The sequence below is a fragment of the Kogia breviceps genome, chromosome 5, assembly GCF_026419965.1.
Source record: "Kogia breviceps isolate mKogBre1 chromosome 5, mKogBre1 haplotype 1, whole genome shotgun sequence".
Classification (NCBI taxonomy): Eukaryota; Metazoa; Chordata; class Mammalia; order Artiodactyla; family Physeteridae; genus Kogia; species Kogia breviceps.
Genome location: NC_081314.1, coordinates 41,341,009 through 41,396,848, shown reverse-complemented (window position 1 = coordinate 41,396,848; position 55,840 = coordinate 41,341,009). Strand labels below are relative to the sequence as shown.

The following is a 55,840-nucleotide window of genomic DNA, read 5'->3' as shown; positions in this document are numbered from 1 at the left end:
GTGTGTGTGTGTGTGTGTGTGTGTGTGTGTTACGCAGGCCTCACTGTTGTGGCCTCTCTCTTTGCGGAGCACAGGCTCCAGATGCACAGACTCAGCGGCCATGGCTCACGGGCCCAGCCGCTCCGCGGCATGTGGGACCCTCCCGGACCGGGGCACGAACCCGTGTCTCCTGCAACGGCAGGCGGACTCTCAACCACTGCGCCACCAGGGAAGCCCCAAAATTCTGCTCTTAAATGAGAGGAATTGACCAAGAGGGATCTGGCTCTTTTTGATGCAGCATTATTAGTTGAACGTCAGCTCTGGATAGCCATGTAGTAACATTTAAACCTCTGGCAGATTGTGGAGAATGGCATGATGAGGACAATTATAAATATCATGACACGTTTGGAAACTATTTTGTATTTAATTTTTTAGGTAGCCTGTACCTAATCAGGAGACTAAATATCAAGGATCAGTTTGATCAACCTTAGGTAACCAAACAGACTTTTTAAAAAAATGACTAAACATTTCATCTTTTTTTTTTTTGTACAAGATATATTAGCTATTGTATGGCTCTCTTGGCTGGCCTGTAAATAGTCAAGGGAAATTGTATTATTTTGGATGATTTTAGACATCAGATTTATATTAGTTGTTGAATTTCTTGTTTTTGGGGGGTTTTTTGGTATCATGGTCAGTATGATCACTTGTTTTAGATTAGAAACTTGTAGTCAGTGTAGACACCTATGTCCTGGACTCCTCCTGATAAGTTAACTGGGCTTTATAAAACAATAAGTTACTAAGAGGTTTGTTTTGAATACTTGGAAATGCAGGATTACCTGTCCAAACTACAGATCACAGTTGATAGAGTAAGTACATGAAGACCATCTGAATACACAAGAATAGTCCTGAGGGTTTACACTAAGGAGATACAATTTTTTTATTTATAGTAATCCAAAAGTACCAATTACTATATAAATTTACTTGGTCTGATGGACTTCAATATATTTTGTTATAGCATCTGAATAAGAAAATAATTGGACTATAGCATATTTCAGTAGTCTATGGTTTTTTTTTTATCCTTGACATCCCTGGAGTTTCTTTGAGGCTCTAGGAAACATCAGTAACAGTAGTAATATCAGTATCAGAGATACAGAGTAGGTGTGTTGGGGTTAGTTATATTAACAATAATAATATAACTATAGTTATAAATTGATATATAACTGTATTTATAACAATAGTTAGTATTAACTCTAATAGTAACCTATGGATTTAGGGGTTAGATGACAAATTATAATTCAAATGATTTATAATATAGCAAAGTCCTTCCATTGGCACCTACATCTGAGTTAAGCCAAAACTGCACCTTTCCTTCCTGAAAATGTCTTAATTTTTAAAACCCTTAGAAATCTACAAGTAAATTGTTACCTGTAATTTTTTTTAATAATAGAAGAAAACTTTGCTGAATTGGAAAAAGATTTTTATCTTCAGATTGAAATGATTCACTGATACCCAGTGTGATAGTATTAAACTATGTTTAAAAATCCTTTGATACTCCTCCCTTCAAGAGGTGGAGCTTTATTTTCCTTCCCTTGAGTGTAGACTGGACTTAGTGACTTGCTTCTGATGAAAGGAATATGGTGGAGATTTTAAAAAAATAAATAAAGTGACAGTATGTGACTTTTAGGACTGTGTCATAAAAGCATTGTAACTTCTTCCTTGCTCTTTCTCTTAGATCACCTGCTCTGGAGGAAGCCAACTGCCATGTTGGAAAACTACCTAATCAGCTCTACAGGGAGACTCACATGGCAAGGAACTGAGGCCTCCTTCCAACAGCCATGTGAGTGTGCCATCTTGGAAGTGGATTCTCCGGCCCCAGTCAAATGTTCAGATGACTGAAGCCCCAGCTGATATCTCACTGCAACCTCATGAGAGATACCAAGGCAGAACCATTCAGCTAAGCCATTTCTGAATTCTAACCAACAACTGTGAGATAAAATGTTTGCTCTTTTAAAGTCCTAAGTTTTGAAGTAATATGTTACTCAGCAATAGATAATGAATATAACCAAGAAGGATTAAGATTTATTTTTTAAAAGGCACATCTAGAAATTAAGAAAAAAATCTTAAAGCATGAGACAGAAAGAATAAGCTATTTACAAAAGAAACAAAATAAGATGAATAGTTCTTTCTTATCAGTAATAGTAGAAGTTGGAAGTCAACAACTACAATTTTTGGACAAGCAAAGATTAAATTTACCTATACATCCTACCTTAAAAAATAATTGAAGAAATTCTCTAACCATATAAAAATTGAATAGCATTTAATCCTGACTATACCAAGATTTTACAGGCAAGATAAAAAAGCACACACACGCAAAAGGCTATTTTGCAATATTTAAATCTAAATGGATGCTGACAATATGACTAGGAATTTGTAATATGTTATAAAATTAGTCTTGAAATACAAATAATTTTCACTTACATACTTACATAGCTTAGTATTAAACTTTCTATTACATAATTCATCATTCATCAAGTATTTACTTGTCACTTACTATGCATATGTATTTTAAAAAATTCTCAGCAAGTGAACAGACCTTTGATGCCCACAAATGGAACTTAAGAACTACCATCCCTGCAAAAACTTTCCTGAAACATTGCATAATGTTAGTTTTCAGAAATGTGCTATTTGTATAGTTTGGTTTCCTGTGTAAGCTCTAGGTAACATTTAATAAGTATGTAATTTTTTGTATTCAAATTTTTTTCCAAGTTCCATAATCTAATATAATTCATTATCATTTCTCCAGCACTTCATTGTTGTTTTAAATGACTCTTTGTTAATCATTCAACATCTCTTTGCTGATGATAAATAATACAGCACATTCCCAATTGATAGATGTGGAAAATGAAAATAAACATGAAGAAATTTATCCTTGGTCATACTGCCAATTTCTGAAAAGGCCATATTATTAATTCAGCCTCTGATACCTTATGACACAATTCACTTGATAAATATTTACTGGATACCTACCATGTGTCAGCACTGTATTAATAGCCACTATAAAATCAAACATGAAGACAAAATAGGCCCTGACATAAATGAGTTTAGAGAAAGAAGTCAGGAAAAAAAATTATAAATGCAAGCTTTAAAGCAAAGTGATAACAGAGTTCAGAATAACCACATTTTCTAGAGATTAGGAATAGCCAGGAAACTCTTCATAAAATGGGTCATGAGGATATATTTCAAGAAGTTTGACGGGTGACCAATTAATTGGCTATGGGAGTTCAAGAAAATAGAAGCCTAAAATCATCTTGCTTTCCCTTCCTACTTCTTTTCTTTCTTTCTCATTGAACTAACAATGTAGGTGGTATCCTTAACCAGTATGGGTAATTCATGACTGAATGTGAGGCTTGATGGCACTTTCATGTATAAAATACAAGAACTCTCTATTCAAGTTCTGGAGTTATTGATCTAGATACAATATTGTATTCAAATTTTAAGGTCCATCTTCAGGAAGCTAATCTTTTTTTCCGAATAAGTTTGAGGTGAACAGTTATTTCAACATTTGCATTTATATTTGTAAGAGGCCAGCTATAACATGTTTTACCTTTTAAATGCTGTGAGGTTTAACTTTAATTACAGTTTTTTGTTTTGGGGTTTTTTTTTGGCCGCACTGAGCGGGCTTCTGGGATCTTAGCTCCCCAACCAGGGGTTGAACCTGGGCCACGGCAGTGAAAGGGCCCTACCCTAACCACTGGACAGCCAGGGAACGCCCTAACTTTAATTATAGGTTTTAAGTTTTTGTTTTTAGTATTTAATTACCCAATGGAAAGCAACATATATACAGATATATGTATATATGTAACTTGTATAGCTAATGTATTTTCTATACATTACAAATTACGATACTAGTTGCTCAAGATTGAGTTCTCTGTAGGATCATTTCAATAACTCACACCTGTTAACATGAAACAAAATTTTAATATTTGGCTCTTACAAGATCTATTACAATAGCTCAAAAATAGAGGGATGTAACAAGTCTTACCATTCCAATCTACCCAATGTAACTAGTTTGAAACCCAGACACCAGTTCCCCTACACTTCTTCCACCACTTTGGAAAAACGGACTACAACGAAACCTAGCGCCTCTTGAGCAGTTTCATTCAGTCCGTGAATAAGTAGGCACTGTAAAGGACGCGCTTCACCTTTTAGCCAGGTCTTTTTTACCCTTTGGGGGGCACAAAGCGCCCCTGCCGGCTGATAAGGAAATTCCGTAAACTTCAATCCCCCTCCTCTCTGTTTCTGCCCGGCCCACGAAAGCAGGAGCATCACAAAATTCCCAGCCTGGAGCTTGGTATTACCCACCCAAACCTAGTGAAGAGCCCTCACAGCGTCGCCCGGCCTTCAAAGGTTGAACCGTATTAACCTTCGACGGTGGGTTCCGACCTAGCTGAATCCGTCATCACGTGGCCACAAGGGGCCAATGACCGAGGCCCACGCTTTCCAGGCTGTTGCAATTGCTCACAGACCTGGAGCTCGCGCGATGCCCCGCCTCGGCCGCACGGTGCTCCCGCGTTAATCCTCCCCTGAGGTCCCAGCCGCTGGGGCTGCGGGTTCCTACAGAGCATTGTTTCCGAACTTGGCCAGGGGAGCGTTTCCAGATTGGCTTGCTCTGGAGGCGGGCTGAGGACTCATTTGAGACTAGGACCACTTCCTGAAGCGCGAGACAGGAAGTTATCTGGTATCTCTGGAGTGCCGTGGGGGAAGTACCGGCTTCCGCATCGCTGGTTGCTAGAGCGGGCGGTGGGTCGGCCGACTGGCTGTTTGGTCTCGCCGCAGCTAGGGGCCCGTTTCCATCGCAGCACCACGGCCCCCTCCTCCAGCCCAGACCCCGGCGAGGCTGCCCGGGGTGCTCCTTCAGGCTCCTTGACGCCGCTCCAAGGGGCATCTACCTGGGCATCGCTGGGCCTCCTGCCGGGGGACTGGCTCCCGGCTTCAGCACGCCGGGCCACAGTAAGAGGTGCCCTTATCAACCCGCGCCCTGCCCCCCTCCCTGAGCCATCGAGACCCTGGTCCAGAGCGACAGCCTTGGACCTGGGACTAGACGGATCCAAGACGCTAAGCCCTGGCCTCCTACAGACGGGGCTCTGCATCGTCTCTGATATGTCACCCACCATCTCCCACAAGGACAGCAGTCGGCAACGACGGCCAGGGACTTTTAACCACTCTCTAGATATGAAGAGTGGTCCTCTGCCGCCGGGCGCCTGGGATGATAATTATCCGGACTTGGTTGGCGGGGAAGGGGACAACGAAGCTCTTCTGCGGGATATCGGCGCTAGTGACTTCTCAAAACCCCCACGGAGCTGCCGGGCGGAATTAAGCAGCATTTTGCTGTTGCTCTTTCTTTACGTGCTTCAGGGCATTCCACTGGGCCTGGCGGGAAGCATCCCACTCATTTTACAGAGCAAAAATGTTAGTTATACAGATCAAGCTTTCTTCAGTTTTGTCTTTTGGCCCTTCAGTCTCAAATTACTCTGGGCCCCGTTGGTTGATGCGGTTTACTTTAAGAACTTCGGTCGTCGCAAATCTTGGCTTGTCCCTACACAGTATATACTGGGACTCTTCATGATATATCTCTCCACTCAAGTGGACCATTTGCTCGGAAATACAGATGGCAGAACCCCCGATGTGGTTGCTCTCACTGTGACATTCTTTTTGTTTGAATTCCTGGCAGCTACTCAGGACATCGCTGTGGATGGTTGGGCGTTAACTATGTTATCCCGGGAAAACGTGGGTTATGCTTCTACTTGTAATTCAGTGGGCCAAACAGCCGGTTACTTTTTGGGCAATGTTTTGTTTTTGGCCCTTGAATCTGCCGACTTTTGTAACAAATACTTGCGGTTTCAACCTCAACCCAAGGGAATCGTTACTCTTTCAGGTAGCGTATTTAATTTATTATGCTGTTAGGTTTATTGTACATTTATGAATCCTTTCGACAGTGTGTGTGGTGTTAGAAGGAACCATTATTTAATGTACTGGAAATCATTTTATGGGAGATAATCCGAGGTAAGTTTTCTGTTCTACTAAAGTGAGCTTCAGCCAGAATGATTACATTAGAGCAGTCATAATTGATCAGTAGTCTGAAGTGAGCAGGGGAAGGCAACCCATCCAGTAAACATTGTTGTGTCATAGCAGACAAAACTCTTGAGTCTAGGGATACCTTGGCACTTGCCTAATAATACTCAGATGCACATTTTTTAGAAGACTGGCTACTGTGAAGACATGAGCCCAGCCTCATTTCAGAATTTTCCTTTTATCTTTTGTTAGATTGAGGTTTCTAGCTCCATGTTTTCTGGTCCATTTCTACCCCTACCCTTATACCAAGAGCCCTCATCTAGTCTTCTGGTGAATGGAACAGGGTTAATTCATTTAAACATTAATGAGCAGTCTAAGTGACTGGGTTCAAAGGGCCTCCTATGATTAAAGCCAAGTCCCGCCCACAAGAAGAACGTGCCAGAGTCAGGCTTGGCATTTGCTGTTGTTGAATTACAAGTTTTCATGAAATGGGTAAGTAGAGTTCCAGAATGCATAAAACACCAGGTGAAAATGCACTGAAGCAGCAAAGTACAGAAAGATACAAGACAGTACACACAATGTTCAAAGTGCCTGAAGCAGTCATTGTGGGGCCTGATTTTGGAAAATGATACTGAAAGAAAGGTTGTGACCAAATTAAAGGTTGTTGACCAAATTCTTTAGTTGCTATGAGTAAGAGTTTAAAGTTTATCCTGTAGGAAATTGGGTGTAAATTCTACAGATTTCCCCCTCCTTCTGCATGAGCACAATACAAGGCCCTGTAAGGTTTTCTGGTTTTTTATTTTGTTTTGTTTTTTAACTTTCCTAACAACTAAGATACAGTAAAATTAACAATATCAGGAATGACCAACATTGGGAATATAGTAGAATTCTTCATTCTGGTAGTGATGATCAATTTAGGTGACTGTCTCTTATAGTTTAAACAGCTAAACTTTCTCTCATTTTCCTAGTACTAGGGGATTCCCAATAGGGTAAATGTCAGGGCAAGGTGTGTGGTGAGGGAAGTTTAAGGGCTATATCATAATATTCAGGGAAGGGAGGAAGGGATTCCCAACTGTATTACTGAAATCGTATACACCCCCTCCACGCCCCTACACCCTATAAGTGACCCCCTTTCTATCTCCTCAAACTGCCAGTGAGCCACTACTACTGATGAAATAGTAGTTATACTTTTCCTCAGTTGGTTTACGGCCAAAAATGGTTGAGAGATATTGCTTTGCACCTAGACAGATTTGTCTCTGAGTGTTCTGGGGTCCCACTCCTGCTATATGGATGATTCTCTGCTTACGATTACTTCATGAATGCATCGTTGCTTTTTTATGTGTCTTGCTTTTCCTTTTTTACTGGGACTGTTCATATCACCAAAAAGGGCTAATAGGATGATGTGTTACTTAACATGGGAAAGTCTCAATAAAGAAATCAAGATTGAAGAGACTATGGAAACTAAATTACTAAGTAAATTAGACCTTTCTCATAAGTGTGATAAAAGAGTGATTAATAAAATATCATTCCAGAGAATTTCATTAACTGTTCCCCTATGGGAAGATCAAAATTGTGCCACTGGATTTTTATTTACACTGATTTATTATCTTGAATAGCTGTTTGTTCTGGAATTTGAACTTTGTTCTTCAGGAAATTATAAAAATAGCTTACTTTTTAATAAGTTAAGAGTTGAAGAGTCCTGCATTTTCATTCTCCTTTGTATGACTGTACATATCACATTTATAGGTTTTATTTTTGGAACTTAGTATAACTAAGAGTAACCAGTGGCTTTGAGGAATTTAGAGAGCACAGAAAGAATCATGAAGGAAATACAGTTGCTTAGGTAATAAAAGAAGAGGCAAACACTGAGGCAGATGTTTACAAAATGAGGAAATTAAAAAGAGGCATAATTATTTTTTAAAATTCTGAAATACGTTCTGTGATTAGCACTTTGTTTTGAGTTACAGATACATAGAGATAGAATATATTGAGAAAGAACAGTTTTTGCCATCTAGAAAGCAGTAATCTAAATAGTAAATTTAGAACAGGAAGGAGAGGATGAAAATACAGTCCCTTAGAAAGAAAACCTTGATTATGCTGAGATTGGCTTTTTGGTACCTTCAGGGATACAAAACAGTCCTTAACTCAGAGATAGCCTTTTTTTGCTCCTGCCCCCTTGGTTTAAAAGGTTCTTTAGTAGCAAAAAGAGATAACCTTTTAAGCTTCAAGCAATGTGAGAGTAACCCAGTAGAACACAGAGATTAGAACATAAAGTTTTATGCCTTGAAAAGATCATATATTTCAGTTCCTCATTCTTATTGATGAGGAAACTGATCAAGAAATTCGAACTGGCTAGTTAGAGGTAGAGATAGATATGCCTACAGCTTAGGTTTCCTGACTCCTTATTTGGTGTTTTTCCTCCAGTTGGTAAGAAACTAGGAAAAACTTAAAAAAAAAAAAAAGCCTCAAAACCTGAATATAGGGCTTCCCGGGTGGCGCAGTGGTTGAGAGTCCGCCTGCCGATGCAGGGCACGGGTTCGTGCCCCAGTCCGGGAAGATCCCACATGCCGCAGAGCAGCTGGGCCCGTGAGCCATGGCCGCTGAGCCTGCGCGTCTGGAGCCTGTGCTCCGCAACGGCAGAAGCCACAACAGTGAGAGGCCCGCGTACTGCAAAAAAAAAAAAAAAACCTGAATATAATATGTGCTGATTGGGCTTTTCTATAAGAGAAATCAGCACTCTGACTGTCTAAAACACATCAACATGCTCCCAGAATGCCAGATACCCAGAAGTGACAGACTAAGGGTTTCTTGTTGTTGTGTTGTTATTTTGATTTTAAAGTGACCCATGTCATTCATTTACTCAGCACTGAATGCCTGTTTGGTACTGGTGTTGTGATAGGTGTTACAATTTGATGAATAAAACCTGGACATTCTCTGCTTGCAAGGACTTTATAGTCTGTAGTGCAGGTTTGCAAACCAAAATGATGAGTTGGTGCAGGACTGTAGGTATTGGAGGGGACAGTGATGACCTGAAAAACTCATGCCCTTTTAAAGGCAGGTAGCTTCATCTCCAATAAATTGTTCTCTTGTGGCAGTAGGATCCCAGGATTGCTAGATATTATGAGTATTCAGGAGAAGCTGGAAATTCCCCTTTTATTTCCTCATTTTAAAAACATTTGCTAGAATCATAAAATATGTCCTTAGGCCAGATCCAGCCTGAGAACTGGTAGTCGAGGCCTGCTTCTCTAGAAGTAGTGGTAGGGACTTCCCTGGTGGTCCAGGGGTTAAGACTCCGTGCTTCCACTGCAGGAGCGCAGGTTCGATCCCTGGTCAGGGAACTAAGATCCCATATAACACGCATGGCATGGCCAAAAAAAGGGGGAAAAAATTAGAAGCAGTGGTAACAATAATGAATAGAAGTGGTTGGCATGGGAGCAGTATATTTGGGTTTTGAGACAGGGAGCAGGATAGTCTGATGGTGGAGAAGAGGGCCAAACATATTAGAGCTATGAATCTGTTTATCTGTAGATAGGCCTGCACATATAGCAGTAAGTCAGAGAAAAATGAAATGATGCTTTGAAAAAACACATGCTCTAAGTATGAAGGTAATCAAACTGATGATAATAATAGTAAAAACATTATTTTTAAGACATTTATGCTTTGAGAGAGAGAGTGCTGAATTCTGACCACTAGACCACCAGGGAGACTCATGTTATTCATGCTTTGAATTAGGAAGAGAGCAGGACCATTAATTCTGACTTAGTGACAAATTTCTTTGTCTTGCTTTCTGAAGCAGTACTCATTAATATATTTTACGTGACTAGAAATGCTATTTAGAATTTGGGCAGAACTAACTGACCCATTTCTAGATCAGTTATTCTTATATAGGCTGTAATGCATTCTTTAGCATCTAAATCTAGGCTTGAAACATTCCCTTACATTCTCAAAAGATAAAACTATAGAGATAGAAAACAGATCAGTAGTTGCTAGGGGTTGTGCGTGAGAAGGTTACTATAAATAAACAGCATGAAGAAGTTTTGGGGGTGTTGAAACTGTTCTGTATCTTGATTATGGTGATAATGATTTGAATTTATGCATGTGTTAAAATTCATAGAACTGTACACCAAAAAATTGTTTTACTGTATAATTAAGATTTATAAAAATTTAAAAAAGGAATCCATTACCTTACAAGTTAATCCCGGGGTAAATATCATACACAGTATATGATATTCATTCCTTGAGTTTCACTCTATTTTTGTCTTGAATGGAACAAATTCATAAATCTGGTGGATCTCACATCTCAGTATAGACAAAGGAAGAAGTGAACTTCTTTTCAAATGTTGGCGCCCTAGTAGTAAAGTGAGATAGCTGGGAATACTGGAGCTACTAGATTCAGGAGAGATTAAATATTAAAAACTGGAGACCATACCCCAGAAAGAAGGTTTAAAGCCTTTTTTCTTTTTAAAACAAAGCAAAGGAGAAATGGTACTGTATGCTTTCCTTGTCCAGTAAAGAACTGTAGAATAGCTTTTGTGGATGGGGTGCATAAAAGCCAATTTACAAAATACACTGTAAACCAAAAAAGTATTTGATTTTTTTGACGTATGTCTTACTCTGAATTTCACTTGTAATTTTATTGAAATTTATTTGGAGACCAATTGAATTAGCCTTTACTATGTAAATTTATCAACAAAACAGTCAGAACCTCACTAATTACAAGCAGTCTCCTACTTTCATTTATAGTGTTCCTGAAAACTATAATTTAATTGGAGAAAGCAAAATAGACTTACCTAATACAAGATGTTTTCCTAGAAAATTAAAAATGAAATATAGGGACTTTACTGGTGGCACAGCAGTTAAGAATCCACCACCCAATACAGGGACACGGGTTCAAGCCCTGGTCTGGGAAGATCCCACATGCCGTGGAGCAATTAAACCCGTGCGCCACAACTACTGAGCCGTGCACCTAGAGTCTGTGCTCCAAAACAAGAGAAGCCACCGCAATGAGAAGCTCGTGCACCGCAATGAAGAGAGCCCCCGCTCGCCGCAATTAGAGGAAGCCCTCACGCAGCAATGAAGACGCAACGCATCCAAAAATAAATAAATTTATTTTTTTAATGAAAAATATAAAACCCCTGATTCCACCTGTTGTTTTAAATACAATTTTGGATACATGTTGCATTTTATACATGTCCTTTTCATTCTTTTTATTATTTCGTATTTTTTAATGTGGGGTTTTTAATCTTACAATGTATATATATATATACATATCTTAGTATAGGAGGTCACAAATACATATTTTTGTTTTTAATTTTTATTGGGGTATAGTCGATTTACAATGTTGTGTTAGTTTTAGGTGTACAGCAAAGTGAATCTGTTATATCCACTCTTTTTTAGATTCTTTTTTTAGATTTTTTTTAGATTCTTTTCCCACATAGGCCATGACAGAGTATTGAGTAGAATTCCCTGTGCTATACAGTAGGTTCTTATTAGTTATCTGTTTTATATATAGCAGTGTGTATGTGTCAATACAAGTATGTATTTTATATGAGTGTGCATGCTGAAACATTTATTAAGGATGGGGTGCATATTCAAAAAGCAAGATGTTTGTTCCGTTACAGAATTCCTATTTCTTGGTTTGGTGTTATCTAAGAAAAATATTTTTAATTTATTTTTTTTCCCTTTTATTTATTTATTTATTTATGGCTGCGTTGGGTCTTCATTGCTGCATGTGGGGGCTACTCGTTGCGGTGTGCGGGTTTCTCATTGCGGTGGTTTCTCTTTCGGAGCACAGGCTCTAGGCATGCTGGCTTCAGCAGTCGTGGCATGTGGGCTCAGTAGTTGTGGCTCGCGGTCTCTAGAGTGCAGCTTTAGTAGTTGTGGCACATGGGCTTAGTTGTGCCATGGCCTGTGGGAATCTTCCCAGACCGGGGATTGAACCCATGTCCCCTGCATTGGCAGGCTGATTCTTAACCACTGTGCCACCAGAGAAGTCCCTTCTCTTTACTTTTGAACACATGATAGCTGAAGTCCAATCATCATCAGTTAAGGCTACAGAATGCATGATTCAAAACACCTAAAGATTTCTTTCTTTTTAGATATTTTATATTGTCTTGTATTTGAGACCTACATTTCTTATTCCTAGCACAGTTGTAGAACTTTTGCATTCTTAAATTTCCCATTAGTTTTTAAAAACTTTATTTAAAAGTAATTATGGATTCACGGGAGGTTGCAGAGAAATGTTTAGAGAAGTCCCATGCACCCTTCCCCTAGCATCCATTGTTAAAATCTTATTACATAACCATAGTACAATATCAAAACCAAGAAATTGACATTGGTACAATCCATAGAGCTTATTTAGATTTCACTAGTTATACGTATATTCATTTATGTGTGCGTGTGTGTAGCTCTATGTAATTTTATCACATGTGTAGCTTTATATAACCTCCACCACCACTATCAAAATACTCAGCTGTACCATCACAAGACTCTTGTGTTGCCTCTTTGCAGCTATACCCATTTCCTCTTCTCCATCCCTAATCCCTGGCAGCCACTCATCTGTTTTCCATCTTTATAATTATGTTATTTCAGAGATGTTACATAAATGAAATCATGCAGTATATATCCTTTGGAGGTTGGCTCTCTTCACTCTGAATAATTTCTTTGAGGTTCATTCAAGTTGTTGCATGGATCAATGATTTGTTCAGTCTTATTGCTGAGAAATATTCCATTTGTTAGACATACCACAGTATATTTTACCACTCATCCATTGAAGGCAATTTGAGTAGTTTCCAGTTTGGGGCTATTGCTCTGTGAAAATAAGTCTTCATTTCTTTCAGATAAATGCCCAAGAGTACAAATGCTTGTTTACGTTAAGTGCATTTTTACTTTTGAAAGGGACTGCCCAATTTTTTCTGGAGTGGCTATGTCATTTTATCTTCCCACCAGCAATATGTGAATGATCCAGTTTCTCTGCATCCTTGCCAGTTTCATGTTACCATTATTTTTCATTTTAGCTATTCTGATGAACCCTGCATCTTCATGTGATAGTTTGGAATGATCACTGTCTTTTAAAAGTCTGAATTCAGCTTTCAGCTTACAAAAAGTGATTTAGGGGTGTCAGGATGTAGGTTGTACAAAAGCTGAATGCAAGAACCTCCTATCATAGCATCAGAGTAGAGATAATGTCATACATTTTTATTATTTTTTTTATTTTTCGGTACGCGGGCCTCTCACTGTTGTGACCTCTCCCGTTGAGGAGCACAGGCTCCGGACGCGCAGGCTCAGTGGCCATGGCTCACGGGCCCAGCCGCTCCGCGGCATGTGGGATCTTCCCGGACCGGGGCACGAACCCGTGTCCCCTGCATCGGCAGGCGGATTCTCAACCACTGCACCACCAGGGAAGCCCTGTCATACATTTTTAATTAAAATGGATTTTGTGCTTGGCCTGAACATATTTTAAAAAATGGAAAGAGTGATTCATTTCCATCTATTCAGTGATACAGGCCCCAGATTTAGCATGAGGTGGGAGCATTGAATCTATTGGCCTGTCAGCTTCAGTCTTGCATCCTGGGCTGAGTTTAAGTCTAGTGTTTTGAGACAACAGGGATCTTGATAGTGAGACAGCTGCTTAATCTAGTGCTTGATTGAAGAAACCATTTCTTCTACCCCAGAGGAGAACCTGGCATTGTTGGAGTTAATGAAAAAGTATGTGATCTAAACGTGGCACCTTCCTAAGGGGTTAGGAAAACTAAACGCTTAGGAAGTTTTCAAAATTAGCTTTGTATTTACTCAATTTTTGCATTGCATGCTGTCTTTCAAAAATCTAATCCCCAAATAAGATATGACTATATTGTATTATAATCAAAACAGAATTTTCTGGGAGTGCTCCTCAGCATAGATATTTCGAGCAAATGCTTAAAAGGGAGAGATTTGTGACATAGAAGAAAATTCTGTTTCTTGCTAAGACTTAGCTGGAGACCCAGGGCCAGATACATAGTATATCTATTTCAGTTTCTTCCATTGTGAAAGAGCAGTGGACTGATGATAGGTGTCTAAATTTCCTTCATGCTCTAACTTGTGAAGTAGAGAAAGCTGTACTGAAAGCAAGATGAAAGGAAGGCCTGAGGGTAATTTAGAACAGAAACTGAAAGTTTGTTTTCCTGTGACTTCTGAAGGACTGAAGTTCATTCCATAGTGTGAGAGTTAGAGAGAGAACCTGGCCTGAGCCAAGGATGGTTGTATCAGACAGTGCTTCTTAATTTTTCTACCTCTTCTGATGGTGGAAGAGAATGAACCTATACCACGAAGGGTCTGGGGGCCTGGTCCAAAGCCTTGAAAGCTTGAAATTTTTTTGAAATCTAATGTTTTAAATTTAAAATTCATGGAAATTTTGCCTTCTCTATAATATGTTTTTCATGAAAATGTTTCTTTCTAAGTTATTGAGTAAACGAACTGTTTAGGAAGATGGACCATGTTTGGTTTCCATACCCTATGGCATACCACCATATGGGGAGATGGAGGTGGGGAGGGGGAATACAAGTAACCAGTTCAAAGAAGTATTCTTAAGTGTCTATGTTCCGGACTTCGTGATTGGAGCTACAATAGGTACCTTTTTTCTCAGGTGTATCTGTTTAGTAAGAAGACAGCCTTCTTGCAGTAGGTGTTTCTGAGCATCTGGGTAATATAATGAAGAACATTCTTGTTTTAGAGTCAGATCTGAGTTTGAATCCCACCTCTGGCACTTTCTGGTTTGTGATTTTCTTTCACTGAGTATAAAACAAGAATAATAATGCTTGTCTTGGAGAGTGAGTTTTAGGGTTATTGCCCTGTCCTGTGTTTTGCTTTGGCATAATAGGAGCTCAGGTGCTGGCTATTATATCCTTTTTGATTACTGGTGCATTGTTACATGCTCTTAATTTTTGCACCCATTGGAGCATTAGGTAAGATCTAGTACCACTTCAGAATATTAAACTTGTCTTACAGGTCTTTGCACAAAATCGTGTTTAAGAAACTTGAACATCAGCTCTGACATCTTGATCATACATATATGTGTCACAATGCTTTTGCAGATAAAATATATAAATCAGAATCAACCAAAATGTTAATAATGAAATATTTAGATTATTCTTGCTAATAATATCCTTACAGTGGTTGGTATATCAGACTATGGTTGTTCTGTAGGATCCAAGCAGTATTAATAAACAATAGCCAATAGTCTAATAGTGGTATTTATGGTAATTGCGTTCATAAATCTTAATACATTTTCTGGCAGTGGTTAAGCCTCTCTTTCTGAGCTATTACTTCATTCTTCATTCTCTGTGAGCAGTGGAAAGCCTTTGATGAGGGCTTTGAATGACCTATTGTCACTACTTTCTTCTTTCTTGCTTACTGTTATCTTACCCTCAAAGCACAAAGAAATTAGAAATAATCTTATCTGCAAACAATACTGAAACCTGTTTAACTTGTTCTTAATCTTTTTTCCCTTCGTACTGGTATCAAGGAGTTTAAATTCAGATGAAGATTTTGTTCATTAAAATTGGGAGAATAGGGAATCCCCTGGCGGTCCAGTGGTTAGGACTCTGTGCTTCCACTGCAGGGGGCATGGGTTTAATCCCTGGTTGGGGAGCTAAGATCCTGCAAGCCTTGTGGTGCAGCCAAAAAAAAAATGGGAGAGTATACTAAGCAAGTTAAAAATTTTCTTTGCTGAAAGTAGTATATAACTGAAAACTTTTAATTTTCACTTAACGTTTTTTAAAAATTATTATTTTTATTTATTTATTTTTGGCTGTGTTGGGTCTTCGTTGCTGCGTGCAGGCTTTCTCTAGTTATGTCGAGCTGGGGGCTACTCTTTTTCCCAGTGCACGGGCTTCTCGTGGTGGCTTCTCTTGTTGCAGAACACGGGCTCTAGGCCCCCGGGCTTCAGTAGTTGTGGCACGTGGGCTCAGTTGTTGTGGCCTGCAGGCTCTACAGCGCAGGCTCAGTAGTTGTGGCGCATGGGCTTAGTTGCTCCACGGCATGTGGGATCTTCCTGGACCAGGGCTCGAACCCTTGTCCACTGCGTTGGCAGGTGGATTCTTAACCACTGCGCCACCAGCGAAGCACCTTGTGCTGGTGCTGCCAGCATCATGACAGAGGATCATACTGAGTATCACTAGCCTGGGAAAAGATCAAAATTCAAAATTTGAAGTACAGTTTCTACTGAATGCATATTGCTTTCACACCATCATAAAGTTGAAAAATCTCAAGTGAGACCTTCATAAGTTGGGGACCATCTGTATAAATTTCACACTGGAGAAAAGAATTCACCTCAGAATACAAATTTCTGTATGTGTTTGAAGCAGTTTAGCTTCTTTAATTTGCAAAATTTGAATAGCAGAGCCTTGTTTTTGGTTAGGCTTGTGGAGACTACATAATTAGCCAATTATAATAGATTTTTAATTCAACATTAATTTTTAAAAGTCTTTATATAGGCACTGTGAAATAATGGAAGGAGTGTGAATCTCAAATTCAGAAGATTTAGGTTCAAGTTCTGCCTGTTAATAATTTGACCTTTGGTAAAGGTTTAAATATTCTGAGCTTTTCCTTGTCTCTGCATAGTAATAACGCCTACTTTGCCTGTCTCACGTGTTTACTACAAAAATCAAATGAAATAACTTATAAGAAAGGAACATTTAAATACTAAGGTGAATTTGGTCTATGCATGAGGGAAGTTGATCTAAATGAATGATGCTGTCTGCCTCCATCGTAAGTGAAAGTTAAGCTGTAGTGACCCAGCACAGCAGCCGAGCAAGACTGAATACAGAGGGAAACCCTGACTCAAGAATGGTAGACCTTTTTTTGGAAAAAGGTGAGTAGGCTTCATGAACAGTCAGTTATGCTGCATGAGCAATAAAATAAAAAGCAAACACATTTAAAACAATATGATTTTAGAATGTTAGAGCTAGAAAACATCTGGGATTTTCTATGGAACTCCTTATTTTACAGATGGAGAAACAGGGTTATCCACTAAGTTTTGTGGGTTTTTAAAATAAATTTTATTAGAATAATGAAAAATAATACATGTGGATAACCATCGGATACACACACAGGAATTTAAAGGTAAATTTTATACTTTTCAATATGAAACAAAGTATATATCTCATGGAGATATATTTCTAGAAATGCCATGAAACAATAGAGTAATAGTCTTGAAAATGAAAAGTATAGGAACATATTATAGGAATTACTAAATAATAAAAAGGTTCAACTCCATTACATGTAGCATAAAATACAGGTATTGGAGAAAGTTTTATAGAGACAAAATAAGATGCATTTCTTAGGGTGGTTAAGGAGACACAAGTTTTTGAAATCAGTTGTATGAGGCACTGACTTAAAATGTAACATCAGGCAATGTAACCTCCCATCCTTTTTCTTCATCTGAAGATTGGTGCTAGTAATAACTTCCCCTGTTGTACTGTTGTAGTAAAGGAAATGATATATGTAGGATGCTTAGCACATTTATGGCACATGGTATGCAGTCAAGAAATGGTGCCTCTATTATTACTATTATTTTTAGCTGTTATGCAGAATCTTCCAGGACATTATTCACTCCCTCCACTTAATTTGTTTGCAATAAGGGCTAATGGCCCAGCCATCTTTCACTGAAACAACCCAAATAGTACTCTTCATGTGTCTTTTTTGTGCATCTACAAGTACGAGAAAATTACTTATGTATCATAGTATTGAAAGAGAAGGTTATTCTTAAACAGATTAAAAACAGTTTAAAAGCAAAAGGCAGAAAATCTAATGTAAATGATCATCTGTTTGTTGTTTAAGTTGTCAAAATTTAATAAAGAACTGAAATGGCTTAAGTGCTTAAGAAGTATGACTTAAGATGGATCTTATGGGATATGAAAATCATCTCCTGCCCTTAAGCAGTTTCCTTGAATAAAATGACACAGCAGGTGTCACAGTTTGGTAACTTTTATTTCATTCAACCCACTAAACCCTTTCCTTTTTCCTTGTTAAGTATCACTGTCTATGTAATGTATGTTTAACAGACAGGACTGTCTTATTCATCTGCTGTGCCTCATCTGGTGCCTTGAACATGACAAGCCCTATGTGTTCATTTTTTTTTAACAGATTTTAGTTGAGGAAAAGTATACAGAATTATTTAGTATCATTGAAGATATGTTATTTCAAAGGTTAATTATAGATTTAAAACATTTTTAATTTCAGACTTCCTTTTCTTCTGGGGAACTGTATTTTTGGTAACAACAACTTTAGTTGCCCTTCTGAAAAAAGAAAACGAAGTATCAGTAGGAAAAGAAGAAACCCAAGGGATCACAGATACTTACAAGCTGCTTTTTGCAATTATAAAAATGCCTGCAGTTCTGACATTTTGCCTTCTGATTCTAACTGCAAAGGTAAGAGATTTATAAAGCAAATTCCCCATTCTGTTACAATTAACAATATCATGGAATACTTCTGTTGCCTTTTTGTAAGTCCCTTTCCAGTAATATTAGAATTTAACAATCAAAACTAATATACTTTGTTTATTAAATGTGTTTTAAAAGGTGTGATGATATCAAATCGAACATAACTTCAAAGTAAGCTAAATGTCTTGAGATCTTGAAAAAATTATGCCAATTTGAAGTACTTCTAATAAATGTGAGTTTTGCTTGGAATGGAAATGAATACCTTAAAAAAATAATAGCTCTCTACTGTTAGAATGAGTATATACCTAATGTCAAAGGTATTAAAATTATTTACTTAGAATGTAATTTACAAAGATATGGAAATGTATGATTATTAGAAGTCCATTTAAAAATCAGTTGGATTATTTTAAAACGTTACAAGGAAATGTACTATCAAATAAAGGGGGGTTTTGGTGACTTTTTAAGAATTTTGTGTGTTTTCTGTATTAAGATGTCTTAATTTTATAGTTCTAAAACATTTTAAAGAGATTATGTTAGAAGAAAGGTAAGTATATTTTGTTATAGTGAACTATTGCTAGTATTGGAATTAATATCCTAAAATATAAAATCAGTTATAGGATTTTCATATTATATTTAAACCTATCTACATAAACACTTTCACAGCTATCTTTTGATAACCCTAAAGTAAAAATTACAGCCTCATTGTTTTGAAATACTGAGTTTTTCCTCCTCTCTAAGGATAAAGAGGGTTAAATTTTTAGGAAATGTTAGGAAGGTCTAAACTTAAGGTTCAACTTTAGAAATGCTAAAAGTTTCAAGGAAGATAATAGTATTATCTAATTATATCATTTAGAGATAACCATTGGTAACATTTTTGGTATATTTCCCTCCAGCCACCTTTTTTCCCCTATGTATGTATGTGTGTGCATGCACATGTATGTATATAAACTTGACATATATAATTAATACATTAATTATAATTAAGAATTAATATTAATATATTTATATACACACAAATACTTTAAAAGTAGAATTGGATCATATTGTGTATATTTTTTTTATTTCGTTATTGTCTTATTCCATATTCCTGTATCATTAAATAATATTTTATAATATACTTTTTAATAGCTATAAATTGTCACAGTATATAAATTTGCCATAATGTACTCATTTTTCTATTGTTGTATATTTAATTTGCCATGTGTTTTAATTATAAAAATGCACTAGTGAATATTTTTGTGTGTAACTCTTTGGTGTTCTGAGTATTTCCTTCCAATAGATTCTTAAGTGAGCAATTAATGGATCAGTGAATATGATTGTTAAATTGCTTTTTAAAAGATTTTAATAATAAATTATACTGTCACCAGCAATGTATAAGGAGTTGGTTCAAATACAGAGTCTAGAATCCCATGTTCCCCCTGTAGAGTAAACCTCACCAAAAGTAACATCTCTCCTAACTTTTAACACCATAGATTAGTTTTCCCTGCTTTTGAGTTTTATATAAATGGAATATCCAGTATGTATTCTTATGTCTAGATCTTGTACTCTTTCACTCAACATCATATTTGTATAATTTATCCAAATTGTTATTTATAGCAATAGTTTGTTCATCTCATTGCTTATAATATTCCATTGTATGAGTATGCCACAATTTATCCATTCTATCAACAAATGTTTAGGTTATTTCTACTTTTGGACTATTATTAATAGTGCTTCTATGAACTTTCATGTAAATTACTTTTGGGAAACATAGGTGAACATTTCTGATGTGTAAATACCTGGGAGTAGAATTGCTGGTCATTAAGAAAAGCATAGTGTATACTGTCAAACAGTTTTCCAAAGTGATTGTTCCAGTTTTCTCTACCACCAGCACTGTAAGGGAGTTCTAATCACTGTGCAGCCTTGAAACCACATGTATTGTCTTTTCAATTTTAGCCTTTCTGGTGGGTGTGTAGTGGCATCTCATTATAGTTATAATTTGCATTTCCCTGATGACTGAAGAAGTTGAGCATCTTCTTGTATGATTATTGGCCATTTGAATATCCAGAGTTACCCTTCTCTTTAAATTTGTAGAGTTTTTATTTTTTATATATCTTGGATATGAGTTTTTTTGTTAGATATGTGTATTACAAATATCTCCTGTACCACTTTTAAGACAGAGTAAATGTTGAAGTCAGTTTGTATATCTAATGTTTACAAAGAGAATGTGTTAAGTATAAGTAAAATTCTTTTCTGGACTTAAATGAAATATCTCTGACCTTTAATTTTTTATGTGAAATTTGCTCTTTGGCTCCATTCCGAGAAGTTAAAGTATTTAAAATAATATTTATCATTAAAAACTTTTTTTATTTGTATATTTTCACACTTACTGAAAATTTACTTGTATAGTTGAAAGAATGTCCATATATGTTTATCTAAAGTCTGTGATTGTTAACATTTAGCTCCACTTTCTTTATTCTGTAAATTGTGCTATTTTACTATTTCTTATGAAGTATTTGAGAGTAGTTTGTACATATCATGTCCCTTTATCCATAAATACCTTAAGTATGTATCTCCTAAAAACAAGGACTTTCTCTTACAAAGCCACAACTTAATAAAAAATTAGGAAATTTAAATTGATACAGTACTATTTTCTAATCACAGTGCATATCCAGATTTCACCAGTTGTCCCCAGAGCAGCCTTTATAACTTTATTTCTTCCTGGTCAGGGATCCAGTTCAGGATCACACATTGCATTTAGTTAGTATGAGTCTTTCTTTGTCCTTCATGACCTGGACACTTTTTTAAAAAAATTTTATTATTTTATTTTATTGGCATATAGTTGATATACAATGTTTTGTTTCAGGTGTACAGCAGTGATTCAGTTATACATATACAATATATTTATTCTTTTTTAGATTCTTTTCTCATATAAGTTATCATAGAATATTGAGTAGAGTTCCCTGTGCTATATAATAGGTCCTTGTTGGTTATCTACCTTATACATTGTAGTGTGTGGTGACCTGGACACTTTTAAAGAAGACACACCAGTTATTCTGTAGAATGGCCTTCCATTTATGTTTGTCTAATGTTTCTTCATGTTTAGGTTCATGTTTAGGGAATTATATCAGGAGCCATATCATGTCCCTTTATCCATTAATTATTGTTGTTAACCTTGATTACCTTGTTAATCCATTGCAAAGTTACTATTTTTCCTTTTGTAATTAAAAACTAATTTGTGGGGAAATACTGAGACCATCTAAATATCTTATTTCACCTCAAACTTTTACCCACTACTTTTAGCATTCTTATTTGTTTTTGCTGTTTTTAAGAATTAATCTAACTATACCTTTTCTTACCCCTCATTTAACTCAACCTCTTAGATATAATGTTTTCTCAGAATTATTTTTGAAAAGCTAGATGACTTTGTGGAAATTTTGTTGTCAGTCAGAAATCATCAAAAATGTGTATGGTTTGCGGCAATGATGCTTCATTTTAACCAGATTTATTTGGAGTCAAAGGCTTTTCTTTTCAACTTAAAATATACAAATCAGTAGGTTTGGACTTGGACACTGTTTATTGTAAGATATAGAACTTTTTGAAATGGAAATTTAGTTGTAATTAAAATTACAGTTCCTTAGAGTGCTGAATTTTCACTTGTTTTTACTTCATATTGTTAGTAGACCATAAGGGCAAAGTGTGCCTCCGTAACTTGATTGTTGTACCAGATATAATAATATGATACTTACTTGTAACTGGCATGGGTCAATAATGAGACTGAAGTTCTTAAATTACTTACATATGCTTGGAGGAAAATATTTCATAAGTCACAAATTAAAATATTTTTTTGTTTTTATATTGCAGATTGGTTTTTCAGCAGCAGATGCAGTAACAGGACTGAAATTGGTAGAAGAGGGAGTACCCAAAGAACATTTAGCCTTATTGGCAGTTCCAATGGTTCCTTTGCAAATAATATTGCCTCTGATTATCAGCAAATATACTGCAGGTCCCCAGCCACTAAACATATTTTACAAAGCCATGCCCTACAGGTAAAAATGAAATGAAACCTTACTAAATAAGAGAGGTTAAATGAGGAACGGTCATCATTATCACTAATATCTGTGTATAGAGTGTATATGGAAAAAGGCTTGAAAAACATCTTTAACTTCAGTATCATTTATATGCACTTTTATCTCTTTTTAACTTCCTAACAGGTTTTAGATACAGGCTTCTTTCATATGGTAGGCACACAAATTTCTGTTTTTGTTATTGTTTTTTAACCTAAAATGGAAGTCAGCTCCACCTTTCTTTCTTTTTCTATAGATTATTGCTTGGATTAGAATATGCTGTACTGGTCTGGTGGACTCCTAAAGTAGAACATCAAGGAGGATTCCCTATATATTACTATATTATAGTGCTGCTCAGTTATGCGTTACATCAGGTAAGCTTGCCATGGTTTTTCCCAGGAAGTAAACTGTCCTATGTAAAATAAAGAAGTTCTTCTACAATTGCCTTAAAATAATGATAATAAATTTTAAGATTTAAGCACGAATCTGTTTCTGAAGAAATTATTTGACAGTGAACTTTAAACCTTGTGGATTTTATTTTTTTTATATATTTTTATTTTTTGGATTTTATTTTAATGAGTTTTATTCATAGAAAATCTTTTTTCTTTTGTTCATTTAACAAATATTTGTTGCATTCAGAATTTATTCCAAAGTTAGTTAGGAATTCTACCCTTGCTAAGTATCCCTCAGTTCATCCCTAGATTTGGATTCTTTCCTTCTTCTAGTCCCAATATTTTCTTTTTTCTGAAAGTGTTGAGAAATAATGACAGCTTCTAGATTATAGGTCCCAGGTTTTTGGTTTAGATTCTGTATTAAATTTTTCTTTCTTTCTTTCTTTCTTTCTTTCTTTCTTTCTTTCTTTCTTTCTTTCTTTCTTTCCTTCCTTCCTTCCTTCCTTCCTTCCTTCCTTCCTTCCTTCCTTCCTTCCTTCCTTTCCTTCCTTCCTTCTTCCTTTCTTCCTTCTTTCTCTCTCTCTCTCTCTCTCTTTCTTTCCTTCCTTTCCTTTCTTTCTTCCCTCCCTGACCTGGGATTGAACCCAGGCCCTTGGCAGGAAAGCATGGAGTCTTAACCACTAGACCACCAAGGAATTCCCTGTATTAAAAATTATGACTTACTCTTTGTTGTTTTGGCTGGTTGTTAATCTGCTTTTTTTTCTTTATTAAATGTGTTTGTAATCCCCAAAAGAACTGATCTCCACTTTTCCATAGTCTCACCCAAGCTGCTGTTGCAGAATGGGTTTTTCTTTCCCTGGGAATAAATGGTTCAAATAAATGGCAGATGCCCAGTAGTAACCTTTGGGACTCAGTTGCAGTTATTGCTAATGTGTGTTTCAGATTCACTTTGGATTTTTCTATAGTACCTAGTTTAAACTCTTTGAAAATTATATTTACCAACTCCTCACTGTTTTTAACTGAAACCTAAAAATATGGCTACCAGGTAACCTCAGTAATTTTTTGCATACATTTATATCATTTAGGAAAATTCTGTAATGGATCATGTCTGACTAGCTGTATGTAAAAACATTGAGGCTAAGGTGTCAAATATAATTTTTTTTCTGTTTTGCACATAGTTAATGCTAGGTGCCAAATTGAAGTTAAAAGAAATAGTTTAGCTTAGTAATGCTTCACTTCTTGAGTAAGTAAAGAAAAATATGATGTAGTTGTCCAAAAATCATTTGTTTGGCTTTGGATTTAATTAGAGAATTTTCCAAAGTGTAGTCATCGAAACTCAGAAAACCAGATGCTTTGTGGTAAAAAAATTACAAGGCCAAGTAAATTTGAGAAATGATACCTGACATAACCCCTCTTTATGTAGCATCTTAATCATTCCTTTAGCAAATATTAAGTGAATACACCTATTCCATGCCAGGAACCATTGTAAGTACTAAAATAAAACAGTGAATAAATCATGCCAGAATCTCTGCCCTTAAGGAGTTTATATTCTAAAGGCTTTCAGGAGGCCTACAGTCTAATTTTGCGTAACTTAGTGTTTCTCAGTCTTATTTGACTTTGGAACTCCTTTTTCTATGAACATCCCATGGAACAGTATTCAAAGGAATTCTATTTTAGAAACATGGGTTTTTTTCATGTTCCTAAATGAAGGGTTAATTCTTGCCTCTCAAGATTTTTCTCTTCAGTTTGTCACATAAATTTTGAATTATATATAAGATAATTATATATTCATATTCCCTTTGAATATTTGAGTGCTTATATGTATAATACATATATACTATACACACATATGATATATTTAGGTATAGCATAAATATAGTATTTTGCTTATTACTATATGGATCCTTCAGTACTACCTCATCTGTCATTCTCAGTTGAGCCTTCCTTGACTACTTGTGATAAAATTAATCTCCCATATATTTAGTTATAGCATAAATATAGTGTTTTGCTTATTACTATATGGATCCTTCAGTACTACCTCATCTGTCATTCTCAGTTGAGCCTTCCTTGACTACTTGTGATAAAATTAATCTCCCATATATTTAGGCCCTGATAGCACAATGTGTGTAATTCTTTTTTCAATACTTACCACATTTCATCATAATTATTTATTCCCTATTTTCCCAGCTGAGAATAAATTCTTCAAGGGCACAGAGGGACTGTGTCTTATTCATCTTTGTATTGCCATGACCAGACATAAAGCCTGGCTTGTAGTAGGTGCTCAATAAATGTTTGTTGATTGAGTTTAATAAGGGTCATGAATATTAATTTTCTGGTTTATGCTTTCAATGTTCTTTATTTAGACCATAGCTTTTTAAAGTCTAATTGTACTGAAGATGTTTTACATTTTCCCTGTAGGTTACATTGTATAGCATGTATGTTTCCATAATGGCTTTCAATGCGAAGGTTAGTGATCCACTTATTGGCGGAACATATATGACCCTTTTAAATACTGTGTCCAACCTGGGAGGAAACTGGCCTTCTACGGTAGCTCTTTGGCTGGTAGATCCCCTCACAGTGAAAGAGTGTGTAGGAGCATCAAACCAGAATTGCCGAACACATGATGCTGTTGAGGTAAGAATGTTGCAATTTTAGATAATGTTAAGGTAATATTAAGATATTAATTTCCTCGTTTTTGCCTCTAGAAGTACTACATCTTTTTAAAATAGTATCTGCCCATGGTTTCTAATAGTTTTTTCTTTCCCATCATAACTGAGGGTATAAACACACTCACATCAGTAAGTGAAGCTCACTTGAAGTTGCTTCTCAGCAAGGGAGGAGCAGTCTCTCTCTCCTTCACCTTGTGTACCATTGTCCTTATACGCTAGACATTTAATAAATGCATGATTAATAGTTAAGGTATATAATGATAGAAGAAGGAAAATTCCATTGGCTATTCATATAACAAATGGTGGTAAAACTGAATGGTATTAGTGGTTTGTTGATAAATTATTTCAAAGTAACATTAACCCACTTCTAGAGTAAATTCCTTGGAAATTTCCTCACATTTCCAAATATGAAAAGCTGTATCTTGAAAATGAATATTGTTTACAGCAAGAGCTGAAAATTGTTTTTAATACTGTTAGTAGCATTAGAGAGATTAAGATACATTAACTTGTTTTGTCACTTGGAGTGAATCAAATGTTTTAACAAAGGTATATTTTGATTAATCCTTTAAATCACAAAGTAGAAACATGTAAATTGCTGAATACTTCCATTTTAAAATGTGGAGCATTTATTGATATTATAATTTTATTTTTACAGCTTTGCAAAAAACTTGGTGGCTCATGTGTTACAGCACTGGATGGTTATTATGTGGAGTCCATTATTTGTGTTTTTATTGGATTTGGTTGGTGGTTCTTTCTTGGTCCAAAACTTAAAAAGTTACAGGATGAAGGACCATCTTCATGGAAGTGCAAAAGAATCAAGTAATGCATTCACTACTGGACATTCTATAAAGGTAACTCTAGTTTAGTTTTAACTCAGAGAGTTATGATAATCAGTGTACAGGAGTATAAAATATTATTTTAAACAGGAAATTATTAATATAAAATGCCAAATGGTTAAAAATATAGAGACCTCTCTGTATATTTAAATATACTTTTCCTTGCCTTGTCAATGTATTTAAAGTTTACTTAAGGTCAGGAAATTGGTACTAAAACAACTTTTCTGATCTTGTTATTTGATTTATGTCTTTTTAATTTACTGACCAAAGCATGTTTTAAGCTGCAATGCAGTAGTCATGGGTGGTAACCGTGCAGTTGAGTGTTGTTATCAGTACCTATCATTGAGCTATATTAAAATGTTTGGTAAAATATATTAAATGGAACAGAGCTTGATATTCAGGTACTAACTACAACTAGTTTGGCCTTGTTGGCAGTTAAATCTTATTTTGAATTGTAAATTGGTTAAATTTTATGTGGAATTTGTTGAGAAGAGAATATAAACTACTGAAATACCATTTTAGTTTTAATTTTTCTGACCATAACCACATTGTGCTAATGAATCTGTGTTAGAAATACTGTTTTAAATGTATTTCCTGCTTTTCTAAGCATTAAAGATTTATAGGAAGATTATTCAAACTATTTTTTATAAAATGAAAGCTATGACTTTTATTGGTTCCCCTCCCCCTTCCCCCCTTTTGGAAGATATTTTGATTCCTTGTTAATTTTACCCTAAAGCTTACATATGGTTTTTTTGTCATAAGTGCTTCATGGCATATGGACAGCTCACAAGTGGTTCAAATTTCATGTTGTATGTATGTTCATGGCAAACTTTTGAAAATAAAAATTAAACGTTTTTCTTCAAGTAGTTTTCTTTTTATTATTGAGAGAAAAACAGTAAAACTTACTGATTAAGAAAAATTTAAATGAGTAATAGTGTAATTTTAGAAACTGTTTTGAAGAGAGAGACAAAGATATTTTGTGCCCTTGACAAATTATGTGTTGGAAAAAGATTTCTTGATTAAGCACTGTACTAATGAGAAAAGCTCTCACAGTTATACCGAATCAGGTACTATGTTTCCTCTTATTAAAACACAACCTTCTGTTTGTAAACTATAGTTTCTAGTGGAGAATTGCTATCCCAGGAGAATTAAGCTTTTGAGTACTTTAGCAATTTCCAACATGTTATGTGTACCTGGTAATAAGGTTGTTTGCATATTTTGTGTTGTATGGTACTAGGACTCTTTAGAGATTACATAAAGCCTTCAAAAGTTAGAGAAAAAGAGATATTAAGTTGACTCTATTTAATTAATTAATTAATTTATTTTAACATCTTTATTGCAGTATAATTCCTTTACAATGGTGTGTTAGTTTCTGCTTTATAACAAAAGTGAATCAGCTGTACATATACATATGTCCCCATATCAGTTGACTCTTATTTAATAATTATTATCTTTGTGGGAAAATACATACTAATGTTTGATTTTGTTAATTTTATAACGTAGGTTGAATTTTAGAGTGGGATTTTTATAAATAATGGAGGATAAAATGGGTGGGAGAAAATGGCACTCAGCATCTGAAGAAAGATAGAGGCAGTGGCTTCTAGAACTCATGCATTGCCATTGGAAAGCCTGTGTTGGGCATCGCTGTCAGATCCTGAAGAATCACCTGGAAAATCAGCCTAGAGACATACCAAACCATAGACTGCAGTACTTTGTCACGTGTGTTGTCCTTTGTCATGTATTATAATCAAAATGTTGACTTGAATAAAGAAAACCCACTAACTCTCATATGTGAAATGTATTTTGATTTTTAACTTTTGGATTAAGAAGCTCACATTGCCATAATTACCTTTATCTTTTCCCCATATTATTACAAATTATACATACTTTCAAACGTACTTTAAGTTTATAAATCATTGATGACTTGAAGTTTTAAATTGTATTTTAAGCCTTAACTGTAAGGTGAAAGGCCATTCCATTAATTGCACTTGCTCTAGAAATGAACACTTGCTTTGAATTGTAGTCATTTGGTTATTTGGATACATGCTTGTAAGGTTTGCCAAAAAATTCCTACCTGTTTCCTACCTGTCAAAACTACTATTAGAGTCTTCATTTTAGTCCTCTAAATTGTTAGCAAGGTAAAATGGCCATAGAGAGCTAATATTCCTTCCTGGAATTCTGTTTTGGTAGAAGCAAGTCCTGTATCAGGGCAGAATAGTTAATGTACAGGAGTCATGTCCTCTCCCTTAAGCTAAGAGAAACTTTGACTGTTGGATTATAAAGACTGATTTTAAGGAGGTCTGTTTGTTTGTTTGTTGTTTTGTTTTGTTTTTTACCTGGGGGGGCAGACATTTTGTAGGAGAAAATAGTTTTGTATAGCAGGATGAAAATTGTACGATTAATCACTGTTCCTTTTTTTAAAAAATGTTGCTGGGTATAGTTTAAAAGATCATCTTAAAATATCAGCAATATTAATTTGCATAGTTTATAAGAAGTCTTGAAGCATAGAGAAAAATGTTGCTACATTTTAATAGTTTTTTGTCAATATAGACATAACCTTTTATAACAATTTTGTGTTAAGAATAATGAGTAAATAGTGTGATTGAAATGAACAAGGTTTTGGTATAATTCTTAGGGAGTTATCCTAAGTATCTAAAATTTATCACCTTACTTACAATTAAATCAGTCAATATTATAAAATATAAGTATTAAAGACTCTTCTTATTTTCATCAAAATGACTTTATCTTTTTTTTTTTTTTTTTTTTTGGCCGTGCTGTGTGGCATGCAGTAATTCTTAATTCCCTGATCAGGGATCAAACCCATAACCCCCTGCATTGGGAGTGTGGAGTCTTAACCAATGGACCACCAGGGAAGTCCCCAAAATGACTTTAAATGTTGGGAAAAGTTTACTTTTTATAGCCTTATGGCTCATGAAATTGAAATTTTTTTATCACATGCAACTATACAATTAGGAAAATATAAAATTGGGAAATTTGATAATTTAAAAAGTTAGTTTGACATATCTGATAAATTGATAGATTACACTGTCAAGTTTTATTGGTGAGTCTATATCTATTGTTGTCCTCAGATAGAGCCTTTGCAAGGATTAGTGTAAAATTGAAAAAAATACTCAATGTTGAAAGCTGTCATTGTTGAGGTTTTTATGGAATCATTGTACCTTTATCCAGTTTTGAATTAAAAATGCACAGTCCAAAATCAAAATCTATTATCATTTTTGGAAGATCTAGCATTAGCTTTGATAGTTTAGCTTTAGTATATGTGAAATGTTTATTTGGCTAATTTATTAAAAGATGTGTGTTAAAGCTTGATATTTATGCTGTATTTAAATATTTAGAGTATATTTGAAATAAATTCTCCAGATTTTTATATAAAGTATTATTTAAATGCTCAAAATGATTGCTTAACAATTAATCCCTAAAAAAATAAAACATTAATGAAAGATTCTTATTTTCATTTTTATTATGTAATAACTAAGTTTACCTTCAAATCATTCATATCAAAATTATACTAGCTTGGCATTATATAATTAAGAACAAATACAGTAATTTCAAGAGATGTATGCTTTCCACCAAATCTTTTGTCTGTTTTTATGAAGTCAGCCTGAATTATTGGTTGTACTATTAGTAACCTGGGCAGAATGGAGAATAGGTGGAGGCACAACACTTCTCCTTCAAGAGGAAATGATGTATGGATAGTTTGGGATTATAAAGAATTTCCCTTGAAACATTTGTGTTTGGATATGGCTTCTTCAGTAGTTACAGTTTTGAAAATTTCTTTAAAGGACAATTTGGGACTGTAGATAAAATATTTTGTTTCTGCAGAGTTAGAGCTTTCTGAGCAAATTTTACTCAGACTTGGAACCTGGGCTCAAAGAGAAGCCTTCAAAGTTAAATTGTGACTGAATAGATAGTGAAAAACCATCCAGAGTATATATTAGTTTACGAGGGCTGCCATAACAAAATATTACAGACTACAGGCTTAAACAATGGAAATGATTTTCTCACAGTTATGGAGGCTGGAAGTCCAAGATCAAGGTGGCAGTAGGTTTGTTTTCTCTTGAGGTCTCTCCTTGATTTGGAAACTGCCACCTTCTTGCTGTCTTCACATGACCTTTCCTCTGTGCATGCACATCCGAGGTGTCTCTTCCTTTTATAAGGACACCAGTTCTATTGAATAAGGCACCCACCCTTATGACTTCACTTAACCTTATTTACCTCTGTAAAGGTCTTATGTCTAAATCAGTCATATTGGAAGTTAGGGCTTCAACATAAGAATTTTGGAAAGACACAATTCAGTCCATAACACAGATGTTCACATCTCCGTTATGCACAGTTCAAGAGGGTATGAGACTGGAGACCATGAAGACATCTCTAGGCTCAAAATCTGGAGACACAAGGCTTGTCTTGCCCTTAAAGACATATATTTACATTCCAAAGGGTAAGAGTACAAGATCCTTTCCAAGGAGAATTTATTTAAATTAAGGAATTAAGATTTATCTTCCCTTCTCCGGAAGAGAGGAGGGCTTCCATATAGGACTGATAACAGCTGTCCTATATAGGGCCTCAGATTCATATTTTGAGGTTCCTCATCGAAAGTACTAAACCTAGTATATGTAGGCTGTTATCAGTCTGATAAGCTGTTATCAGTCTGGCTCTTACTAGTCACTGCACAGGTGAGAATTGAGAATTAGAGTATGGGAAACCAGTGTGATTATTAAAAGTAATAATTAAATCTGTCGCTGCTCCAGAAACTGTGTGTACTTTCAGTACGATGTGGATAAATATAACAACAGACATGTATTAGTAATGTTTCTTGAAAATGGATTCTGTTTAGTTCACATTTTTTGGTTCTATTATGGTCAGAGGCCTGGGGTTATGAAAACTTGTGTCTTAGAAGCCAGAGTTCAGTCTCAAGTGATTAGATGTTTCCTTTTATATTTTCTCCTAGCCTAAATGGGGCAAATTAAGTAATTCAACTTAAGGTGATAATAAAAAAGTCCACTCCTGTGGGTAGAGGAAATTGTAAATCTAGTAGTTCAGTAGTGAGGTATGAGCTGAGGCAAAAATTGGAAGTTATATGTGAAGAAACGAGACCCTGTAGGTCAGGAAATGAAAATTATTACAAAAGCAGAAACAACTAACTCTGGGTTAAAAAGAAAAAAGAAATGGTGAAGCCATTTCAAAATTGAACTTTTACAGTTTTTTGAACTTTTTTGTTTGCTAGGTTAATAACTCCTGATAAAAGAAAAAGTAGAGTTTTTTAAAATGTTTATTTTATGTTGGTGTATAGTTGATTTACAATGTTGTGTTAGTTTCAGGTGTACAGTAAAGTGATTTAGTTATACATATATCTGTTCTTTTTCAGATTCTTTTCCCATATAGGTTATTACAGAGTATTGAGTAGAGTTCCCTGTGCTATATAGTAGGTCCTTGTTGATTATCTATTTTGTGTATAGTAGTGAGTATATGTTAATCCCAACCTCCTAATTTATCCCTCCCTCCAACCCACCTTTCCCCTTTGGTAACCATAAGTTTATTTTCTAAGTCTGTGAGTCTGTTTCTATTTTGTAAATATGTTCATTTGTATAACTTTTTTAGATTCCACATATAAATGATATGTGATATTTGTCTTTCTCTGTCTGACTTACTTCACTTAGTATGATTATTTCTAGGTCCATCCATGTTGCTACAAGTAACATTATTTCATTCTTTTTTATGGCTGAGTAGTATTGCGTTGTATATATATGAACCACAACTTATTTATCCATTCATCTGTCGCTGGACTTTTAGGTTGCTTCTGTGCCTTGGCTATTGTAAATAGTGCTGCAGTGAACATTGCGGTGCATGTATCTTTTCCAAGTATGGTTTTCTCTGGATATATGCCCAGCAGTAGGATTACTTGATCGTATGGTAGCTCTATTTTTAGTTTTTTAAGGAACCTGCATACTGTTCACCATAGTGGCTGCACCAATTTACATTCCTACCAACAGTGTAGGAGGGTTCCCTTTTCTCCACACCAAAAGTAGAGTGTTTTTTAAAAATTCATTTCTTTTCAGTTCTCAAATTTTTAAAAAATTGCTAATCAGGTACTGCCCACACTGAGATTGACGTATACCTGGATCATAAGGTATATATATATATATATATATAGTCAGAGAATGCAAAAGCTAAAATTTTGCAGGCTATAAGCATTGGTTTACTAGTGATGTTTGTTTTCTTTTTTGCCAATTTCTAATAAAATGAAATTGGAGGAGAGATCAGTTAAAGGTCTTCAGAATAGACAGGGACCAAACTAGAATAGTAATATTAAAGAGGAAATGGATTCCAGTGATTGTGAAGGTGAATTGCAAGGACAGTTCAATACTATAGGAAGCAATGACATGAACTTTTGAGTGTAGATGATGTAGGAAATGTGGATGGGGGAGCAACTTTGAAAGAGAAGGCAGTTTTAATCAGAAGATGGTAGTATGAGTGTAAATAGGAACTTGTTTCAAACATTTTTTTCTGAAGGAATTGAGACTTGAGCATTCTCTTGAGTTCAGTGAGTGAGCCAGGGAAATGAACCCATTAAGGGTGCAAAGGAGAAAGGGGGAAATTTGTAGGACAAAGTTCTGGAGAAGGCAGGATGAAGTTCATAGTTTTCTTTTTAAAAATTAACATTTATTACTGTAAAAAAAAATCTAGTGTACACTTCATTATTCCAGTCCTGATAAAAATAAGAAAAAATTATGAGTTGGAATTTTGTTATTAAAACTCATACTCCTCAGGGTGAATATCATTGTATTTTTTGAGGTGCAATAGCCTTCTGATGGTTCTTCTTACTCTCAGTTCTACTATGTCTATATTCCTCACTACAGATATTATAGTGTTCTTCCAAAATGCAATCAGAAATTATGAACTCTGCTTTAGAGTAAATTGCTTCCCCTAAGTGATAAAATCCATATTATCTTCATGATCTTGTCGTATTTTCCAGCTGTCTCTGTTCATTGCATAATCTACATACCAGCAGCAGTAAGAGAATTCCTGATTTCTTTTATTTGAGGTAGACAAAGTAAATCTCTGTTCTTGGCCAACAAAAGAGCTCAATAAAATAAATATGGTTCTACCACAAAGGCTAAAATTAGGGATATAAATATATTAAAGATTTTGTCTGTATATAATTTGCAATGATCTGCCAGAAATTCCTTACATGGACTTAATTGCCAGATTAATGCCCTGAAGTGAAAGTAAACAGTGCATGTAAATTTAATAAGAGCTAAGGACTGTAGTGATAACCCCAGGAGTCAAACATTTCAGAGTTTTACTCATTTGAGTAAATGAGTTTACCTCATTTCCTGATTTCAGAAGCCAAGGATAGAAACTGAGGGGGTTTTGTAAGTGGTCCCATTCAATTTTTCCCCCTTTTTCTTTGGCTTCTAGGAACATTCACTTTAATATCTAGTTGATTTTTTTAATGTAATTGTACCTAGTTAATATCAAACTTTCCTCAAAAAGGCATTATAGACACAGTCTTTGTGCCTGTGGTATTGTGGGAAATTAAGGGATGGGCAGAGAATCTAAGTGTGCCTTTTTCTGCCTACCTCTCTACTTGCCTAAGCAACATTATCCAGTGAGCTCAGAGGTCACCAGCAGTAAAAGGAGCAGGGTTCCTTGGTGGAGCTACCCCAGGAGAATGTTAAGTTGCTGGTTAATCTGCAGAAATCCTGGGGCAGGCACTATACTTCTCACATCAATAGTTAGTGGGATGATGCTGAAATATTATTGAGAAGGACCTTTTGAGAAGTCTTAGAGACACCCAGGCTGATATCTGGGGTATAGAAAAAAAGACTGGATGGAAAGTAGGGAGAACAGACTAGTTATCTTCAACTAGGACAGTGAGAGTGGGAGCAGAAAGGAGGTAAGAGATACAGGACATTGGAAAAGCAAAGGAAGCAGAATTAGGCACATAATTGCCCATAATCTTATTTTTTCATTTATTAACTAAAGCTGTTCAAAATCTATTAATATACAGAACTTTTGTTATTACTTGAAATAGTGATTAAAGATTTTGGTTGTAGTTTATCTTTTTTTTGGATTTTCCCCAATATCATTTGGGTTGTACCATCACTGGAAATTTATAAGGATTTATGTGATTTAGCTGATTGCCTTTGTGGGAGTCAGTGTTGTTAAGTGCACAGAATGAGCCAACTGGCTGAGTTGAATCCCAGCACTGCGTCCCAGCTCACTGGGTGACCTTGGCTACTGGCTTAATCACTCTGTAAATACTTCCTCTTTAAAACTGAGATTAATAATAGTGTCTACTTCATAAAGTTGCTATGAGGATCAAAGCTGTTAATATATGAAAAGTATTTAGGACGGCGCCTGGCACATAGTAAGCAAGATCTAAGTGTTAGCTATTGTATTTACTTTGCATTGACTATAGTACTCAGACAATACATTCCTTGAAGCAATCCTTATAATATGTGTTATGTGTTATTAGGAATACAGCATACTCTATTTTGACTTTTAAACGGAATATATGCATACGGTAAAACAAAACTGTCCAATATGGTAGCCACTAGCCAGTTGTGATGATTTAAATTAATCAAAATTAATAAAATTAAAAATTCAGTTCCTTAGTTGCACTAGCTACATCTCAAGCACACAATAGCCACATGTGGCTATTACCTATGAAACTGGACAGTGCAGATACAGAACATTTCTGTCTTTGCAAAATGTTCTGTTAGAGCCGACAGATAGTGAAACCTTCCCATTCCTACCCCCAAATCCTTCCTCCCAGGGGTAATCCCTGTTACAGGTTTCTTGCACAGCTTTTCATGGTTCAGACGCACAATTTTTTTAACATAAATATTATATAATTTGCACTGTACTGTGACTTATTTTTGTTTTAAAATACACTATTGATTTTTTATTGATATATAATTGACATAACATTTCCTAGTTTTAGGTGTACACCATAATGATTTGATATAAGCATATATTGCAAAATGATAACCGCAATAAGTTAATATCCATGTATTGATTTTTGGAATATGTCAGCTCCCTACATTTAATCAGTTAACAGTTCAAAGATTTAGAGCATCTGATATCTGGTTTAGGAAGCAACACTTCAACTATAAGAAATACGCATCTTGTTATATTTGGGAGCAGGTGGAAGGAATGATCTACTTCAGTTTTCTTTCTTGTATGGCACATGCTACCCACACTGGTGTGAGTTAAGCGAGTTGAAAATGATCATCTCCCATCAGCATGGCCAGGAATTCTGCAGCTCCTGTTCCCGTATCACAGAGATCTCCTGCGCTGTGGGAAAACCCTGCATAAATGCTGGGGTCACTGTGAAGATATTTCACTATGGGTTGGGAGGCCTGCCCGCGGCCACTCCTAGGCTGCGGAGAAGGGGACCCGGCGGTCGGCTCGGACGGCTTCCCCTCCAGCCAGAGGAGCGCGAACACATCCGCCCTTTCGCGGAGAGCGGCGCCCCCTGTCGCCCGGTCAAAGAGGCGGCGCGGGCTCGCGGGTGGCCGGGAACATGGCGGGGAGGCCTACGGCCGCCGGCACCCCGCCGCCGGACCGGGACCGAACGGCGCCCAATGTGGTGGCATGGATCTCGCAATGGGCAGACGACCACCTGCGTCTCGTCCGGGTACCGCAGACCCGCTGGCCGGGCAGGTGGTGGGCGCGGGCTGCGCGGCGCGAGCCTGAGGGAGTCGCGCCCTGGGGAGGCCCGGGCAGCGGACCCGCCGGGCCGGGGAGGCATGGAGGGCCGCGGGGGAGCAGCTCGAGGGCCGCCCGGTCAGGGCAGCGTGTGCGGGGCCGCGGGGGCAGTTGGGAAGGGCCGGGCAGAGACCAAAGCAGGGCACGTAACTCCATAGGCTTGCGGGGAGTGGAGGAGTTCGTTTGTTTAATGCAGTGAGAGGCCATTGGAGTTCCAACAAAGGGCGGGGGCAGGGGAGAGGGGGGCTGCATCTTCGGCGACTAGACGAGAGAGGATTGTAGTGATCCTTTCTTTCTAACAAAGAGAGGAATAAAGGGGGCTGCCTGCTTCGTGAATGGTGTTGGAAATTGCTGATATAGAGGAGTTGGGATAAATGAATTGTTAGGGAAATCTAGGGAGCTTTTTGCACGTGTGAACTTGAGGATGTATATGAGACCCCTAAATGGAGATGTGTGAACTTGAAGATGGTCATTAGACTTCTAAACGTAGCTGTAGATGTTCCAGGCAACTGGAGACAGGAGTCATGTATTGAAGGGAAATCAGATCTGGGCATATAACTTTGGGAATGGGCTGCATAAACCTTGAGTAGTATTTAAAGCTTGGATGACATCTTGGAGCCAGTCAGAAAAGCTCCTGAAGAAGCCCTAGAGCTGAGACCTGGGGGCCTCACTAACGTTTAGAATTTGGGGCGTGAAAAGGAGGTCAGCAAAGACTAGGAAGGAACAGACAGGGAGGAGGAGGAAAATCAGAAAAACCAGGTGTCCTGGAAGCCAAGTGAAGAGTATGTTTTCAGATGGAATGATTAACTTTGTTGAATTCTGCTGGGAAGTTGAGTAGGATCATCAGCTTTGCAAATACTTTGCAGCCAAGCAGCACAAGAGCCAGGACCATGTCTGTTTTCACTCACCAGTGCAGCTCAGTTTTTAGAGTAGTAACGACCACTTAGTAAGTGCTAGATAAATATTTGTAGCATTAATGTAATATATATATGTGAACATACATACACATATATGTTAATTGATAAGGCCTTGGTTCTTCCAGTTAAGCAGGAAAAGATGCATTGGTTATTACAAATTAAAAAAATAACCTCATCAGCACTGGGGAGGAAACAGTGTTAAGTTAGCAAGCACATGGATAGTTCATTCCAAATAATCCAATCACAGAATGTACCCTTGTGTATATTTTCAACTTCATCTCTTATATGCTTAGTTGTGTTTATTGAAGGAAAGCATGTTAGATTACCACTGTTGAGGGAATTACAGGATCCTTATTAATTAATTAAACTCCTTTAGGTCTGTTTCAGTTTAAATGAAGCACTTTAAAGGCATCGCTAAGTTTTTCCCAACTGTTTGCAACATGTATTTCCCAAGTGCTATATTTTAAGGTTTTGGTGATAAAGTTTTCTACCAGATACTTAAATTCTGCCTGCAGACTCAGGGTTATGGAGTTCCTGTGGGCCTTGCAGAAGAAGTATTAGACTAATTCATGCATTCAGGGAATTCATGGTTAAAGCAATACAATCAATAGAGAGCAGTACCATATTATGTATATAATTACTGTGTGTGCCAGTTTGGTTGGAGAAAAAGTGGAAGATTAATAGGCGGGTGGGCAGTTAGTTTTTTTGGAAAAAGTGGACCTTTAGTTGAAGGATATGCCTTATTTGGGCAATTAGATACAGAGAGGATTTTTTTTTTCTGCCCTCTAATTAGTATTTTCACTATTGTGAATAATAATTAGGATTAATCATTAAATCTCTTTTTGAAGAACATCAGCACCGTAATGGCCATAGCTGGAGTAATGTTACTTCTAAGAAGTGTTCGACTGGTAAGTTAAAAAAGGAAGAAGACATTATGATAAGCACCAGACAGTTAATTTTTCTCACTTCAAACGAGAAAGATGATATCTCAAGCAGTGTATCATTTTGTTATTCATATTAGAAGCTTTTAAATAGTATTTTAGAACAATGAACATATTTTAAGATGTTGGTTTAAAAGTAACACATCCACAGGATTTTATGGAAAGTAATTGCACAGCCTGTATTTCCATAATCATTTTTCTTCCTGCTTTAAAAGGAATATGAAAAGGATTTAATTTGCTAGAATGGTGTAACCACTAAATTTGCATTTCAGATGTTGAAAACAGTCAAAAGTGTTTCCTATGGTAGTATTAAATTTAAATCGCAGTTGAATTATGTCTCTTAGAACTAAATAATTTATGCTTTCATTTAATGTATTTTTGGCCCTTTCAATAATGTATTAATAATAGACATTGTGGAAATCCATTTGATAATTCAAGATTTACAAGTACTTTTTAATACATCTTATTGTTATCATAGGATGTAATTTCAGTGTCATGTTCAGTGTCAGTGTCATGTGTCATCCAACTGCGATGGACATATTGCTTCTATATATATTTATTTCCTACACTTATCTCTATATTGTTTTGTATTATCATTGACTACACCCCATTACTTTATCACACTATCTTTTCCAAATGTTGCATTTTCACCCAGACACCAATTTCAAAACTTTTGTCTCTCTTTTCCCTTCTTTTTGTTTTAGTGCCTTGCACTCATCTTTTTAAACTGAGAGGTAATTGACATACAGTGAAAGTGTAAGTTTAAGATGTACAGCATAATGATTTGACTTACATACGTCATGAAATGATCACCACAGTAAATTTAGTGAATATCCATCATCTCATATAGATATGAAATTAAATAAATAGAAAAAAACCTTTTTCCTTGTGATGAGGAGTCTTAGAATTTCCTCTCTCAACCACTTTCATAGATAACTTACAGCAGTGTTCATTATATTAATCATGTTGAACATTACATCCCTAGTACTTATTTCTCTTATAACTAGAAGTTTGTACCTTCCAAGTTCCCCCTTCCCCTACCCCCACCTCTCCTAATCACAAATCTGATCTCTTTTTCTATGAGTTTGTTTTTGAAGTAAAATTGACCTACAACACTATGTTACTCCCTGTTACGTAGCGTAGTGATTTGATATTTCAGTATGTTTCAAAATGATCACCATGAGTCTAGTTACCATGTCACCATACAAAGATATTGCATAATTACTGACTAAATTCCCCATGCTGTACACTTCATACCTGTGACTCATTTATTTTGTAACTAGAAGCTTATCTCCTAGTCTTACCTCCCTTACCTATTTCTTTCCTTCCCTCACTCCCCTCCCCTCTGGCAACCACCTGTTTGTTCTCTGTATGTATGACTGTGTTTCTGTTTTGTTGCATTTGTTCATTTATTTTTCAGAGTCCACATATAAGTGAAATCATACAGTATTTGTCTTTCTCTGTCTGACTTATTCATCTAGCATAATACCCTCTAGGTCCATCCATGTTGTTGCAAGTGGCAAGATCCCATTCTTTTTTATGGCTGAGTAATATTCCACTGTATATATACATACCACATCTTCTTTATCCATTCATCTATTGATAGGCATTTAGGTTGCTTCCATATCTTGGCCACTGTAAATGATGCTGTAGTGAACATGTGGGTACATATATCTTTTCAAATTAGTGTTTTCATTTTCTTTGGACAAATACCCAAGAGTGGAATTGCTTGATCATATGGTAGTTGTATTTTTAATTTTTTGAGGAACCTCCATACTGTTCTGCATAGTAGCAGCACCAATTTACATTCCCACCAACAGTACATGAGGGTTCCCTTTTCTCCACATCCTCACCAACACTTGTTATTTGTTGTCTTTTTGATAATAGCTGTTCGGACAAGGGTGAGGTGATATCGCATTGTGGTTTTGATTTGCATTTCCCTTATGATTAGTGATGTTGAGTATCTTTTCGTATGCCTGTTGACCATCTGTATACCTTCTTTGGAAAACTGTATCTTTAGGTCTTCTGGCCATATTTCAATTGGGTTGTTTGTTTTTTTTGATGCTGAATTGTATAACTTCTGTGTATATTTTGGAAATTAAGCTCAAATTGGATATATCATTTGTAAATATGTTCTCCCATTCAGTAGGCTGCCTATTTGTTTTGTTGACAGTTTCCTTCACTGTGCAAAAGCTTTTTAGCTTGATGTCCCATTTGTTTATTTTCACTTTTGTTTCCTTTGCCTGAGGAGGCATATCCAAAAAAGTACTAATCAGACTGATGGCAAAGAGCATACTGCCTGTGTTTTATTCTAGAAGGTTTATGGTTTCAGGCCTTATGTTTAAGTCTTTAATCCATTTTGAATTTATTTTTGTGCATGGAGTGTAGTCCAGTTTCATTCTTTGACATGTAGCTGTCTGGTTTTCCCAACACCATTTATTGAAGTGGCTGTCTTCTTGGGGGTGGGGGGGCTTGAACTCATTTTTTTTTTTTTTTTGAACTCATTTTTAACCTTATATTTAACAGGCTCTTTCTTATAACTCCTCCATGATTTTGTAAGTCATTCATTTTTAGCCTATGTATATTCTTCTAGAATGGAGCTTGAAACTTTAGTTCTTTTCATTCTACTTTTTTCATTTTCTTATATCTCTACATTCCATGACATATCTGTATTTTGAAGTTTCCAAAATTGCCAAAATATTAAATTATCTGATTATGAGTTAAGGGGAAAATAGCGCTGAGGGATCATTTCTCTTGTTAGCCCTTAAAAAAACACATGAATCAATTAGAGATCATTGTAAGTTTTTCGTTATTTTTAGTATATAGTTCAGTACTTCACTTTGGTAATATTAAAAGTAAAGTGTGTTACTGTTTATTATGTCCACTTTTATTCTCACTGACTTTCATTCTTTTTTTTTCTCATTGACTTTCATGTCCTAATCCTGCTTATGTTAGGTATGTCATTGACTTATGCAAATTATTCAATTTTATATATATATATATATATATATATATATATATACAGTGAGGTTATTTATTTTAGACTTAAGTTTGGTGTCTTTTTCTTAGATTTTATGGTTTTTTATAAGAAGAGAAGACTAAAGAAGAGGAAAAGAATATTGGAACATTAGGGGATTAAAAAACTCTGTTATAGAACAGTTGGAGAGGTTTAGCTAGAAATAAGGGAAACCCCAATCAACAGTGGCTTAACCAATTAAAAAGTTGATTTTTCTCATGTCACAAGAAGCGTGGAGGTTAGAGGCTGCTAGCATTGCTTCCCTGGCTTAGTAACATAGAATTTAGGTCTGTCTGATTTTCCTTGCCTTTCCTCATGGCACAGATGGCTGCTATAGCAGGCTGCTCAAGGCAGGAGAGGAAAAAGGAAGAGAGGTGCCAGCCTCATCTTTTCCTTTTATGCAAAAAGCAAAAACCTTCCCAGAAGCCCTCTGTAGACCTTTGCTCACATCCTTTTGACACATGGCCACCTCTAGGTAGGGAAAGTAGGCTGGGCAAGTGGCCATTTAGCTTTTCCACCCCATACAGAGCATGTTGGCAAGGGAGAATGGGTTTGGGAATGGATGTTGCATTGATATCTTGCCACAAGGAGCCTTGATAATTCCTGTCCAGGTTTCTTTTTGGATTGCTGGTTTTCTCTCCTTCTTCCCTCTGAGAGTTTATCAGATTCTCATATTCTTTCAGTCACAGATTGACAATTCCAAATTTCGTATTTAAAAAATAAAAAAGATTATTAACTTTGGTACTGTGCTGAGTCCTTTATATATATAATTTCATTTAATAGGTAAAATAATTCTGTTATAGAGGTATTCTTATGCCTAACTTTTATAGATGAGTAGATGGATGGTCAAAGAAATAACTCTGACAGGATCATCCGGCTAGTACATGGCAGAACTGGATTTCATATGACATCTTCCTGAATTTAAAACCCTTATTATTTTCTCTTCACTGCGATGCTTCCAGCTTTTGTCTGTTTGCCTTTAGGACACACCCTTCACTGTCTGAAGCTTGGGCATAGCACCCTTGTTAGTGGGATCATCTTTCTGCCTGCTCCGGAGAGCAGGCTGTGTTTATCACAAACTCAATATTTTTTTGTTGAAAGATGTCTTCCTCAGGTGTTCCTATCCTTTCCATTTTGACCCTTTAGCACTTGCACTTTATATTAAACCTATTCATGTGTTGCTCTATAGTTGTATTCTGGTTTTATGCATATTGTCTTTTCCTCTTCCAGATGGTGCCTTCTGTATCACAGAAATGCTGCACTGAACTTTGGGCTGTTGAGGGATTATTGGATTCCTCCCATCATGAGGTAGATGTAATAATCTGCCTTTAGAGGTTCTTCACATAGACTGTGAGCTTCATGAAAGTAGAACATTGGGTTCTACGTTTTTCCGTTTCCTCCCCTAGCTCCTTAATAACTACCAAAACTCCAAGCATCAAGGCACACTTTTGCCCTTTTATGTGTATCCTTTAATGAAAACACCTCAGAATTTAAAGGATGGACCTGTAGTAGTTGAAGACATCTTTAATGTCCCTCTCTACTCCTACTAAGTCTTGCCTTCCTTGGGCAAAATACTCCTGGTTTTCTCAGGTGATGTAGTTTCCAGGCTCTTTACCATCTTTTTTCTCCTCTTCTGGCTTTGTTCCAGTTTGATGAAGTCTTTTATGAAATATGACACCCAGAACAGCCTGATAGATTCCACTTAGAGCCCGATTTAGAGTATTCTCTCCCTCACCTCTCTTTTTCTGGATCCTGCTCCTAATAATGTTGCTTTGGGTGGAACTTTGCAGAGGGGAGGGGGGGTGGGCTGGGCAAAGAGGAGAGGGAGTTTGCACTTTTTGTTTTGGGCAGCCTTGTCACATTTTCACTCATTTTGAGTTCACAATTAACTAAAACCTGTAGATCTTTTTCATATATGCTACTTTATTCTCTTCTATCCTTTAGTTTGGGAGGATACAGGGGCAGACTTTTATGTTGTAGCCATTCATTCTAATTGTCAGGATCTTTTAAAATACTACCTCTGACTTAGTATTCATACACTTCCAAGCATCAGACCTGCTGATGTTCTATCCTTATGCTCACATTCAAGTCACTGGTGATCATGTTAAACTGGAGAGGATCCAGGTCAGAGCCCTGTGGCTTACTCCTAGAGTGCCCGTCCCATTGACATTAACTCATCAGTGCTACCCTAGGGATGTCACAGAACCATATTGGGAGCCATCTATGTGGATGTTTAGCCCACATTTCTCTGTCTTTCCCATAACCTTTTCATAGACAACTTCTGTCAGGTGACTCACTCAAACTTTTCATGTGTGTTTGATTTAGGATTTCTCTTCCCTTTTGTTTACATTCTGCATATTCCACATTCTTGAATGAATGCTGACAATACATACCTTCAGAATCTTTTTCCTCACAGTGTTTTCTCCAGAAAAAGCAGTCACCTCCTTTTTATCTAGATTCACCAGTTGTTAACATTTTGCCATGGTTGTGCTTTCTCTCTCTCCCTCAGTGAAACCATTTGAAAGCAAGTTGCAGACATGATGGAACTTGTCCCATAAGGACTTCATAGTGTACCTCCTAAGAGCAGGGATATTTTCCTACATAGTCACATTAATATTACAGCTAATTAATTTAACATTTTTGCAGTAAAATCTAAAATCCAGTTCATATTCATATTTATCTTCTGAAAATATCCTTTGTAGCTGTTTTTTTCCCAGCCTAAGGTTCAGTCCAGGATCACACACTGTATTCAGTTGTCATGTCTCTTTAGTCTCCTTTATTCTAGACTTTTATCCCACTTTATCTTTATGTTTAATTTGTGTCTGTTATGACACTGCCATTTTTGAAGAGCCCAAGCCACTTGTCTTAGAGAATGTCCCACAGTCTGGATTTGTGTTTCCTTGGTAGATTTAGTGTGAACAAGAAGGTGACTGTGTATACTGTTGTGCCACATCAAGAGACTCACAGTGTCCGTCTGTCCTAGAACATTATCACATCTAAGATAATTAATAACCCCTTAGCATCATCTAATACCCAGACCATATTGAGTTCCTTGATTGTCTCAGTGGTGTCTTTTTTCAATAGATGATCTGTTCAAATCAGGATTCAAATGGTCCATATATTGCGTTAGTTTGTTATGTCTCTTATGACTCATTTATTTTATAACAGTTTAGAACCCCACCCCCATTTTTTCCCCTTTATGCCATTGATTTGTTAGAGTAACCAAGTCATTTATCCCATTTTTAATGTTTTCACATTCTGGATTTGTCTGCTACAATATTTTTCTTGTTTGAAAAAATTTTTTTTAATGTTTAGACCAACTTTACTATCTTAGGAAGTTGGGTACTCATTTATTCTTCTGCCTGTATGAGGCTCTCACCCAGCCATGATTATGAATTAAGCTTGTCTCTATAGTACTGTTAATATGGAAGACACAGGTATAAAATGTTGACTAACTCCAAGGTGTTAGGTATTTAAATAAATTCCTAATGTTGGCCTTTTGGGAGGGACCTTTTCCTCCTATGAGATAAAAAATAAGGAGAAAAACCTTGTTGATTAGTAGTCAAATTTGACTTGCCTCAGTTTTGGTTAGGTTCTCCCAGCAGTACCTGCATGAATAGATGGTACATCTATAGTATAGGATAGTGACTACTTAGTCAGATCTGTGTGGTGCCTTGTTCAGACTCACTGCTTTTTGATGGATTGTGTCATATTTCGAGGATGTAAGCTTTTAGAAGTTAGGAGTCTGTTTAATGTTCTCTATATAGTAGCTTGAAATAGTAAAATAATGACTAAAGATTTCTAAATAATGTTCCCATAAACACTTTCTGTTAAATCTTATTAAAACTTTAATATAAAATTAAGAACCAAATTAAAAATTTTCAGTGGTTATATCTTCTTTAAAATGTTTAGAGAATTTGACATGCTTAATTTTAATATGAAAATGGTAATTAAATGTTATATTTTTCTCCTTGTAAATCAACAGACATCAAAATTCACAAGTTCTTCAGATATTCCAGTAGAATTTATAAGAAGGAATGTTAAACTACGAGGACGACTACGCCGAGTAACCGAGAATGGTTTAGAGATTGAACATATTCCCATTACTTTACCTATTATATCTTCATGGAGAAGTAAGTAAGGTGCAACAATAATAACACTAAATAACTATTTTAATGTTCCTTTATTAGAAGTTATTTTAAAAACAGCAAAAAAAAGTCATTTTAATTTTTAGTAACTCTCCATTGTCTATGAGGGAAAGTCCAAATTCTTGACTTACATACAGGAACTATTTAATTTGGCTCTAGATTTCTTTTCTTCCTTCCCTCCTTTTCTCATTCAACCACTCAGTGGTTCATTCAGGCATTCAAGCATTTATTCCACAAATATTGAGCACATGTTATGTTCTAGGTCCTATGCTAGCCGTATGTGTGGAGTGAAATAAACAAGACCACTCTACCCCTTGGAGCTTATAGTACAGGTGAAAGATAGGCAACAAACAAATGAAAAATTGTCCTAAGAGCTATGAAGAAAAGGATCAGGGTATAGGATGAGAATTATTGGAGGTTGTATGAAGGGCAAACCTACATATATAGTGGTCAGAGAAGGCCTCACTGAGGAGTTGCTATTTAATCAGATACCCAAAGAATGGGAGGGGGCTGGCTAGGAAGAATATGCCTGTGGATGAGTTGGCTCTTTCGGTAAGCACGTGAAGACTTGTCTGGCCGGGGCATAGGGAAGAATGGGACAAGAGACACCAAAGGAGGCTGGAGAGCTGGGCAGAGTCCATAGCTTTGCTGCTGCAATTCCCATTTCTCCCTGCTTCATGGCAAAGCCCCCAGCCACACAGACATGCCTACTGCTTGCATGTGTTCTCATGCCCTGGGCATAGTTCTTTGCCCAGAGTGACTTGGCTCCTGTGGATTCTTTAGGATCTATCTCAAATGTCAGCTCTTCTGTGAAGCTCTCCTTAACTCCCAAGCAGAATTAGCCTCTTTCTTTCCTATCCCCCAAGCAATTTATACACACTGCAATTAAAGTGCTGAAACACATTTTCCTGTAATTATATATCTAGGTTTATATCCTTCTATTAAACTGTGAGCCCCTGGTGGGCAGGGAACTTTTCTTATCAATCTCATTATTAACAGTCCCTAGAAAAATAATTGTTAGCCAACAGAGACTTGGCAAAATCTGTCAAATGAATTAACTGAGTTATATTTAAAGATCTTCTTAATATTATTTTACTGTTTTGAAGAAAGGGCTTCTTATTTCTTTACCCTCAGATGAATGAATATCACTCTGTTCAGTTAGATAGGGCTGCAAAGGAATAAGATTAATTTTTTTCCCCAAACATACCTGACATGATTGACTTTTTTAACAAATCAAACAGTATTGTTCCCTAAAGAAAGATACCTGTGATGTTTATTTGGCCATTTAATGGCCATTTCAGCTCTAAGCGTGGTTTATACTTCATAAGTCCTCTACCTTCTCAGTTGTTGTAATAATGCTACAATAATTTAAATCTCTCCTGTCTGAAATAGTGATGATTCTTTAGCGCTTAGACAGCAAGGTCATCACTTGTGATTGTCCAGGCTGTACATCATACAACTCCAGGGATGGTATTCAGTGGGAATCTGCCCCAGAAGTCGAGCAATGCCACAGCACTCTAATTGCCATATACACATATTGTTATTAATGGGTTTCCCATCAAATAAAAATGTTTATCAAGTTGGTACAAACAATCAAAATTTTAGAGCTGAAAGGAAACTTACTTTTCTCCCCCAGTTATTTAAATATTTTCTAGGGGCTTCCCTGGTGGTGCAGTGGTTGAGAGTCTGCCTGCTAATGCAGGGGACACGGGTTCGTGTCCCAGTCCGGGAAGATCCCACATGCCACGGAGCGGCTAGGCCCTTGAGCCATGGCCACTGAGCCTGTGTGTCCGGAGCCTGTGGTCCACACGGGAGAGGCCACAGCAGCAAGAGGCCCATGTACCGCAAAAATATATATATGTATATTTTCTATAGAAGTTAAAGGCCATGTATGAAGCCATCTACCGAACAGTTGATGAAATCAAAGGTAGAAAACAGTTTTCTGCTACCCAGTCCACAACTTTATGTATAGAGATGCAAAAGTTAAAGAAACAGACATGTCTTATTCGTCCCAACAGATGATGACCAGTACAAATGTAACAGTAGTGTTAATACTTTTTGTAACTGACATAAAATTGTTGATGTTAAAGAGATCATTTTGCATTTTCATTAGTTAAACCTATTTACATATAAAATGGTTGTAAAACTAGAAGGTTGCTTTCCAAGCACTATTTTGAATGATATAATAAGATGTTATAGCATAATCTTTTTCATTTAAAAATAGCTGTTAATTGAAAGCTCCTTATGTTCCTTTCACTATTTTTACTACCTGGGCTGTAGGACAGAGATGGACTTTTATTTTTTATTTTTTTAATTAATTAATTTTTTTGGCTGCGTTGGTCTTTGTTGCTGCACGCAGGCTTTCTTTAGTTGTGGCGAGCAGGGGCTACTCTTCATTGCAGTGCGTGGGCTTCTCATTGCAGTGGCTTCTTTTGTTGCGGAGCACAGGCTCTAGGTGCACAGGTTTCAGTAGTTGCAGCACATGGGCTCAGTAGTTGTGGCACGTGGGCCCTAGAGCATGTGGGCTTCAGTAGTTGTGGTGCGTGGGCTCAATAGTTGCAGCACATGGGCTCTGGGGAGTGCGGGCTTCAGTAGTTGTGGCGCACAGACTCAGTAGTTGTGGCGCACGGGCTTAGTTGCTCTGCGGCATGTGGGATCTTCCTAGGCCAGGGATTGAACCCGTGTCCTCTGCATTGGCAGGCAGATTCTTAACCACTGCGCCACCAGAGAAGTGCCAGGGATGGACTTTTGATTTTATTGTAAGGAGGGCTAGGATTCAGGCTCCCCAAATTAAGGCCATTCTAACCAAAAAGATTTAGCTCAGAAAACTACATCAGAGTAGAGTCTGTGTGGTGTAGTAGAATGTGTGTTGGCGTGGAGAGCTTGTGTTCTGTTTCTAGTTTTGGCTTATTGTTTCCACCACCATCAAAGAAGAGAATTATAATATTTCCAAGACTCCTTTCTCATGACTATTCTGTGATATCCCTTCCTTCCATGATCTTATCTTTGGTGTGTATGATGAGGAAGCAAACACACACAGAGCTGAAAATTTTTATGAAGTGAAACTCTTAGGACACTTCATTTCTTCAATAAATGTTTACTGAATGCCTGCTGTTTTGTCACAGTCTCAGTATATAGTGGCAAACAGTGGATGTGATCCTACAGTAATCACAAAACCTGCAGTCTAGTGAAGATATTACTCAAAGCTTCTCCTATCCCGGATGGTAAACAATAACCTTTTTGACATATGTAATACTCCTGTCTCGTGAAATTGTCCATTGTCATGAATTCACTTATAATGTTTTCTAAATTGAGGGTATAAATCAGTTGTTTTTCTGTCATGTACTATCTTTATAAAAACCTTAAGAATATTTAGTCATGAAGTTTCCGACCCATCTGATGGAACAGAAATATAACAAACTCCTTAGTGGTGATTTGCTTTAGTATTCATCTTATGTCTGCAGTTTTTTCCAGGTGCCCATGGTCTTTCCCTTACTTGACATACTCATTTCCTACTCCTTCCCCTGCCTGTCTGTTCATTCTGCAAAACCCAAGTCCTGCTCTTGGGCTCTTCCACTGGAGCCCATGTTGCTGTCTCCTTATATAACCTTTGGCATCATCTATGTCATCCAATCCAGTATGAATTAGGCTTTTTTTTTTTTTTTTTTTTTTTTTTTTTTGCGTTACTCAGGCCTCTCACTGTTGTGGCCTCTCCCGTTGCGGGGCACAGGCTCCGGACGTGCAGGCCCAGCGGCCATGGCTCACGGGCCCAGCCGCTCCGCGGCGTGTGGGATCCTCCCGGACTGGGGCACGAACCCGCATCCCCTGCGTCGGCAGGCGGACTCTCAACCAATGCGTCACCAGGGAAGCCCTGAATTAGGCTCTTTTAAAATATGTGCATAAAAGATTTGTTGAAGAGCTGGTAAGATAGAGGGATTCACACAAAGCTAAAATTAGACATCATAAGCATTAAAAGTTGCATCTCCTTTTTCAAAAAAACCTCAACTGTTTGGGCAAAAATATATGATGCGTATAACTAACCTTATTCAATAGATTAGTTCTTGGAAGATTTATTTTTAAATTTTTATTGACCGCATCGTATTTTAAATGCTTAATGGGGAATTGCTAATTTTAAAGGAATCCCAATGACCTTTTGTGAAGTGAAGAATTAGGACATTAATACTTAAGGTTGATAGTGTTGACTTAGATTCATGTTTTTGGTCCCCAAAGTTTTGGTCTTAAAGACTAGAGGATGTTTTATTGGAAGAGAGCTGGTGTTGATGGCAGCATTAAAGGATTGAAGAGAGACCTCAGAACCTTCAGGCTTCCCTTAACTCATTATGTACCAATGATTTGAATTCATCTAGTCTTTAGTATATGTTCTGCCTTAATCTAATTTGTGTGTTTACTGTCACAGATTTTTCTAAGGACATAATCCTACTTACACCTTTTGATACTTCTCTAACTGAAACTCTAGGACAGGTTTCAAGAACCCATGCCCTAAAGAAAATGTTTTTCTATCATCAAATAATATTGTGGCAAGCTTCTAGGATATGTTCCTGAACTCAAGTATTACTTTTTCCCTAGCAATTAAATGAACTTAACTTTATAGTTTCAGCTACTTGTATAAGAGTTAACATGTTGGGCTTCCCTCGTGGCGCAGTGGTTGAGAGTCCGCCTGCCGATGCAGGGGACACGGGTTCGTGCCCCGGTCGGGGAAGATCCCACATGCCGCGGAGCGGCTGGGCCCGTGAGCCATGGCCGCTGAGCCTGCGCGTCCGGAGCCTGTGCTCCGCAATGGGAGAGGCCACAGCAGTGAGAGGCCCGCGTAAAAAAAAAAAAAAAAAAGAGTTAACATGTTAAGTGTATAATTTCTTTCAAAAAAAAGTCATTAAGATTTTTTTTTGTCAGCCATTATCCTTTATGTAAAGTTATAAACTTTTTCTACAATAAAATCCTGTTATTAAAGTTTAATTGGTTAAAATTTTATCAAGAGTTTGCCCAGAATTTCTTATCACTATGTTACTTGGATAATAAATTGATAAAATCCTGTCTGGAAGTCAGTTTTGTAAAATGTATATAAAAAAAAATAATGTTGATATTAATCAATATTTATTGAGATGGGAAAATATCCTCATTACATTAAGTGAAAATGCAGTTTATACAGTCCTATTGGTCGTAGGAGCTTATATTATTGAATGACATATCTTGTAGCATTACGTGTATGTGTGCATAGAAATAAATCTGGCAGATTTTTTTTAAAAAAGGTAAGTTGGTTAAACCCCACATCCTGTTCTGGAGCTTACTGAAATGAGTTTTTGAAATTATTCCATCTGTTACATACTTGTATTGTTTTAAAAGACAAGTTGACTATAGAAATGAATGAATCTATATCTAGAGAGTCTGGGTATTTATAAATAAACATAATATATCCAATTGTTTTTTGGAGCCCAGATGACTTTGGAATTTGCTTTTGCAACGTGGTATTAAAGCTAAAACTCTCTTCTACCTAACCCTTTTAGAAGAGCCGTGTGGTGCTTTGCTGGTTAAGTTGGCTGGAGTAGAACTCACTGAAACTGGGAAGGTGTGGTTACAAAAAGAGCTAAAACCTTCCCAAGTAGTATGGTTCCAACTTCTTGGAAAGGAGAATTCAGCACTCTTTTGCTACCTTTTAGTGAATAAGGTAAGTAGTGTGAAGAAATAACTAGCAATATTTTATTCTTATTATTTAATACATAAACTCATCATTAATCAGAACCTTGAATATATAATGAGACTGAATTTTTTTGTCTTTTTAAAGTACTGCTCACAGTGATTATGTATAGAGAACTAGATGTTTCATATGTAAATTTTGCTATAAAATTTGTTTATTATAGAAAAAATTATGTTTATATGTTTATTATAGAAAAAATAGAAAATTAAGAAAAAGTTAAAAAACTCCAAATTATTAATGACTCTGGACATTGCCAGTTTAAGGAGTATCTTATACATTTATTTATGGACATTATATCACACTTGTTATTATAAACCACTTGTTGAGTGCAACTTGTCAGCTGGAAATTGCAAAGAGCAAGGGTGTTTTCTGAAGGTAAATATTGCTTATTCTGGTCCAATACCTTGTAGATAGGTATGCCTTAACATATAAGTCTTTGAACTCTAAAAACATTGAGTATATTTAATACTACTGGGCATATTTAAATTGAGCCTATTTAAATACTATTCACGATCAGTAGTCAATCATCTGAAGACATTGCCTCAGAGTTTCCTTACCTTTATGACTGGCCATTAGCCATTCTGTAACTGCGGATGCCTTAGGGCTTCATTACTGTTGCCCTGTCACTGTCTTGAGTCCTTCAATGTGCCTTCTTCCAAATTTCTTTTGGTGGACAATTACTGAAAAAAGAACATGGAAAAATAAAATAGTTGAAATTTTATTATAACAGGATTAAGGGTAATTTTTCTTATTTTTAAAGTTCCTTATCATATAACAAACAAGAATAATCTGAAGAGAAAAATAAGCTCACATTAAAGTGATTAGAATTGTAACCATTTTAATTATTAAAAGCTTTTTGAATTATTAATAGAACACCTAATGAAATCCATTAATTTTTGCATGTCCAGATCACATTCAGTTCTTTCAAAATAAGAATTATCCAATACCAATTGGTTGAAGCATCTACACTTGACTAAGTTGATAATACAAAAGTATATAAAAGATCCCAAAGGCCTTACAAAAATATTAACTTGTCTTTTCAATTGAGGAGTATATATTATTTATCCTCAAAACCCCACTATGGAATAATTTTATTCCCATTTACAGGGGGGGCTCTGGATAACCAAGTGGAAGAACCAGTATTCAAGCCCAGCTCTTCCTGGCTCCTGAGCCCACACTTCACCTTATCTGTCTTTACCTTATACTGTTTCCTAGAAGGTGACCAAATTATGCTTTATGCATATTTCGGTAATTTAATTCTGTTGAATTTTACTGTAGTGTGAGGTTGAATTTTACTTCTTTTTATTTTGGTTCAGCTCATTAAATTTAAAGCATTGAGACAAATATGATAATCCCTTTAAAACTGTATTTCTTAGCCGCTTATCATCATGTACCAAAAGTTACTGCATTTAAAGAAACAAAAGGTTACTTTATGCCTTTATATAGTCTTAGAAAATGTTTCCTACTTTAAACTTTTAGTTTTCACATTAAAAAAATTTAACTGTGAATTACTTGTCTAATGAAGCTCTAAAATTACTAATACTTTGTTAAAATTAATCTTGTTAGGTTAAAATCCCACAAGGACTATGGAAATAGCTAAGCAGGATCTCCTTTACACTGTAAATTAGCGAGAAAAATAAATCCCATTTATCTGGTTTCATTAGGCAGTGAGGTATGAATGAAATTTCCTGAAGGGTGAAGATTCAAGGGCCAGGACTACGTTTATGTTCATTATTTTATGGGACATCTTTTTAAAATGTACTTACATGCCAGTGCCTTCCTCAACACTGGAATTCTGAACCTAAATTAACAGTTCAGTGATGATTCATTTCATTTTGCTTTTGTCTACTTTTTAGTTTTGTTACTTTTCTTTAGTTTCTCTTTTGCTGTGGCCTCCTGTCATTTTACCTATCTGGTGTGTGCTCCATTTCCCCTCCAAACAACAACAATAAAACCAAAAAACGCTTTTCATGCTTTATTGCTTCTGCACATTTTTGGGTAGGAGACCAGTGAGCCTGTGGAGAACTATATGTTATAAAAGAGTCAATTGTCTTTGAGCAATGGTCTCTTCTAGTAATGAAATTCTTGGATTTAGCATTAACTGTTTTAAGCTCTTAACGAGCCTTTTGCATTTATATTTTTGACTTTTATTTAGAGGACTCAAGTTGCAGAATGACTGATTTTAAAGTAAATAAACTTTTACAGGTATGCTAGTAACTTTATTAAATAATTGGCTTGTGTTATTTTTTTATTCAAGGGTAGATATTTTAGTGTGAGTCTGAATGAAGAAATTTTGAGAAGAGGCCTTGGCAAAACTGTTCTCGTTAAAGGACTAAATTATGATTCTAAAATCTATTGGAGAATTCACAGAAACTTACTTAAAGCTGAATTAATAGCCTTAAAAAAAGGAGAAGGAATATGGAAGGAAGAATCTGAAAAAGAAAGTTATTTGGAAAAATTCAAAGGCTCCTGGAGAGAAATATGGAAAAAAGACAGTTATTTTAAAAAAATTGGATCAGATTTCAACTTGAAAAAAGAAAGTTATTATGACAAATTTAGAAGGACTTATGAAACATGGAAAGAAACCATGAATAACTACTCCTTATTACTGAAGTTCAGAGAACTTCTGAGTCGCATACACTTTCGTAGAAAAGGATGAAATATTCCAAGAGATCTGGAGGTGACCTACTCCAAAAAGAATAAAATATAATGGATAAATATAATGGATATTTTTCATTGAGTTGAAATGGGAAATTTCCCCAAATGATCAAAGTTGCGTTCTAATGTATTTAAATATTTAAGAGATGATTCTTATAAATATAGTATCAGAATAATTTAAATAAGTTGTGATTAATGTAATATCCTTTTAGGAAAAATGAAACACTCTATAGAAAGTTATCAGGTTGAGGGCGATATACATGTAGTCATAATATATGAAGAGTTTAACTATTGGCCATTGTATTATTTTAGTGATTTTGGGCAGCCATATTTAACTTTTATTTAAAGAGAGTATTTGTTTACTTTTGATTACTTATAATAAAGGGACTCTTTATGCATCACGTCTGAGGCTGCTCTTTTCTCGCCACTGCTTTATAACTGCTTGTGAATTTGAGGCAGAGCTACAAGAGAAGGTCACTTAGACCATTTTCTACTAGTAAAGAGTGGCTTATTTCTACCTGTTGTTAGATGAGGAGGATAATCCTGAGGACAAAATCATGAATGAGCTGAGGATGGCAGCACACAGGATAAAAAGAATAGGGATGCCTTCTGACATTGTCGAACCCCTAACGGCTTGAACTCTCTCGCCTCCCAATTTCTTATTACGCGAGATAGTAAATTTTTTTGTTTTTAAAGCTAGTTTTAGTTGGTTTGAGGATGTGATATACACACATACTTGCTGCTAAAATCCTCCTGACAGTATAAGCTTCTTTCACAACACTAGCAATAATCCACCCACAATGTCTCCAGAAGTTTTTCTTTTTTTATAATTATTTTATTTATTTATTTTTGGCTGTGTCGGTCTTAGTTGCAGCACACGGGCTCTTTCTTGCAGCGTTCAGGCTTCTCTCTAGTTGAGGCCCGCAGGCTCAGTAGTTGTGGCGCGTGGGCTTAGTTCCCCTGCAGCATGTGGGATCTTAGTTCCCTGACCAGGGATCGAACCTGTGTCCCCTACATTGGCAGGCAGATTCTTTACCACTGGTCTATCAGGGAAGTCCTTCCAGAAGTTTTTCTTAATGATTTGTGATACTGACCAAAGTCAGACGTATCATCTGGTCTAAATAGTTGACTCCTGTCAGAATCAATAATACAGAATGAGAAGTTTACTGCTGCTGCCTGATTAAAACAGGAAACTGCTTCTTTCCTGTTTAAAACATAGCAAAGTAGATTTCTCAACATTTTCTAATTAAACAACATTAATTTTTAGTGAGGTCTCAAATCTTCCAAAGATACTTTTTGTGTGTGTGACTTTATTTCATCATCTTTGGGGTAGGATAGGAAGTTATGTGGTAGTTTTTATTCCCTGGGTCTAATGCCTCAATAGCTTTTTGTTTTGTTTTAAGAGGATGTTTTATTTTTATTTAGAGATTTTAACAAGATTTTTATTTAGGGATGTTAAACTAGTTTTGTGGCAAGCTCTTGAGCCTTTTTTTTCTCGGTTTGCCTCCAAATGATGTCAGATCTCATCACAGTTATCACTGATGACCTCTACCAGCTCAGCCAGTGCATTTTTATCTTTCCAGTTAAGCTGTGTGAATGTCGGGCTGGTGCAGGTCTTTCTGGGAACTAGGTGACCTGGTCTAATCTTTCCCCTGAAGATGTAGTAGGGAACCCTGATTATACCAGTTTGTTTGATGGTCCAAGGGCAAGGTGAACTAGATAATTGCAGAGAGGCTAGATCTTTGTCACTGGAGATGGTTATAACAGGGCCATCTGAAAAAGTAGAAAAGTCCTTTTAGGCTGAATTTTTGACTAAAGTCCGTGTTCTTTACCTTTTTCAAATAGAGGATTTACTACTTCTTAGTCTCTTATCTTCAAAACAACAGGGTCTATGACCACCGTTTTCTTGACCTTTTTTCCTTTTGGTATCTTGGGTATTTAGAACCCTTTACTTTTTAAATATATTTCTATCAAATGAGTTTAGTTCTTATTGTATTTCTAAAAGGTTGATTTTTTTTTTTTTTTTTTTTTTCAATACGCGGGCCTCTCACTGTTGTGGCCTCTCCTGTTGTGGAGCACAGGCTCTGGACGTGCAGGCTTAGTGGCCATGGCTCACAGGCCTAGCCGCTCCGTGGCATGTGGGATCTGACCAGACTGGGGCACGAACCCGTGTCCCCTGCATCAGCAGGCGGACTCTCAACCACTGCGCCACCCGGGAAGCCCAGAACCCTTTACTTTTTAAATATATTTCTATGAAATGAGTTTAGTTCTTATTGTATTTCTAAAAGGTTGAATTTTT

The 55,840-nt window shown here is 36.4% G+C and overlaps 2 protein-coding genes across 8 annotated transcripts; both read left to right on the top strand.

Annotated features, from left to right (window-relative positions):
* The first annotated feature begins 4,593 nt into the window (after window positions 1-4,593).
* SLC33A1 (solute carrier family 33 member 1) lies at window positions 4,594-28,201 on the top strand. 2 transcript variants are annotated; one of them, XM_059063812.2, is made up of 7 exons: window positions 4,594-5,914; window positions 18,271-18,458; window positions 22,314-22,498; window positions 22,773-22,890; window positions 25,327-25,542; window positions 26,233-26,428; window positions 27,917-28,201. In XM_059063812.2, exons 1-6 carry the CDS (start codon window positions 5,140-5,142, stop codon window positions 26,398-26,400), a joined length of 1,650 nt encoding a protein of 549 aa, XP_058919795.1. In that variant the 5' UTR covers window positions 4,594-5,139; the 3' UTR covers window positions 26,401-26,428; window positions 27,917-28,201. The 2 variants fall into 2 exon arrangements, with proteins under 2 accessions (XP_058919795.1, XP_058919797.1); XM_059063814.2 differs by lacking the exons at window positions 18,271-18,458; window positions 22,773-22,890; window positions 27,917-28,201 and having other exon boundaries at window positions 5,050-5,914; window positions 26,233-27,269.
* A 7,469-nt stretch (window positions 28,202-35,670) lies between these two features.
* C5H3orf33 (chromosome 5 C3orf33 homolog) lies at window positions 35,671-53,941 on the top strand. Of its 6 annotated transcripts, none has more exons than XM_059063817.2 (6): window positions 35,899-36,077; window positions 37,914-37,973; window positions 42,253-42,330; window positions 45,008-45,155; window positions 50,693-50,853; window positions 53,141-53,939. In XM_059063817.2, exons 1-6 carry the CDS (start codon window positions 35,964-35,966, stop codon window positions 53,540-53,542), a joined length of 963 nt encoding a protein of 320 aa, XP_058919800.1. In that variant the 5' UTR covers window positions 35,899-35,963; the 3' UTR covers window positions 53,543-53,939. The 6 variants fall into 6 exon arrangements, with proteins under 6 accessions (XP_058919802.1, XP_058919798.1, XP_058919801.1 ...); XM_059063820.2 differs by lacking the exon at window positions 53,141-53,939 and adding an exon at window positions 51,991-52,820 and having other exon boundaries at window positions 35,900-36,077; XM_059063819.2 differs by lacking the exon at window positions 42,253-42,330 and having other exon boundaries at window positions 35,671-36,077.
* Window positions 53,942-55,840: the final 1,899 nt, after the last annotated feature.

What these genes read in the sequence shown, in the direction of transcription:
- SLC33A1 (XM_059063812.2), top strand. Translation starts at nt 5,140, where the DNA reads ATGTCACCCACCATCTCCCACAAGGACAGCAGTCGGCAACGACGGCCA. An exon ending in TACAAAGCCATGCCCTACAG is followed by an intron (nt 22,499 to 22,772) that starts GTAAAAATGAAA and finishes CTTTTTCTATAG; the next exon opens with ATTATTGCTTGGATTAGAAT. An exon ending in TCAGTTATGCGTTACATCAG is followed by an intron (nt 22,891 to 25,326) that starts GTAAGCTTGCCA and finishes TTTTCCCTGTAG; the next exon opens with GTTACATTGTATAGCATGTA.
- C5H3orf33 (XM_059063815.2), top strand. Translation starts at nt 35,786, where the DNA reads ATGGGTTGGGAGGCCTGCCCGCGGCCACTCCTAGGCTGCGGAGAAGGG. An exon ending in TTCTAAGAAGTGTTCGACTG is followed by an intron (nt 37,974 to 45,007) that starts GTAAGTTAAAAA and finishes GTAAATCAACAG; the next exon opens with ACATCAAAATTCACAAGTTC. An exon ending in TATTATATCTTCATGGAGAA is followed by an intron (nt 45,156 to 50,692) that starts GTAAGTAAGGTG and finishes TAACCCTTTTAG; the next exon opens with AAGAGCCGTGTGGTGCTTTG.